Source organism: Oncorhynchus nerka, linkage group LG20, assembly GCF_034236695.1.
Source record: "Oncorhynchus nerka isolate Pitt River linkage group LG20, Oner_Uvic_2.0, whole genome shotgun sequence".
NCBI lineage: Eukaryota > Metazoa > Chordata > Actinopteri > Salmoniformes > Salmonidae > Oncorhynchus > Oncorhynchus nerka.
In genome coordinates, this window is record NC_088415.1 from 79,092,073 (window position 1) to 79,164,161 (window position 72,089).

General features: G+C 41.9%; 2 protein-coding genes across 2 annotated transcripts; both read right to left on the reverse strand.

Moving 5' to 3' along the window:
• Nucleotides 1-1,904: 1,904 nt before the first annotated feature.
• On the reverse strand, nt 1,905-7,312 carry ttpa (tocopherol (alpha) transfer protein). Its single transcript, XM_029623906.2, has 5 exons — nt 6,852-7,312; nt 5,585-5,738; nt 4,937-5,130; nt 4,322-4,432; nt 1,905-4,087 (listed from the first exon to the last, which is right to left on the reverse strand). Exons 1-5 carry the CDS (start codon nt 7,065-7,067, stop codon nt 3,857-3,859), a joined length of 906 nt encoding a protein of 301 aa, XP_029479766.1. The 5' UTR covers nt 7,068-7,312; the 3' UTR covers nt 1,905-3,856.
• A 966-nt stretch (nt 7,313-8,278) lies between these two features.
• On the reverse strand, nt 8,279-53,115 carry LOC115103175 (xenotropic and polytropic retrovirus receptor 1 homolog). Its single transcript, XM_065005818.1, has 14 exons — nt 52,627-53,115; nt 42,270-42,321; nt 24,647-24,748; nt 24,042-24,262; nt 18,613-18,762; nt 18,329-18,494; nt 17,870-18,057; nt 17,317-17,496; nt 16,759-16,921; nt 15,956-16,156; nt 15,361-15,527; nt 13,960-14,099; nt 12,623-12,844; nt 8,279-11,966 (listed from the first exon to the last, which is right to left on the reverse strand). The coding sequence occupies exons 1-14, from the start codon at nt 52,693-52,695 to the stop codon at nt 11,912-11,914; spliced, it is 2,076 nt and encodes a 691-aa protein (XP_064861890.1). The 5' UTR covers nt 52,696-53,115; the 3' UTR covers nt 8,279-11,911.
• Nucleotides 53,116-72,089: the final 18,974 nt, after the last annotated feature.

Below are 72,089 nucleotides of genomic sequence, written 5' to 3' on the forward strand. Positions count from 1 at the left end.
TATAGACTTTTTCTATTGTATTATTGATAGTATGTTTGTTTATTCCATGTGTAACTCGTGTTGTTGTTTTTGTCACACTGCTTTGCTTTATCTTGGCCAGGTCGCAGTTGTAAATGAGAACTTGTTCTCAACTAGCCTACCTGGTTAAATAAAGGTGAAAATATATATATATATATATATATATATATCGCTGCCAAAGGTGCTTCAGGAAAGTACTGAGTAATGGGTCTGAATACTTCTGTAAATATGGTATTTCAATTAAATATGTTTTTTTAGCAAAACTATATATGTTTTGCTTTGTCATAGGGTATTTTTGTGTAGATTGATGAGGGGAAAAAACGATTTAATCAATTAATCAATATGGCTGTAACGTAACAAAATGTGAAGAAAGTCAATGGGTCTGTGAAACATAGTATTTCCATTGACAGGATCCTACTGAAGAGGACTGACCACCCCTCAGAGCCTGGTTGCTCTCCAGGTTTATTCCTTGGTTCCTACCTTTCCATGGAGTTTTTCCTAGCCACCGTGCTTCTACATTGCTTACTGTGTAGAATTGTTTTTAAAAAGAAAAAACCTGGAATGAGTAGATGTATCCAAACTTTTGACTGGTACTGTATGTGAACTTAATAGTATGTGAATCTGTCACATTCGTCTCTTCTAGTCCGTCTGGCTGTCTGGGCCTCAATGCCAAGAACAAGACAGATCTCTCTTTATCCTCCAGAGGATTAAATTGGTAATTTTAATAATCATTTTGTTCTGTAAAATAGTCAATTTAATAAAGATTATATTATCTTGACAGTGGGTTTATGGAGTTGTGTACAACTCATGGCGTCAGGTCTAATAGTAGGCATACTTACGAGTAATTTGACAATGAGAATTGATAGTCATAAATATTTTATGGCATAGTGAAGAGAATTCAGGATGTGGAGATACTAACTCATAAGCATTTGGACTCATATTTTCCCCACTAGATGGCAACACTAGACCAGTTAAATATCCAGTAACTACTGTTCTGTGACTGATTATTTTTCTATGCTTTTGAGCCTAGTCATTTTATGAAATGTCATGGAAAACATTGTCTGTGGACACTCAAATTCTTCCCACTGAAAGTTCTTCGTCCTCCATACTCATTCACCAGGGAAGTAAGGGAATTCCATAGGAGGAGAAACGGTTGCACTCCCCTCTACAGGGCCATTTCCATGAAGGAACTAGATAAATACATGGTAATAGACTGATGCGTTGCTTTCCCTCCCACTTCTATGCATTTCTTTCGATTAGAGCAGAGGGCATAGACTGAAATTCAGAAAACCTGGAAGTTAAAATGTAATTGGTAAGAATAAGCAGTGGTGGAAAAAGTACTCAATTGTCATACTTGAGTAAAGATACTTTAACAGAAAATAATTCAAGTAAAAGTCACCCAGTAAAATAGTACTTGAGTAAAAGTCTAAAAGTATTTGGTTTTAAATATACTTAAGTATCAAAAGTAAAAAGTATAAATCATTTCAACTTCTTTATATTAAGCAAACTAGACAGCACCCTTTTCTTGTTTTTTAAATTTACGGATAGCCAGAGGCACACTCCAACACCCAGACATAATTTACAAACTAAAAATGTGTTTTTAGTTAGTCCGCCATATCACAGGCAGTAGGGATGACCAGAGATGTTCTCCTGATAAGAGTGTGAATTAGACAATTTCCCTGTCCTGCTAAGCATTCAAAATGTAACAAGTGATTTTGGGTTTTAGGGGAAATGTATGGAGTAAAAAGTAGATTATTTTCTTTAGGAATGTAGTGAAGTAAAAGTTGTAAAACATACAAATGGTAAAGTACAGATACTCCAAAAAACGACTTAAGTAGTACTTTAAGGTATTTTAAGAATATTTACAAATGTCAGGACAATGAGGGTAATATTAATTTGATATTTTAATAAAATATTCACCTTCTATAGCGGTTTAATAAACTTTCAACAGTGCAAGTTATTTAATTACAGTACTATTCCAATAGCTAATAATAGTAGGAAAAGTAAACCTTTGCCATGAGGAAGCAAGATGACGGTCTATCAGGAACCACTGAATGATGCAAAGCTTACAAAAGTTATTTTAAATTACTGGTATGTTCACATTTCCTCAATGCAATGATATTGGTCATAAAGATGTAGCAAGCAATGTGTTCCAACAAGCCTCAAGTAGAATAACAATAGAGAAACACAGAGGCACTTAATCAAAAATAATTTTGCTCGTCTTGCTCCTAAACTCCAAACAAACGGACACAAATAAAGCACAACTGAACATGATTAAATGAAGCCATCCAAATGTGATGAAATCTCCTCATACATGGACAGAGGACTTGTTTACTGAGTTTACTGAGGGCCTAAGGTCAGGAGGGGAGAGAGCCCAGCCAAACTCAACACAGTAGACTGAGAAAGATCTCAGCCAGGCTCAACACAATGTTGTGAGAGAACCTAACTAAGCTCAACACACTGCCCCTCTGGACGGCTTTTAGACCTTTGGACTGTTTCACATGAAGACAGGGAATGGACTAGAGCAGTGGATGCTGCTGAAGGGAGGGCAGCTCATAACAATGGCTGGAATGGAGTCAATGGAATGGTATCAACCACATGCAAACCACGCGTTTGATGTGTTTGGAACCATTCCATTGACTCCATTCCAGCCACCATGCGCCGTCCTCCCCTCAGCAGCCTTCACTGGACTAGAGCTTCTGTAATAATAAACAGAGACGTATTTAGCACTTCTCTCATCTGAGTGAGAGAGATGTTGAAAACATTGTCTTTCTTTAAAAATATAAATAAATTAATCTCCAATTTTGCTACAATGTGAACATTTCTGAGGACACATTTCTTTCATAATCGACTGAGAAAAAGACAAAAAAGCAAAGAACTGAATCAATTTCCTCTGAGTTTGCTACTACAGACTGGGCAAAGGATATTCAGGGATTTTTGCTATCTTGTATTATCAATCTGGGTTAACGGATCTTTCCAAGAACAGGCTGGCTCAGCTTATACTGATTTGAGTAAAGAACTAAGCACTTAATCTTCGTAATGAATTAAAACACCAATCATTGTATAAAAATACACTTCACTACTACAGTGGACATTCACAGAACTGTACAAATAGCTAAAATATGTATTTAACCTTGTCTTTTGATTTAACACATTATGGAAGCACATTTCTTTCTTTTGGTTGAGTAAAGGGGGATACCTAGTCAGTCTTACAACTGAACGCATTCAACTGAAATGTGTCTTCTGCATTTAACCCAACCCCTCTGAATCAGAGAGCCTCGGAGGGCTGCCTTAATCAACACTTTTGCACCCGGGGAACAGTGTGTTAACTGCCTTTTTCAGGGGCAGAATGAAATGTTTTACCTTGTCAGCTCTGGGATTCGATCTAGCAACCTTTCGGTTACTGGCCCAACGCTCCCACCCGCTAGGCTACCTGCCGTCCCAATAATATAAATGTTTGCAAGACCCATAAAACAGATGAGATGGAGAAAAGTAGTCTAGGCCCAATTCCAATGTGTTATTACTGAAACACAATGTGTTATGATACTATTTTGAGCACTAGCTCCTACCGAGCGAGCATCCCTCGTCATCATCCTATCTTTTCATCGACTACTGATAAAACTTTAAATAAATAAACAGGATGCTCATATAAACTCAAAACTAGCAGACATTCTTGGACCGAGAGCTCAAGTTGTGCACCCAAACCATATCGATTGGACTTCCCTTAAAAAAGAAGGTGAAGGAAGGAATAAGAAATTGGAATTGGACTTCAAAAGGATGCTACGAGTTGTGTGGTTGGTCAGTGAGATGCACTCTGGGATGTGTAGTCTATGGGGAGTCAGGAGCTGTAGGCAGACTGGCTGTCAGGTTCTGGGTCAGAGGTGACCTCATCTCCTGCAGGGTAGATGGAAAGCTGGGTGAGGAGTTCCTCAGACTGCAGGATGTGGGAGGTCCACTTCTGACAGACCTCTTCCATGGAGGGGCCGCTGCCCCCGTACTCCTGGGGGAGGATGTCTTCGGAGAAAAAATCCCTCAGAGTCTCTTTGAAGGTGCTGCCATGCATGTGGATCTAGGAGTAAGACAGGAGGGCATTGACATTAATTTGTATCACTGCCGTGATGATCAACATTGTTGTCACTATCATCAGAGACATCATCATCATGGGTTATAAAAACCTGCTCTAAACAACATCGAAGGTCGCTAACATCATCTCCATCACTCCCGTTAAATGTATGAAAGAGATGTATCCAGGTGAAAACATGAGTCAGTGCAAGAACGTGAATGATGAAGCATGGCGACTGACCCGCTGTTTGATCTTATCGGGCAGAAATGGGCGGAGCATGGCGAAGACGGGTCTGAAGAATATGGGCTCGTTGATCAGATGGATTCCTCGCACCTTCAGAGGGAACGAGTCCTGAGGAGATCACATTTAAATAGAGGCTTAAAGCTAGACTCAGCTAGATGATGTTGCAACGAGCAGCACCGCAGATATTGAGATGAGCAGGGTGCAACACTTTGCTCTCACACAGTCACACTAAGTATCTGTGCATGTGCACGGGTGTGCTTCCCACTACAACAGAGGAGAAGTTCAGCCTCACACAACAACGCTCTTAGTTGTTTTAGATATTGACTAATTACTGTTGTTTGCTTTGTGCATCTATATCATCTTGCTAATTCTACCTTTAGTACAGTGTTATTACAGACTTACAGTATAGCTATATTCTGTAAGAGTAACATGAGATTTCTGCAACTCTGGATCCAGAACTAACTGTATCCTTAGACCTTTACAATTACTGATCAAGTTATTCTAACACGTATCATACAAAGATTATTTCTCAAACCAGCGGACGGGCCCATTAAAACAGTAGTTGAAAATGAGTGTCCTAATGAACATGACCCAGTTCAACAGATAACCTACCGTGAGCACAGAGGAGATCCTTTTGGCCAGGGAGGGGTTGATCTGGAGGGCGTGAGCGAAGCACCATCCCTGCATGTCAAAAATGGCTTTTAGTCCATTCCTCTGAGTCTCCGTCTCCTGGACGATCAGCTCAGATGTGATCAGACTGACACGGAACACCTCGTACACTGTGAAGTCTTTGGGGTTCCACTGGCCTGAGGAGAAAAGCCAACACATCTCAAATGACACCCTATAGATAGCCCTCAAATTCAAACCTTGACCTCGAAGCCAGTTCCACTGCTTAAAAAAAAAATGTATTCCCCTCTAATCAGGGACTGATTTAGAACTGGGACACCAGGTGGGTGATTCCCCTCTAATCAGAGACTGATTTAGACCTGGGACACCAGGTGGGTACAATTCATTATCAGGTAGAACAGAAAACCAGCAGTGCCCCAGACCTCATATGTTAAGAGTTCAATACCCCTACTATAGAGTAACCTATATTGAAGAGCATTCCATCTCCTTACATAGCCTTTTACACAGCCATGGGCAGATTATTCCTTTTGATTTATGTTCAAAGCACATTTTAGGTGGTTTTATGCAGTGGTACCGCTTGCCTTGCCTGACACCCAGACCACACCCTATGAGACCATGGAGGTGAGAACTAACCAATCCTATAGATGAGCACTCTGCTGCCGCTGAGGTCCCGGTCCCTCAGCACTCCATGGTAGTTATTCTGGAGGAGTCCCAAGACAGAGGACGGCTGCAGGTTGGCACTGATCTCTGGGCACTCTCTCCTCCAACGCTGGTAATTAAAGAGTAGCTATAGATAGAAAGAGAAAGAAAATAAATATTTTGGGGATTGCAACAGAGGACCCACAGCCAGCTGTCATCCTGTCAAATCATGTCAGGCTGTGTGGACACTGTTAAGTGCCAAGCTGGTAAATGTTTTCCAAACCTATGTGCACTGACTGACATTTGTAGGCTATGAACAGGATACAGGGCTACAGACATGAACTATGCCACACATTTTGTTGAATGCAGTTAAGACACATACAAACATGAACTTACAAGTGTTTAAACCATGAATGATACAATATAATTCACTCTCCTATGCCTGCATTGCCTATCCTACAGTGAATGTTTAGTTTTGGAGAGGTCCAAAACGTCCAACTATTGCAAAGCAAAATGTCTTTTTTGACATGGTTTTTGACATTATCCATGCATGTGATGCAATCTGGTCGTTTAAAACCTCCTCACATAGCGACAACCTGTAGCCCAAATAGTTTATTTTCCCCGTTAGTCCAGTTGGCATGGACCCAACTTTCCTTCAGTGACAAACAGTCTTTGAGTCCAAGTTCTAAACAAGTGCGATAGGCATCGAAACCCAGCTAGCACATAAACGTTCTGAGAACCATGTTTCTTTGAGCTTAGTCTTATGGTTATTTTGCATACAACCTTCCCACAATTATATGGAAATGGTGCAGGATAACCAGCTCGCACATAACGTTCTGAGAACTATGTTTCTTAGGTGGGATTCCTCCAGGTTTCTACCTCATGGTTTTATTTAAAGTAATTCTCAAATTGTTTTCTGAGAACATTAAGAAACAACATTCTTCTTTGAGAATTTCAGTACTTCAGCTTAACATTTCCTAGACTATCACTAAAATGTTCAGGGAACCATAGTAAAACATTCTCAGAACCTCCATGCAATTAAAACAAAAACTTATCAACAGGCGAAATTTTAACTTCTGTTCTCAGAACATTTAAAACGTTTTCAGTTTTACCGGTCAAAACACTTACGGATTCGTAAGTGTTCTGACCAATGGGATACCAAAAACGTACGTTCCCACAGCTTCGAAGGAACCAATGTGCTAGCTGGGCAACATGCGGCATAGCCTAAACAGTTTCAATTTCTCAATACCTTTTAACCCACCGAGATACCAACCTTCAGTGACAGCTCAACATTAAAGTCTCTCGCTCGCAGAAACTTTATTAGAAAAGTGTCTGACCAATTCAAGCTTTGCTGCGGGTCGATGATGTCTTTCTGTGCCCTCTGTCTCAGTTCTAATAAATAAGGTTTGACAAAGTTGGAGTCGTCGGGCAAACTATTTAGGTCTCCCTCGTAATCCGTCTCCTCTCCGGACTTCATGTCGGTACTGTATCACATTTCACGCCCATCACATACAAAAGTAAGTTACTCTATTTACACAACGGAGAATGAAGAAACTTCCTTCGGCGCAATCAGAATAGGCTACTGAAATAGTCTCGTTCGTCAACGCGCACGCGGCTCACTTACCCACCTCTGTACAAACAAGGCAAATACTTTATGCGACGAAATCAAGGCTGTACAGCCTTTTACTGGTCAGGGGTAAAACTAAGTTTGCTGGTCAGGGGTAAAACTATGTTTTCAAGTACTTGTCGACCTAAAGTCCACTGCCATGATACGTGGCAGTAGGGCAAGACAGTGGAAAAACTAGTCCAGCGACTTGAGCAATGTTTGAGCTATTAGACTAAATACATTTTTCATTATGCTACAATTTAAACACTCAAATAAGGCACTCTAGTGTTGTCTATTTGGTCATACATTTTATTTAACTAGGCAAGTCAGTTACTAAGAACAAATGATTTAAATTTACGGCCTATACCGGATGAAACTGGGCAAATTGTGCGCCGCACTATGGGACTCCCAATCATGGCCGGTTGTGATACAGCCTGGAATCGAACCTGGGTATCAGTAGTGACGCCTCAAGCACTGAGATGCAGTGCCTTAGACCGCATGCGTCACTCCCTAAACGGAATGAAATACTTCCAGTGAAGAATGATCAGGAATAGATTGTAACGTTACAAACTGGCTGTAAAATGTATTTTTTTCTAGACTAAGTGTATCCATTGTTATAAAGTGTTTCAACCTTCTTCCACGAAAGGGCGGTGTCGTATTGACCACATTTGATAGCGGACGTCTAGGCTTGGGCATATTTTTTGGTGACAAATCAAATTTGTGGCTTGCCCTTGCCTAAACCTGGTGAACAGTATTCAAATATTACAATATTTCATCGAATTTCTCTTACACCTATTAAAAAGGTTTCAGCCTGCCAAGCATGGGCAAGAAACGTTGTCTATTACTTTGAGTAAGCTACAATAATACATTTCTTTGACACCTCCCTATGCAAAAGAAACCAAAATATATAGCAAAATGTTCTCACCATTAGGCCAGCCACATTCAAACATTATGGAATAGAATGCCCTCTAAAGGTCATAAAACAGCGCCACCCGCAGGACAAAGAAATATTGGAAGAGAATGGATAAAGAGGAAATAAATGGGTACAGAAGGATGGAAATAAACAGCTACAAGTACAGAAATGTTTAGACTTTTTTTTAAACTCAAAAACCATGTAACAGGGAGTCAATCCAGGCACCTCAGTTAGCAGAGAATGCCAAATGCATGAGGAGTACTCTAAAGGTAGTAGTTACCAGGGTATGACAGTATATAGGGCGAGCATATTAAAAAACTGGAACATATAAACACAATGCTGGCGGGACATATTGGACATGGGCAACAGTCCGTTTCATACAGGGCCCTTCCTTCACTTGGGGTTTTTCCATCTTTATAGCGTTCTAGGCAGAAGGGAAACACTGTGACTTTCTAAAGAGCTTTGTTTTGGTCCAGACTTTTGGTACAGTAGGTTCCACTCTTTTTCCATAGGAGGATATATTTGAGTGACAGCTCAGTGATCCAATGAGAAGCTACAGGGAGACCGGTCCAGTGCAACTCCCCCCTTAGCATTCATAGCTGGAACATACTCCAAGCAAGGTGTTTGGGTGTGTGTACAGGGTATAATTGTAAGCAGGGTGTGTGTAAGCACTTCAGCGAGAGTGTGCATTAATATTTACAAGGCTTTGTATGTGTGTGTGTGGGCCCTCCAGCTCACTCTCTCAAGGGTGAGATGTTACTTTAGGAATGTAACAAAAAGATAGAGATATTCTCTATTTCCCCCACTAGGTTCATTGGTTGACCTAGGTGGTACAGTCTCCAGACCGGTAGAGACCACAATATTTGAAAAAGTAACAACAGGTGACCATCACAATCTTCAAGGGGCGGGGGACCCAAGGTGCACAGGGTGTTGAATTGTTACTACTTCTCATTGGGCCCCAGCTTCTGCGTTTCTGTTTATTCTGTGTCTCCTATGGTTCTTTTTAGCAGTTGAAGTGCATTTCTAGCAAATCATTCAGATGAGGTGACTCTAGTTAAATAGGAACTATTTGATCTACAACACACTGAGGCCCAATGAAAACCAACAGTTTGCCCTGAGGCACTGGGGTCCCTCCTCCCTCTGCTGCAAACATCACTTTATACGTATGACTTATTACAGGGATAATGCATGGCTGTTATTGCTAACCAGCTCCATTCAAGTCTAAGAGCCTCCAAAGTCTGCTCCCTTTGAGCTGGTCATGACATGGTCGACAAGAAAGCTCAAGCATCACAGGGACATATCTGAAATGACACCCTATTGCCTATATAGTACCCTAAGTTAAAAATAAGTGCCCTATATTGGGAATAGGATGTCATTTCGGCTGGAGCCACAAATCGAACACTGTTGTCTTTATGTGGTTATCTTCTTCATCACATTATTTAAGTTTCCCCAGACATTTAAGCTCCATCAGGCTTCCCACAATCACTATTGTGGTTGACCTCTACACTACAAAATGCAGCTTTAACTTCAAGAAGTATGGGCCAAATCCTAACCTGAGATACACCTGGGTTAACTCAAACCTTTGAATATTGTGCATTAATGTCAATGGGAGAGGAGTTATCCGGGCATATCAAGTTAGGATTCTGCCCTAAATGATTGCTTATATCTTTACAGAGTTAGTAAATCTACCAGGGCACACAATGGGGGTTAAAACCCTCAGGTGGCTTTTGGGAGAGGCAGGAATTCTAGGAAATTGTGTTTACTCAGTAAGAGTAGAACATTTAAAGCTTTTGCCTTCATTAGAACTGAGAATATGCATTGAATGCATTCTAATATTAAAGACTCCTTAGGTGAGTCAACACAGACACTTCTCTTCGGGACTAAATGTGAGAACGCACACACCGTGTTTGTTGGCTGGAATTACTAACAGAATGATACATTCAACAAATGACCCAAAGTGAGAAGTGTTCAAGCTAGGAACTAATAAAAACTATTGAATGGATGGAATGACTTAGATTTCTACTACAGAGGAATATAATGTTTTATAATTTAATTCAACTGAAAATATTAATTTCAGTTATCTATTATCTAGTAATTAAAAAAAAAAAGACGCTAAACACACCCAGGAAGTGGACATCAGAATGAACAGGATGGGTGGATCAGAATGGAGATGATTGGTTGGTGAAGAGGCCAATCCCTGCACACCCCCAGACACACGCGACACCGGACTCCTAACTGGCATTGGGTGTGCTGCCCTGAGATCTAATGGAATGGACCGGACCAGGAACAACACAGGGCCAATAAAGATGGCTAAACTGAAGTTGACAACAGAGATCTGCGTTATGCTGTATGGGGACACAAGGCTGCGAAGCAACGCAGATAGAACTCAGATGTCTAGAACAGAAGGTATATATTAAAAAGTGAGTTGGGCTCTGATTTTCTCCTGACCATGTGACCTGACAACTCATGTCACATGACCAAGAAAAAGTGAGGGCTGTTAATAGTGAAATATCTTCTATAGATTCTATTTATATCTGCTGTGCTATGTGACTTACGGAGGCGTTGTGCCGTGGAACCACAGTCCAGCTCTCAATGGAATGTTGCAGATATTTGGCTAGCTCTGAGAAGAGCAAGCGATATAACGATAGTAGAAAATCCTGCCATTCTCCCCACAGCTTACTGAGAGACTGCATTAGCTCACACTGGTATCTAAAAAGACAAAAGACTAGATTTGGCATGAAAGTAAACATAATGTTATAGTTAACCCAGATTGGAAGGTTCTGAAGACAGGGAAGGGGGTGGCTTGTTTTGAGAGAATTGTCTACATCGAAGCCTCCTGAGGGTTTTTGAACATACAAAGTCCTTTTATAGGATGAGATGCCCAAAAAACATTGGTCTCTGATCAGACTTATATTCAGGCCGACCCACTTAACCATTAGAATGAATCCCAATCCCCAACAGGTCCTGGAACAGTTCTTATGGGCAACGTCAGGCAGAGACTTTAGAAGCCATTTCAAATCAGAAACACCCATTTAATTTTTTTTTTTATTTTTTAAATCACTCCCAAAATGTTTTAGGCATCTCTCCCCTCACATAAATAACAATTAAATGTACATTCAACAAAATAAAATAAGAACCAAGGTATTCGTGGAAGAACTTATAGCACATGGAAAGAACAGCCACATTAATAGTCATCTTCATCATCATGTTCATCAAAACATGGAATGAGGAAGTCAAAGAACCAGACTGGTCAGACACTCCTCTGCAATCACTGTTCAGAGTCCAACGCTCTCAGTCTTTTTTTTATATTCGATCATTTCTGATTAGCCATCTTGAAATCAAAAGTTAGTCCACCCGTTTGTTCTTCCTGATATCAACATGTACAGTCTTGTTTCGTCTCTTTCCCATGAATCTGAAGAATAACGGGTGACGTCAACTCAGTCCTAAATGGTCCATGAATGTAACAAAAAGAAAGTTTCTTAAAAGTAGCTGTTCCAAGGTGTGTGTAATATTTTGTTCCTCTACCTACTCCTATATTCATGTCTTTGTACTCCCTCTCTCTCTGTGTGTGTGTGTGTGTGTGTGTATGTGTGTGTGTGTTTATATCAATACATGTAAGGTGCAGATAGGCAGCTCTGTGATGGACTGATTGGAGAAGCTGACGAGGGGGCAGGTCAATCAAACGATCAATCGACTGATTGATGGGGGAGGAAGGGGGTCAGGGGGTGTGCCCCTAGGAGGGGCGTGGTCCTTTAAAGAGGTTCTGAACCCATGCTATGGATGCAATGGGTCTGGCCTGATGTCAGGTGTCCTCATCAGTGTCCTCGATGAGAACTTTGGTGTCTCGGGTCTTGGTCCTGAGAGGGAGAGAGAGAAAGTTTAGTAGAGGGCAACACAGCCATACGTTTTATATAAGGTGTGTATGTTATTACCGTACTGGGAAGCGAGGCGAGGCCGTCTCAGAGACATGCTGTAGCTTTGTGTGGGTGTGTATGCATGCCAATGTGTGTGTGTAGCTCTTCTATAACCGTACTGGGAAGCGAGGCGAGGCCGTCTTAGGGACATGCTGTAGCTTTGTGTGGGTGTGTATGCATGCCAATGTGTGTGTGTAGCTCTTCTATAACCGTACTGGGAAGCGAGGCGAGGCCGTCTCAGAGACATGCTGTAGCTTTGTGTGGGTGTGTATGCATGCCAATGTGTGTGTGTAGCTCTTCTATAACCGTACTGGGAAGCGAGGCGAGGCCGTCTCAGAGACATGCTGTAGCTTTGTGTGGGTGTGTATGCATGCCAATGTGTGTGTGTAGCTCTTCTATAACCGTACTGGGAAGCGAGGCGAGGCCGTCTCAGAGACATGCTGTAGCTTTGTGTGGGTGTGTATGCATGCCAATGTGTGTGTGTAGCTCTTCTATAACCGTACTGGGAAGCGAGGCGAGGCCGTCTCAGAGACATGCTGTAGCTTTGTGTGGGTGTGTATGCATGCCAATGTGTGTGTGTAGCTCTTCTATAACCGTACTGGGAAGCGAGGCGTGGCCGTCTCAGAGACATGCTGTAGGAGCGTTTCCAGTTCTTCTTGCCCAGGCGGTTCCGGACTCCGTCCTCCTGGTCCATCATCTGCTCCAGCAGCGTCTGGTCGTCAGCGTTCAGTGGAGCCACTGAGATGTCCCTCACGGCTCGGAACTCGCCACAGTTATTCAGGTGCTCGTTCTCCAGACGGAAGAAGTTCCAGACAAAACGCCTGCAGTGGAGAGGGGGAGGAAGAGAATAGCAAGTGAAATATTGTTGAGGTGTTTCAATGTTCGTATGGGAAGAGAGAATTATGTATGAAATGTCCTTGAGGTATTTAGTGGCTAAATGTTTGCCTTTTAAAATCTTCAGGAAAGAGCTCTACCTAGAGGTCAACACAATAGTAGTCAGCCCTGAAATGTCCATTTACAAGAAATAAGATATTGGCATAGAAAAATGGTGTTTGAGAGACAGCCGGTAGGGAGAAATAAAGTGAAAGGAAGAGAGAATGCAAAGAAAATATAGAACACAAGAGACAGAGAGAACAACAGAGAGAGGAATGGTATTTGGCCCTAAACAGAGCGTACACAGTAGCAGAACAGCTGACCACTGTGACTGACCCAAGATTAAGGAAAGCTTTGACAATGTACAGACTCAGTGAGCATGGCCTTGCTATTGAGAGGCCGCCATAGGCAGACCTGGCGCTCAAGAGAAGATGGGCTATGTGCACACTGCCCACAAAATAAGGTGGAAACAGATGCACTTCCTAACCAAATGTTTTACCATATTAGAGCCACATATTTCCCTCAGATTACACAGACCCACAAAGAATTCCAAAACAAATCCAATTTTGATAAACTCCCATATCTATTGGGTGAAATACCACACGAAAAGGGCACGAGTGAAGAACAAACGTCATTGTAAATACAACCCATATTTATGTTTATTTACTTTCCCTTTTTACTTTAACTATTTGCACATCATTATTACATTTACATTTAATTTAAGTCATTTAGCAGACGCTCTTATCCAGAGCGACTTACAAATTGGTGCATTCACCTTATGACATCCAACACTGTACATAGCCATAATGACATTTTAAAATGTCTGCTGTTCATTTTTTATTGTTTATTTCACTTGCTTTGGCAATGTAAACATATATTTCCCATGCCAATAAAGCCCTTTGAATTTAATTGAGTGGGGTAGAGCGAGGTAGAGATGTAGAGCGAGGTAGAGCGAGGTAGAGAGATGTAGAGAGATGTAGAGCGAGGTAGAGAGATGTAGAGCGAGGTAGAGAGATATATAGAGAGATATAGAGCGAGGTAGAGAGATGTAGTCTGTTCTCACCTGAAGACCTCCAGAGGGGCTAGGATGGTGGCCAGGATGTCTGCAGCGGAGGGTATCCCACTGACTGTGCTCAGGAAGAGGGGTATCGTCCAGGCAAAACGTAGCAACACATCCTCCAGTATGGCACAGTAGTAGTAGGCCTGAACACACACATCAAATAATCACATACAAACCTTCTGAAATAATAGACCTGAGCACACACACACACATCAAATAATCACATACAAACCTTCTGAAATAATAGGCCTGAAAATATTTTTATGGTGATTTACTACATTATCAGACACTTCTCTGTTCCTCTTTGAGGCATAATCTTTCCCCAACAATACACACACACACACACGTTCAAAAGTTTGGGGTCACGTAGAAATGTCCTTGTTTTTGAAATACATTTTTTGTCCATTAAAATAACATTTAAAAAAAGAAGCTTTTCTTTAAAAAACAAGGACATTTCTAAGTGACCCCAAACTTTTGAACGGTAGTGTATATATATTGAACAAAAATATAAACGCAACATGTAAAGTGTTGGTCCCATGTTTCATGAGCTGAAACAAAAGATCCCAGACATTTTCCATTTGCACAAAAAACATATTTCTATCAATTTATTTGAAAAAGAATTTGGCAGAATGTCCAACCGGCCTCACAACCACAGACCACGTGTACAGCGGTGTGCTGATGTCAACATTGTGAACAGCATAGCTGTTGGGGTTATGATATGGGCAGGAAAAAGCTACGGACAACGAACACAATTGCATTTTATTGGTGTCAATTTGAATGCAGAGATATTGTGACGAGATCCTGAGGCCCATTGTCGTGCCATTCATCTGCTGCCATCACCTCATGTTTCAGCATGATAACGCACGGCCCCATGTCCCACGGATCTGTACACAATTCCTGGAAGCTGAAAATGTTCCAGTTCTTCCATGACCTGCATACTCACCACATGTCACCCATTGAGCATGTTTGGGATGCTCTGGATTGACGTGTGTGATAGCGTGTTCCAGTTCACGACAATATCCAGCAACTTTGCACAGCCATTGAAGAAGAGTGGAACAATATTCCCCAGACCACAATCAACAGCCTGAGCAACTCCATGCGAAGGAGATGGGTTGTGCTACATGAGTCAAATGGTGGTCAAACCAGATACTGACTGGTTTTCTGATCCACACCCCTACTTTGTTTTTTTATGTATCTGTGACCAACAGATGCATATCTGTATTCTCAGTCATGTGAAATCCATAGATTGGGGCCTAATTCAATTATTTACTTATATATGAACTGTAACCCAGTAAAATATTTGAAATTGTTGCATGTTGCATTTATATTTTTGTTCATAGATGATTAAATCCATATTCAACATTTTGGTTGGTATAGCTTTTTTCCCCAAAGGTGCATACTAACTTTCTGGGGGTAGACGATCTCCTCTCTGAGTAAGGTGTTATCGCCTGCGTTTCGGTCAAACAGGCCCCAGTCCATCTTCAGGTCCCACACCAGGGTGTAACAGGAACTGACTATGGAACAGCCAATCAGCAGGTAGAAGAAGATCTTAGCTTCGTTGTGACTCGCAGCTAGGAGAGAGGAATACTAGTTTGACACCAAAATATTGAAAACACAAACTAATTGACAAGGTCAAATTAATAAGTGTGTAAACATAGTTTCATCCTCATTAAACACCAATGGTATTCACTAAGTTGATGGCTTATATTTAGGATAATGTTTTTCAGCTTTGTCATGACATTTTTCTAAAAAGTTTATAATCTTATTCAATTATTTGATATATTTGACATGTGATAAGGTCACACAGAGGGCCAAAGATGATTAAATACACCAGTGATAATCTGAGGTACCCAAAAGAGCCACTAGATATATTGTGCTAGGTTATATCAAATCGTTAAAAGAAACCAAACTTCTAAAGTTTCCAGTAATATACCCTCCCTTTGTAACTGTACTAATGTCTGAGGAGTACACTATTACAATACAGTATCACGACACTCACAATTCTCTTTGTGAGTGCTGTACAGGGCAGCGAAGGTGACCACGAAGAAAGTGGTAGAGTATTTCCCGGCGTTGACCAGGTGAGGGAAAGCCCGTTTGGAGTCACGGTAACGGCGCAGGCACTGCACGAAGCGGAACCACGCCGGTAGACACTGGATCACAGCCCGCACACCGTACGAGTAGGAGTGACACACGCCTCCACCTATCAGAATGATTATCAATCAACCAATAAAATCCACCAAATATGTTCCATTGAAATTCCCCTCTGTTGGATGGATTAGAAATTTTCTTTATAGGAATGCAATTCAATATACACAAATGACTTGAGTTTAAAATGGAGTTGACTCCAACACTTCTCACCTGCAATCAATAACATAAAGGTGATAAAACATGTGTTGGAACAGGGTTAGGTGGTGGTGTGTATGTTTGTTTGGACTGGATAATGTTTGTTGTGTTTGCATTGTGTGTGTGGACTAGGCTATGTTTGTTTGGACGAACGTCTTGAGGGTATGTTTAGTGTGGGCTAGATCAGGCTGTAGGCTTGTTTTGGCTGAGCTTTGTGTGTTTGGATAAGGCTGTGTTGAGTTGTGTTGTGTTTAGTTGTGTGTGAGAAAGAGATATATATAGAGAGAGAGGAGAGAGGGACAAAGGAGAGGAGAGAAAAATAAAAGTAGCCATCAGAAATAAGAAAAGTCCAAATTGAAGGTCTGAAACTAACAAGCTTATTTTCAATGGAGCTTGGAGTGTGTATTTGTGTCTCAGTGCTTGTATGTTGGCATGTGTATGTGTATATCCATTGCTTACTGTCCTGCAGTAGCCCGTCCTGTTGCTTCCAGTCGAGCTCGAAGCTGTAGAAACAGATGAGGTACTCCAGGTCCATCAGAACCACCCCTAGAGAGTTGAGCTGGTCAGCCAGCCAGAAGTCTGCAAACTCTACCCTGTGGAACGGGGCTGTCACCACACGGAACTGGAGGAGAGGGAGGAGGGGGCAGAGAGAGAGAGAAGAAGGAAACAGAGAGAGAGAGCGCGAGAAACAGAGAGGAAAGCGAGAAACAGAGAGAGAGAAGGAAACCGAGAGAGAAACCGAGAGAGACAGAGAAACCGAGAGAGAGAGAGAAACCGAGAGAGAGAGAAAGAGAGAAACCGAGAGAGAGAGAAAGAGAGAAACCGAGAGAGAGAAAGAGAGAAACCGAGAGAGAGAGAGAGAGAGTAGAGAGAGGCAGAGAGAAAGACAGGGGAAAAGAGATAACTATATATTACTGTTCAGGATACACCACTTGTCAACATCAAATGTCAATATTTTTCCCCCATCATGATGCCAAGCACATTGAGACATGTTCAGCAGCTTTCTGAGCGTCTCACCAGCAGTTTGAGGAGCCAGAAGCGTGACTTGTAGTAGAGGGTCTTGAAGGGGTTGATGAGGAAGAGTAAGAAGAAGCCGTAGAGGACCAGCGGGTTGGCCTGCATTGGCACCAGGATGGATTTGGAGAACAGACAGGAAAGGATGCTCACACACCACAGCACCCCCAGGAAACCAGCAATCTATGTGGAGGAGAGAGGTTGGCTGGTGTTGGAATTTGATTGCATTTTCAATCTATTACTGTGTCATTCCATTCTACTGCTTATTGCTTTGGCAACAATTAATGGCTAATTTCACATCAATAAAGCTAGTTCAAATTTGAGACAAAGAAAGAGAGAGAGATAGGGGTAGAGAGATGCGGGAGAGAGAGCGAGAGATAAGGGGAGAGAGAAAGATAATTCAAGCAAATTACTTGATACTAACGTGAAAAGATAGATTCAGTAACATGACAGTAAATGTGAACACAAACAACCACATAGGTACAACTAATATCCAGAGCTGTATGATTAAAACACAATCAGTATCCAACCACTGTATAGAGCCCCAAACTCCTACCTCAAAGAGGTGCTGGTGGGAGAGGTTGTTGCGTGGGTTGAGCTCGAAGATAAGCACGTGGTTAACCCCTGCCTGGCGCCAGCCGTACGTGTTGATGCCCAACAGGAAGAGGAACTCGATCAGCAGGAAGCCGCCGCGGTAGATCCTCACCAGTGGCCACACGTTGGCATTCTCTATCACAACCGCAGCTAGCGGGCAGGACGGTTAATAACACATTCATAACATATTAATAACACAATAATGGTAACTTTGTCGATAACTGAGCTATCAAACCCTGAACTAGAGGACTAGGGCCTGTATGAAATAATGTGAAAAATCGACATAGAAAATCTCACTATCAAGCCAATCTTTTCACATGGTAAAGCACTTCACACCACCATGGTTTAAAACTTGTGTTAGAGCTTCAGTAAGACAGAGGGTAGGAGGAGAATAGGGGAAAGGCAGGGAAGACAGGTATACCTGTGATGACGACGGTGACCATGAGGACTAGGAAGACTCCACAGTACAACCCAACCCTAAAGGTGGTCCACGCCGGAGCAGGCTGTGCAGCACCCAGTGGTGGCACTCGTAGCCTCTTCATGGCTCGCTGTCTGTCTCCTCCCTCCAACTCTTGTGTTACCAGGGCCTGCGAGGAGAGAGATTGTGTCACAGCTAAAAGACAAAAACTGAAATGATTATAGTACATTGCTACGAGCTAATACTTCTCATTGATAAGAGGGGAAAACAAAATGGCTGTCCAGTACCTCAGTCTCAGAGATGAGCTGGGTGATCTTCTTGCAGGTGTAGAAGGGGGCAACCTCTACATGGGCCACGCGCCAGTCGGCCCCCCGCGACGTCTCCAGAATCTTATCATGCTTCTTCAGGATTTTACGGAAACCTGTGAAGTTCAGATTCTGGGGAGACGAGAGGAGAAACAGTTGAATGGTTATAAGTAGGAGTCTCTCAGATTCTTTTTTTGGATCGCTCAGATATATTTCTTTGCTCGTACAGATATGACAAAACCTGTTGCAATTGATCAGGTGACACAAAACAACAAGGTTAGGCTTAGCGGTAGGGTGTCTAGGGTTGGTGTTTAGGAGCTGGTAACTAACGCTGGTAGTTCTGCAGCAGGATGAGGTAGTAACCAGGAACAGTGTATAGGGGGTAATATCTAAGGGTAGTATCCAGGGTTGGAAATGAACACCAGCCAAATGCAGGTAGATTGTCATTGGCGGGTAAGAATGTCTATTTCACCAGCCAAATTGGAAGGTGGTCACAACATTTAGGATTATACTTTTTTTATCCGAAGCCCATATGTGGAAGTTGGCCAAATTGACAAGGCAGGCTACTAAAACGTGACTTTGTCGTGACTTTTTCTTTGGCAAGTTACATTGTTTTGGTCACATGCTAGGTTGTTTTTCAACGTTAGAGTTCAACGTTAGAGTTTTTCAACTTTCTGCTGCTAGGAAGAAATCACAGTCTGGTATTTTTTTCATCACAGATAAGCAAGTGTGAAAGTTACCATGGTTACGGCCCTTAAAGGAGGCAGCTGAACATTTGTCTCACCTAATGATTGTGCTCGATTAATAATGAATCACGCCCATTAACTTTTGTCATTAATCTCGTAGATGTACTTGTGTGCTTCTACACTGAACAAAAATATAAACTCAACATGTAAAGTGTTGGTCCCATGTTTCATGAGCTGAAATAAAAAATCCCAGATATGTTTCATAAGCACAAAAAGCTGATTTCTCTCAAATTTTGTGCACAAATTTGTTTACATCCCTGTTGGTGAGCATTTATCCTTTGCCAAGATAATCTTTCGACCTGACAAGTGTGGCACATCAAGAAGCAGGTTAAACAGCACGGTCATTACTAGGGTTGCCCATTTTGGGGAATATTCAGAGGTGGAAACTTTCCGTGGGAATTAACGGGAATATGGGAAATAACGGGAATATATGGGAATTAATGGAAATATATGCTAATGAATATTAACACCATTTAAATGTAGATGTTTTTTGCATTGGATATATTTACCATATCATATGGAGACAAACATACATACCTTTATCATAAGTAGACATATTTGCAAATAATTAAATCCTTCCAATAGAAATTTTTAAAACAATTTAGTTACGAATTTAACTTTAATTAAATGAGTTGACTCTTCACATGGGATGATTTCACTGAACAACAAAAGAAAGGGAATATTGAATGATCCCCAATGATCCATCGCATCTCCCAAAAATGTTTTCAACATACATCTGTAAAATGATATCCTAAGCTTTAGTTTCTAGACTGTTTTCCTCTCAGGCTTCCATGTCTTCTCCCTGGACCTCCTCAATGTCCACCTTTCATTTTTTTTTTAACCTTTATTTAACCAGGTAGGCCAGTTGAGAACAAGTTCTCATTTACAACTGCAACCTGGCCAAGATAAAGCTAAGCAGTGCGCCACAAACACAGAATTACACATGGACTAAACAAACGAACAGTCAATAACACAATAGAAAAAAATCTGTATACAGTATGTGCAAATGAAGTAAAGAGGTAAGGCAATAAATAGGCCAATAGTGGCGAAGTAATTACAATTTAGCAATTTACACTAGAGTGATCGATGTGCAGATGAGGATGTGTAAGTAGAAATACTGGTGTGCAAAAGAGCAGAAAAACAAAAACAAATATGGGGATGAGGTAGGTAGTTGGTTGGATGGGCTATTTACAGATGGGCTGTGTACAGCTGCAGCAATCGGTAAGCTGCTCTGACAGCTGACGCTTAAAGTTATTGAGGGAGGTACAAGTCTCCAACTTCAGCGATTTTTGCATTTCATTACAGTCATTGGCAGCAGAGAACTGGAAGGAAAGGTGGCCAAAGAAGTGTTGTCTTTGGGGATGAACAGTGAAATATACCTGCTGGAGCGCGTGCTACGGGTGTGGCTATGGTGACCAGTGAACTGAGATAAGGCAGGGCTTTACCTAGCAAAGACTTACAGATGACCTGGAGCCAGTGGATTTGGCGACGAATATGTAGCGAGGACCAGCCAACGAGAGCATACAGGTCGCAGTGGTGCGTAGTATATGGGACTTTGTGACAAAACGGATGGCACTGTGATAGACTGCATCCAATTTGCTGTCTAGAATGTTGGAGGCTATTTTGTAAATGACATCGCCGAGGTCAAGGATCGGTAGGATAGTCAGTTTTACGAGGGTATGTTTGGCAACATGAGTGAAGGAGGCTTTGTTGCGAAATAGGAAGCAGATTCTAGATTTAACTTTGGATTGGAGATGCTTAATTTGAGTCTGGAAGGAGAGTTTACCAGACACCTAGGTATTTTTAGTTGTCCACATATTCTAAGTCAGAACTGTCCAGAGTAGTGATGCTAGTCGTGCGGGCAGCGATCGGTTGAAGAGCATGCATTTCGATTTACTAGCATTTAAGAGCAGTTGGAGGCCACGGAAGGAGTGTTGTATGGCGTTGATGCTCGTTTGGAGGTTTGTTTAACACAGTGTCCAAAGAGGCTCGTTGTCAGGCTCAAAAAGCCTCAAATTTGCCCGGATGGCCACACATTTTTGAACCCTTGTATTGGTCAGCCTGTTGCGTGCTTTGGTGTGTGTGTTCCCAAACAAGTTCCAGTTGTGCTCTGAGACGGCTGATGATGGTGGGATCTGGAGGATAATGAAGGCAACAGGGGAAAGAGTCTCAAATCCACAAAGTCCCTTCTACCAGGTGGCTGATGAGATATGCTGGCACGACGGCCATATTGCATCTCCATCCCAAAGTCCTTGCTTGGAAGTGTATTTTGCCAGACTGTCAAGAACCTTGCCCTCATCCAGGCCAAGGTGGCGAGACACGGTAATGATGACACCATAGACCTTGTTGATCTCTGCACCAGACAGGATGCTCTTGCCAGCATACTTGGGGTCCAACTCGTACGCTGCGGTGTGTATGGGCTTCAGGCAGAAGTCTTCATGCTTTTTGATGTATTTCAGAACTGCAGTTTCCTCTGCTTGGAGCAACAGTGAAGCGGGCAGGGTAGTATGGATTTCTTCTCTTATATCTGCAAACAGAGTCTGAACATCAGACAGGATGGCATTGTCTCCCTCAATCCGTCCAATGGCTACTGCTACAGGTTTCAGGAGTTTCAGGCTGCTTACCACTCTTTCCCAAAATACATCATCCAGGAGGATCCTCTTGATGGGGCTGTTGTCCATATCGGCAGACTGTGATATGGCCATTTCTTGGAGAAACTCCTTCCCCTCCAGGAGACTGTCAAACATGATGATAACACCACCCCAACGGGTGTTGCTGGGCAGCTTCAATGTGGTGCTCTTATTCTTCTCACTTTGCATGGTGAGGTAGATTGCTGCTATAACTTGATGACCCTTCACATACCTAACCATTTCCTTGGCTTTCTTGTCGAGTGTAACTATTGTTTTCAGTGCCATGATGTCCTTGAGGAGCAGATTCAATGCATGAGCAGCACAGCCAATGGGTGGGATGTGAGGGTAGGACTCCTCCACTTTAGACCAAGCAGCCTTCATGTGTGCAGCATGGTCTGTCACCAGTGCAAATCCCTTCTGTGGTCCAAGGTCATTGATGACTGCCTTCAGCTCATCTGCAATGTAGAGACCGGTGTGTCTGTTGTCCCTTGTGTCTGTGCTCTTGTAGAATACTGGTTGAGATGTAGTTAATTATTCCTTGCCCAGGAACATTCGACCACTCATCAGAGATGAATGCAATACAGTCTGCTTTCTCTATGATTTGCTTGACCTTCACTTGAAGGTGAGTATGCTGGTCAAAGAACATTCACATATCTTCCAATACACATTGCCTGTGAGCAGAGGTGACGCAGTTGCATACACAGCTCAAGCAAGACATTCATCAGCATTTATCTGACTACGTTCCTCCATTGAGTCAAAAAAACTTTGATTCCAGGAGGACCATGAGCTGTTGCTATCGATAAGATGTATGATTCATCATTTTCACCTCGAATACAAGTAGAGGGACCTTTGTCAGAGGTTGCTTGTTGTGAGCGCTGAGGGAACTTGATGCACATAGCCACATGATTCTGCATCATTGTTGCATTCTTCACATATGATTTGGCAGAGTATTATTAAATGTACACAGCTTTTCCTTTTCATTAGCTGCAGTGAAATGTCTCCACACACCAGACAGTGCCCATGGCATTTTCCTGTGAAAATTAGGAAAGAAATTGGGGGGAAAAACTCCAATACAATTCCATGTACAGATAAATAGTTAAGCAGTTAGATTAATCAACTCCTTTGTAAGATAAATGTTTTAACATGTATGGAGACAGGTGAATTAACACTCCTCAGTTAGCAGGTTCAAGCAAGCTAAAAACCCACATGGTAGCGAAAACAAACTAGCAGAAATTGTTAACAAGTTAGAAATTATTTTAAAACACCTTGCTGTAGGCTACTATTTACTAGTTAACAAAAAATAATGTACGTCATATAAAATATCCACCCCACCCAGTACTGTAATCAAAACTTACCAGAAAGCATATAGTCCTTGTCTCAGACAGTGTAATAGTGTGGGCTCAATAGCATCTCATCAAGATCTTGAGAATCAGCTGTACACGCCATAGAAGAGTGCACTGCACAGGTGATGGTAGAATGCGCTGTGCATTGAGGGTTGCAATTCCATTGAATTGGGGATAGTTTAACCAAAATATGCCACTAGAATTGTTGTAGATGTTCAGTTGTAGAACTGTTTATCTGTTTTTAATATTGGATTTAAAAATATTTATTTTAAACATAATTGGAAAAAGACACGTCACAAAAATGAAATTAAGCAATATACCCCATTACTTCTTACTAGTAATAGTTTAGAAACATTAGGAAGTAACAACAAGAAAAAAACAATTGCCTGGTAAAAAATCTACCTGCCACCAAAAAGTTCATTTCCCACCCTGGTAGTGTCTAATAACTTGGTAATTCTGCAGCAGGATGAGGCTGAGGTAGTATCTAGTGATAGTGTCTAGGGCACAGGAGGTTGGTGGCACCTTATTTGGGGATGACAGGCTCATAGTAAAAGGCTGGAATGGAATAAATGGAATCGAACTCATCATTTGATACCCTTCCAGTCACTTCATTCCAGTCACTATTATGAGCCTTCCTCCCCTCAGCAGCCTCCTGTGGTCTAGGGGTAGTGTGTAGGGTTTAGGGTACTAACCTGGTAGTTCTGCAGCAGGATGAGGCTGAGGTAGAACTCGGAGAAGGCCAGCTGCAGGTCCTTGATGTTGCGATGTTTGCAGCGCTCCTGCTGGGACAGGTGGAACACGGCCTTGCGGCGGCGACGGAGGCCTTGCATGCTGCTTTCCCTCTGGGCGTCCAGCGACGACTGCAGCTCATTTTGGAGAGTGGCGAAACGACGCTGGGCCTCGGCTAGCTTTTCTGGAGAGGGGGAGAGAAGAGCCAGAGAGAGGAGGAAGGGTCATGGGAAGGAGAGAGATGGAGATTGAGTAAGAGAGAGACAGTCTGATTCGGTCTTTGTTGCCTAACTGTTGGTTTCTGGCAGGGAGATTCACTCCCTAAGGGTTTAAATGTTTGTCTTCTGAACAGATGGGCCTTTAGTGGCCTAGGCCAGTAGTGGACAGTGGAGGAGCGTGTAACTTTTTGCTAATCACGCAATGTGAATGTGCTGTAGTTTTTTTGTACAATCATAGAAACGGCTAGCTAACTAGAGAGACACACGGTGGTTTGGTTATATGAGGTGCAGGATGACATAAATGAACAACATAAATGACAACACATTGTTGTACACAATTGTACAGTTACCTGAGTAGAATGTGTTGATTTTGGCCAGCTCCTTTTCGCACGCCTGAAAGAACTTCTCCTCAAACTTGGCATAGTATCTCTTGACTGTGTCCTCGTCTGTGACTGGAAAGAACGAGGTGTTATTCATCTTATCTCTTACAGAAAAGCTGACAAATTTTCAAGGGGTTTGCAAATGTCTTTGAGAGCTTGCTATTTTTGCCACTTGTGATATCCCATTCATTTCACATTTGATGTATTTCAACTTAGGCACCCCTGGTTCTACCATCTAGTCAACTAAATCAGCAAGCCCTTGTTTAGTGGGAATCCATCAAACATGTTTAAAACGACTGGATCCCTAAGACTGTGTTGAGAGAGGCAGTCTTAAAAGAAGTGGTTAGTTATTTTGGAGACTCAGCTTTGAGCAAGGCTTCTGTACATACATGACACAGTTATTACTTAACCTCTCTTGGCTTATTCAGCACATTCAGGTGGCACAGCATTGTGAAGAAAATCTATAATGAACAATGTGTCCAGCCCAGCACCAAAACACTGGATTCAACTAATCAGTCTTGTGGATTAGTTGAATTGGGTGTTTAAAAAGAGTGACGCATGTGAGACCAAACCCAGCACACATTGCAGTTCTCTAGGAACGCCTAAAATCATTGAGAAAGTGCATTATGTGCCTTGATACACTGCTACCTCACTCCTGTAATACCCCAAAGGGCCACCAAGAGGAGCCACGGCAGAGGGCAGGAGCCCGCAGGTTGGTTCCCGGTAATTCCCAATGTAACAGAAGTAGGTTAACTTATTGTAGGGCTATGGGTAGTCCAGACGGCACCTCTGACTCAGTGTCTGACGACTATCCGTGAGTCAGAACAGCCAGACTCTGTAGTCAGGAAAAAACTGGGTGGGTGTCTGGGATAATTCAAGGAGTCACTTTCATTACCCCTTACAAGCTTATGTTTTATCTGGAGCATTTGAGTAAGGATAAAACAAAAGGACTGGAGTTGTGGAGAATGCTGACCCATGTATGGTGCATTCGGAAAGTATTCAGACCCCTTGACTTTTTCCACATTTTGCTACGTTACAGCTTTATTCTAAAATTGATTAAATCGTTTTTTTTTACCTAATCAATCTACACACAATACCCCATAATGACAAAGTAAAAACCGACTTTTAGACAATTTGCCAATGTATTAAAAAAATGTGTTGTTGAAATATCACATTTACATAAGTATACACCTTTGCCAGTGATTACAGCCTCGAGTCTTCTTGGGTATGACACTACAAGCTTGCCACACCTGTATTTGGGGAGTTTCTCCCATTCTTCTCTGCAGATCCTCTCAAGCTCTGTCAGGTTGGATGGGGAGTGTCGCTGCACAGCTATTTTCAGATCTCTCCAGATATGTTCGATCAGGTTCAAGTCCAGGCTCTGGCTGGGCCACTCAAGGACATTCAGAGAATAGTACAGAAGCCACTCCTGCGTTGTCTTGGCTGTGTGCTTAGGGTCATTGTCATGTTTGAAGGTGAACCTTTGCCCCAATCTGAGGTACTGAGAGCTCTGTAGCAAGTTTTCATCAAGGATATCTTTGTACTTTGCTTCGTTCATCTCGATCCTGACTAGTCTCCCAGTCCCTGCCATTAAAAAACATCTCCACAGCATGATGTTGCCACCACCTTGCTTCACTGTAGAGATGGTGCCAAGTTTCTTCCAGATGTGACGCTTGGCATTCAGACCAAAGAGTTCAATCTTGGTTTCATCAGACCAGAGAATCTTGTGTCTCATGGTCAGAGTCCTTTAGCTGTCCTTTGGCAAACTCCAAGCGGGCTGGTCATGTGCCTTTTACTGGGGAGTGGCTTCCGTCTGGCCACTCTACCATAAAGGCCTGATTGGTGGATTGCTGCAGAGATGGGAAAACTTTCCAGAAGGACAACCATCTCCACAGAGGAACTCTGGCAGAGTGACTATTGGGTTCTTGGTCACCTCCCTGACAAAGGCCCTTCTCCCCTGATTGCTCAGTTTGGCCGAGCGCCCAGCTCTAGGAAGAGTCTTGGTTCCAAACTTCTTCCATTTAAGAATGATGGAGTCTGTCTTCTTGGGGACCTTCAATGCTGCATAAATGTTTTAGTATCCTTCCCTAGATCTGTGACTCGACACAATCCTGTCTCTGAGCTCTACGGACAATTCCTTCGACCTTATTGTTTGGTTTTTATATAGACAGGTGTGTGTGCCTTTCCAAATCATGTCCAATCAATTGAAGTTACCACAGGTGGACTCCAATCAAGTTATGGAAACATTTCAAAGATGATCATTGGAAACAAGATGCACCTGAGCTCAATTTCAAGTCCCATAGCAAAGGGTCTGAATACTTATGTAAATAAGGTCTGTTTTTGAATTTTTTATACATTTGCTAAAAAGAGCCTGGACTTGAACCCGATGATCGAACATCTCTGGAGAGACCTGAAAATAGCTGTGCAGCGATGCATGTGTGCCAAGCTTGTAGCGTCATACCCAAGAAGACTTGAGGCTGTAATCACTGCCAAAGTGCTTCAACAAAGTACTGAGTGAAAGGTCTGAATACTTATGTAAATGTGATATTTCAGTTGTATATTTTTTTATAAATTTGCCTAAATTTTTACAAACCTGTTTTTGCTTTGTCATTATGGGGTATTGTGTAGATTGGTAAAGAAATCAATTAATTTAATCCATTTTGGAATAAGGCTGTAACTTCACAAAATGTGGAAAAAGTCTAGGGGTCTGAATACTTCGGAATACTCCGAATACACTGTATTAAAGGAATATTTATTTCATTAGTCCACTGTTAGTCCATACGGTCACACATTTTTGTTGCATGTCAGCAAATCAAATTTTCAAGATATAGGACTTTCAAAAAGCAAATTGTAACTTGCCATATCATGAAAGTGTTCTTCTGAGAACTCCAGATGTATTCCGGTATCAGTTTCTAAACTACTGCACGTAATCCCATGTAGGACCAAAGATGCTGAACTGAACTTGAAATGTGATAGGCTGGGAGGATCTGGGCATACTGGCCTCTTTATATGGGTCTATGACTGGGACCAAATCCACAGAATCTCATAATAGGCAAGAGGACAAGGATTCATCATCCTAATAGCCCTGCATCAGATGAGAAACTCTAGATTCATAACAAAAACTGCCCATCCTGCTTTCCGCAGAATGAGCCAATCATGAATACATTACACATGCGAGCACTCGTGTTCAGACATTTGCAGCAAAAGTTAAATCACTGGTCTGCAAAGTTTTGGGACCAGAAATGCTATCTGGAGTCACGCGTTGAGCGAGTGAGAAAGAGAGGCCATCGTTAGAGCCTGAAACCACTGGATGAGGAAGAGAATGGGTAGAATGATGGATGGGTGCAGATGAATATTAATAGCCAAAAAATACCACTCAGAACGCTCCTTCTGGAACGGTACGCCTGAACAGGATGTTAAGTCTGTGTTAGTGCCGTTGGTAAGTCTCCAAATATCCCTTTACTGGCCTTTCAGACTGTTTTGCACAGTGTCTTTCCCTCAGTGAAAAGGTCAGAGAAATGTAATAGGTCTGAATGTAAACATTTTCACAGACTCCATAAAGGATTTTGACAAAGTGTTTTTCCCTGACTGTTCTCCAAGCTTTGGTGAAGTCTTTAGTCCATTGGGCTTGATTGAAATCCGAAGAGAGACAAAACAAGTTCAAAGTAGGAAGAAATAATACTTCACATTGATGGATAATGCCATGATTTTATCGTTTTTATTCACATAAATTGATGTGTTATGACTCCAGTTTCAATATACAGTGACACATGCTGACCAAATGTGAGTGGGGACTCTCCAAACGAGTTGTTGTGAGTCTGCAGATTAAATACAGCTCATTTTATTAAAATAGATGCTATTTTATAGCAGACAGAGTGATCCTGACACAGGCTGAATCATGGACAAAATTATTACTGTTTTCCTCAAAATGTTCCTTTAGCAACTGGACAAGGGGGCAGATGATATTGTCACAATACCAACAATCTTAATAGGCTATAGGCCGACCCTGCTATACCCACTCAATAAAACACTTATCCGGTGTGATGTTGTTTATCAAGTTGAACTCCGGATTTGATCAAGGTTGTCAACTGCCCCAGGGAATGGCAACAGCACTAGTAATGCATCCCAGCTGTTAGTGTAGTACTGGTTTGACTGAGTCAACCCCTATATAAAACTCAAACTGGTTTAGGTAACTCTATATAGCTGTATAGAACTGGGTCACTGGGGCCGACTGGGCCCTGAGGAGAGCTGACTAGATTAGAGAGATACCCTGTAACCAATCTATGACACACGATGACACACTGACAAATCACAGAGGGGAAACATTGGTCTATTTTTTGATGTTTCAGTTTCCAGATGTTTCCAGCGAAAGATTAGCCTCATGACAATTTCAGTATTTCAACATTTGCCTATCAGGCTAGAGTTGAAGAAAGCAATTCTGCGCCATTTCTATGCACACAAAGTGGTTTATAAAAACATTAAAACAGTTTTGACAGAGTGGGCAGACTATGATGATGGTGCCAGTGAAGTCAGACTTGTGAGAATGCTGGTAAGGTAAGTGACATCATGGCGTCCGTGTGAAAATGAACGGGTGAAACCGACCTCACAGGTCCGCAAACATCAGCCATTTCGGAGGACCATCATTAACTTTTCAATTACATTCAATTTGGCCTAAAATGGCCCTGTGATTATCATCAGTCTGCCATGGCAAATAACAGGTATTGACCAACCATTGAGGAAGTCGACTAAACCATTATAACGTTTCTGCAACTACCTCCCCCGAAAAAGCAACGTTTTAAATATTTTCTATCCTCTTGTGGCTTTGAGTCAGTGACTCTTATCGCGCACGCACACACGCAGAGCTACGTTATGGCACAAAAACAGAGATAATCAACACACCCCTACACATACATATTTATAAACCACAGCCATTCAATTCAGTAATTAACCACACATGGGTAGGCCACATCCTCGCTCCCGTTCTCGCTGACTCTGAGAGACACACACATACACACAGAGACCACACCAATCAATAGAAAAAGTGCATGACTTCAGATATGAAGTTATTGTTTAAGCCACAGAGATCCTATTAAATTACTAGAGGGGCTATGTCATAAACTCTCAAATCACAGAATGGGGTGAAAATGGCAGACTTATTGGTATTGAATTAGAGGTCGACCCATTAAATAGGAATGGCCGATTAATTAGGGCCGATTTCAAGTTTTTGGACACCAATGGCCAATTACATTGACTACCTGTTATGCGAGTGCAGCAAGGAGCCAACGTAAGGTGCTAGCTAGCATTAAACATATCTTATAAAAAACAATCAATCTTAACATAATCACTAGTTAAACTAGTAATATCATCAACCATGTGTAGTTATCTAGCTTGTCCTGCGTTGCATGTAATCGATGCGGTGCCTGTGAAATGTATTATTGAATCATAGCCTACTTTGCCAAACGGGTGATTTAACAAGCGCATTCGCGGAAAAAAGCACCGTCGTTACACCAATGTGTACCTAACCATAAAGACAGCCAACTTCGCCAAACGGGGAATGATTTAACAAAAGCGCATTTGTGACAAAAGCACAATCGTTGCACGAATGTACCTAACCATTAAACATCAATGGCTTTCTTAAAATCAATACACAGAAGTACATATTTTTAAAACTGCATATTTAGATAAAAGAAATCCAGGTTAGCAGGCAATATTAAACTAGGGAAATTGTGTCACTTCTCTTGCGTTCATTGCACGCAGAGTCAGAGTACATGCAACAGTTTGGGCCGCCTGGCTCGCTTCGAACTAATTTGCCAGAATTTTACGTAATTATGACATAACATTGAAGGTTGTGCAATGTAACAGGAATATTTAGATTTATGGATGCCACCCGTTAGATTAAATACGGATCGGTTCCGTATTTCACTTAAAGAATAAACATTTTGTTTTCGAAATGGTAGTTTCCGGATTTGACCATATTAACATGAATCTCCAATATTCCCAGGTAAGAAGTTTTAAGTTGTAGTTATTATAGGACTATTTCTCTCTATACCATTTGTATTTCATATACCTTTGACTAGTGGATGTTCTTATAGGCACTATAGTATTGCCAGTGTAACAGTACAGCTTCCGTCCCTCTCCTCACCCCAACCTGGGCTCGAACCAGGGACACATCGACAACAGCCACCCACGAAGCATCATTACCCATCTCTCCACAAAAGCCGCGGCCCTTGCAGAGCATGGGGAACAACTACTTCAAGGTCTCCGAGCGAGTGACGTCACCGGTTGAAACGCTATTAGCGCGCACCCTGCTAACTAGCTAGCCATTTCACATCGGTTACACCAGCCTAATCTCGGGAGTTGATAGGCTTGAAGTCATAAACAGCTCAATGCTTGAAGCACAGCGAAGAGCTGTTGGCTGTTTGAATGAATGCTTACGAGCCTGCTGCTGCCTACCACCGCTTAGTCAGACTGCTCTATCAAATCATAGACTTAATTATAACATAATAACACAAAGAAATACGAGCCTTATGTTAAAAGGAACCATATGTTATGTTAAAAGGAACCAACAGCTTTCACATGTTCTCATGTTCTGAGCAAGGAACTTAAACGTTAGCTTTTTTTACATGGCACATATTGCACTTTTACTTCTCCAAAACTTTGTTTTTGCATTATTTAAACCAAATTGAACATGTTTCATCATTTATTTGAGGCTAAATTGATTTTATTGATGTATTATATTAAGTTAAAATAAAAGTGTTCATTCAGTATTGTTGTAATTGTCATTTATTACAAACAGATAAATATATTTTAAAATCGGCTGATTAATCGGTATCGGCATATGCTGGTCCTCCAATAATCGGTAACGGTGTTGAAAAAAAATCATAATCAGTCGACCTCTATATTAAATCATCAACATGTATTGATCACATTTGTATTAATGCTGCAGATATTTGCTTTAAAGCAGTATCCAAAGTTCCAAAGGCTGGGACTAATACACTGCAGAAATGTATTAGTAGAATAATAGTAGAGAGAATTATTTATTTCAGCTTTTATTCTTTCATCACATTCGCAGTGGATCAGACGTTTACATACACTCAATTAGTATTTAGTAGCATTGCCTTTATATTGTTTAACTTTGGTCAAACGTTTTGGGTAGCCTTCAACAAGCTTCCCACAATAAATTGGGTGAATTTTGACCCATTCCTCCTGACAGAACTGGTGTAACTGAGTCAGGTTTGTAGGCCTCATTGCTCGCACACGCCTTTTCAGTTCTGCTCACACATTTTCTATGGGATTGAGGTCAGGGCTTGTGATGGCTACTCCAATACCTTGACTTTGTTGTCCTTAAGCCATTTTGCCACAACCTTGGAAGTATGCTTGGGGTCATTGTCCATTTGGAAGACCCATTTGAGACCAAGCTTTAACTGATGTCTTGAGATGTTGCTTCAATATATCTACATAATTTTCCAGCCTCATGATGCCATCTATTTTGTGAAGTGCACCAGTCTCTCCTGCAGCAAAGCACCCCCACAACATGATGCTGCCACCCCCGTGCTTTACGGTTGGAATGGTGTTCTTTGGCCATTATGGCCAAACAGTTCTATTTTTGTTTCATCATACCCGAGGACATTTCTCCAAAAAGTACAATCTTTGTCCCCATGTGCAGTTGCAAACCATATGCTGGCTTTTTTATGGCGGTTTTGGAGCAGTGGCTTCTTCTTTGCTGAGCAGCCTTTCAGGTTATGTCGATATAGGACTTGTTTTACTGTGGATATAGATACTTTTGTATCTCCAGCATGTTCACAAGGTCCTTTGCTGTTCTGGGATTGCTTTGCACTTTTCGCACCAATGTACGTTCATTCACACGTCTCCTTCCTGAGCGGTATGACGGCTGCGTGGTCCCATGGTGTTTATACTTGCGTACTATTGTTTGTACAGATGAATGTGGTACCTTCAGCTCCCAAGGATGAACCAGACTTGTGGAGGTCTACAATTATTTTTCTGAGGTCTTGGCTGATTTCTTTTGATTTTCCCATGACGTCAAACAAAGAGGCACTGAGTTTGAAGGTAGGCCTTGAAATACATCCACAGGTACACCTCCAATTGACTCAAATGATGTCAATAGCCTATCAGAAGCTTCTAAAGCCATGACATCATTTTCTGGAATTTTCCAAGCTGTTTAAAAGGCACAGTCAACTTACTGTATGTAAACTTCTGACCCACTGGAATTGTGATACAGTGAATTAAGTGAAATAATCTATCTATAAACAATTGTTGGAAAAATGAATTGTCATGCACAAAGTAGATGTCCTAACCGACTTGCCAAAATCATAGTTTGTTAACAAGAAATTTGTGGAGAGGTTGAAAAACGAGTTTTAAATGACTCCAACCTAAGTGTATGTAAACTTCTGACTTCAACTGTATTTGCTGGTCTGTGGTGTGTAATGAGGAGCAACCAGACGCTGCACTTGAAACATTTAGGAAACTACTTATTCCAGTTACTAATAAGCACACACTCATTAAGAAAATGACTGTAAAAACTGTTAAATCCAATTGGATTGATGATGAATTGAAAAATTGTATGGTTGAGGTAAAAGGTATGGCAATTAAGTCTGGCAGCCCAACTGACTGGCAAATATACTGCAAATTAAGAAATCATGTGACTAAACTAAATAAAAAGAAACGACACTATGAATGAAAGATACATTATATAAAGAATGATAGTAAAAAGCTTTGGGGCACCTTAAATTAATTTTTTGGGGAAAAAAGCCAAATCTGCATTTATTGAATTAGATGGCTCATTCATCACAAAGTCCACTGATATTGCAAACTACTTTGACTTTTTCATTGGTAAGATAAGCAAACTTAGGGATGACATGCCAGCAACAAACACTGACACTACACATCCAAGTATATCGGACCAAATTATGAAAGACAAGAATTTTACTTTTGAATTCCGTAAGGTCAATGTGGAAGAGGTGAAACGATGTGACATGCAAAATAGCATTGTATCTGGTCAAACGCATTTTTCCCCAGGAGTTTACTAAGGGTTGGTAACAGGCTGATTTGGTTGGCTATTTGAGCCAGTAAAGGGGGCTTTACTATTCTTGGGTAGTGGAATGACTTCAGCTTCCCTCCAGGCCTGAGGGAACACCCTCTATAGTGTGCTTAAATTGAAGATATTGCCACTTCTATTTGCCACATTGTTTGCACATCGTTTCACCTGGCGACAGTGTCAGCGTGCACTGCGCCCGGCCCGCCACAGGGGTTGCTAGTGCGCGATGGGACAAGGATATCCCTGCCGGCCAAACCCTCCTCTAAACCGGACGACGCTGAGCCAATTGTGCGCCGCCCCATGGATCTCCCAGTCGTGGCCGACTGCGACAGAGCCTGGACTCGAACCCAGAATCTCTAGTGGCACAGCTAGCACTGCGATGCGGTGCCTTAGACCACTGCGCCACTCGGGAGGCAATGCCTACACTGCGTTGTAGGCACATGCCTCGAATAAATCTGAAACATCAGGCTATTCCGTTAAAACAACTCTAATATTAATTGGCACATTTCAAACTGTCCTTTTGTGAGGGGCAGCAGGGAACTAGTACTGTACGATGGCATGTGGTAGGGTCGATAAACCAGAATTGGAGGATCCTCCATTTAAATCTCCGGTTTGGTAACATTTTGACAATGGGCAGAGAGTTGTGGAGAAAACATTAACAGTATGTCGCCACTCAACGAGAATAGCATACGCAGCTGCCAACACCTAAAATATGTGGACACATTTACCCCGACATCACCCCAGTATACAGGAGCAAGATGGAAACACAAATAAACAAACACACCATCGTTTACCTTCTACATTCAAGCAGCCCTTGGCAGCTGTTTCTGACTGGCCAAAGAAATTACAAGAGCGATAGGTAGGCTATTTTGTTTATCTTTCTTTACAGTCTTTGGTTTATAGCCGTGGATATGCGCCCTTTTTCGGTAGTTGAGAATAGGGAGTTTCAGACCCCCCTGAAAGTGCTTGAGCAATGTTACGAACTTCCCAATTGCACCCATTTTAGCAAACATGTAGTACACACTTTATATAAGCAAACCAAAGCTAAAGTTTTCAAAGAATTGGCCAAAATTCTTGCTTGAGAAATTACACTTTGTTAAGAAGCTTTTTTTGTTTCTGTTTGACCATTTTAATTGAAAACAGTCACAGTAAGTTACATAATTGTTACCCAGAAAGTATTTGAAATTGAGATAAAAAACAGCTGCATCGGACCTTTAACAGTGAAAGCCCATCACATTACCCCTGAGTGGGAGATGTAGAGCTACAGACATGCCTGCGTTATGAGAGTCACAAGTATGCATCTGGCACTGAAGGAGGCAGCGGCACGGTGCGTTCCTAACCAAATAGGAAGTGGGAATTTACCACGACTCTGAAAAATCCACTTGAACAGCCCTCAAACTGGTAATTACTAGTGGGAAACTCGTCTATCATCCTGAGCATCCACTTCTCCCACACGGTGTCCTCTGACGTCACCTACTTAGGAAATGGCCTCTATAACAACATTTTTGGCAGTTAAATACAACAACAAAACATTACTTATAAAAATAAATCTATTAACACTATAAATTTGTTTACAAGCATGATAGCTGTATTTTAATGTTAAGGTTGACAGCTTTTTGGCCATTAGCCAATCGGCATTTCTTAACTGGTATTTATGACTTCACAACTGGTAAATTCCCACCTCATCAGAGCGGAAACTTGAGAGGCACAACATAACAATCTGGTCAAAACAGACAAGTAAGGAACATTGTGAATGGCATTTTAATTTTGACTCTGTACCAAAACCGAACCGTGACCCAAAAACCGCAATAGGCACCGAACAGTGGGTTTGGTGAACCATTAAAACCTTAAATTATTTTTTAAATTAAATGTATCTATGGTGTATTAAAGCAACTTAAACAAGGATAATTGCAGGTAGGCCTACTGAACAAAGAGCTAAGGCTATTAACAAAAAACAAACACTTGGTTGGGAGTATGTGTTTCACTGTGTGCTGACTGCGGAGTTCTCTTGGTTATATAACACTGGTTGGTTACAACGTTGTTATATTAAAACACACTGGGAGCACAACAGTGTCCGGAGATTGTTTTACTGATACACTGATGAGTTGAATTCTAACATTGGCAACACTCCAGGCCTAGTGTCCAATGTCCAGCCATAGCAACAGCACACACAGACCTAAAGGTAGGCTAGATATGTTTATTGCCAATCCTATCAATGATAGTGCTGGTTGAACTATGACCTCAGATGACCACAGGAATCTGTGTTTGTTGTTGCTCAGAAGAAATGGCCTCCGAGGCATGGAATTTTCTACAAAGTATACTAAAACTAAATGTACTAGTGACCCTCATTGAGTTTAAAACTCTGGTACAAAACTCTGTTCAGGAGTAGAGTAAATGTTTCCTGAATGCTGGATTGTATTGTTGTGCTGATTGAATTAATAAAATGTTGTATTGATTGCTGCTGCCATCTTAGCCAGGTCTCCCTTGCAAAAAAGACTGTCTCAATGGGATTTTTATGATTAAATAAAAAATAAACCCAGAGGGATATTATTAGAGCCCGACCGATAAATTGGTAGACCGATATTAAAATCGTCATGATTAAAAAAAGGTAATGATTGCCTGAAGAGAGCGCTCTACGAGCTGCTCATTTAACATCATTCAGCTTGTAAATCACCACGTGAGAGTCAGAGTGAGCATGGTGGTTTGACATTGAGTAGCTTGCCAGGGACAGCGTATTTGGATAAGTAAATCAAAAGTACACTTCATCCTTCAATCAAAAGTCCTCATCACATGCTCATTTGGTTAACGTTCACTGGCTAACCAGCAATGTATTTAGCCTAGCTAGCTAGCAAGCAATCTGTGCTATTTATGCATGAACACAGGACTGACGACATAGTCAACACTGACTCATTCTTCACACAAAAATAACACTGTTACTGTCTGGGCTTATTGTGTTAGTGGGATTTTTTTAGTTAGTTGGAGCAGATCTAGAATTCAGTCTGTCTGCTTAATTCACAATGAGAGAAGATTGTTAGCTAGCCAGCTAGTTCAATTAGTCATGTGTGACTAAAACCAGTGCGGCAAGCATCTTCCTGCATTAATGTTTCAGTCATCAGCACAAGCCATTTGCAGTTGAAATATATAGCAGACACGTTTTGTACTGAATAACAGTTTAAGAAAACATTTTCGGAATGAATGTGTGGACCCCAGGAAGAGTAGATGCTGCTTTTGCAGCAGCTAATTGGGATCCTAATAAAATGAAATACAAAAAAATTAAATAACAGCTAGAATGTGCTTGTCATAATACACAGTACATTACGCAACAACAAGCCAAAGACAGAAAAGAAGAGCTAGGAATCCCATTGGGCAATGAACGGAGGAACATATAACGCCTCACACAGCAGTCGGCCAGGCCAATTGCATTCAGGTTGTCATGCTGCCTCACGCGGTTGCTAATCATCATGCAACCCCTTCTCAAAGTCAGGGTATGCGTCGAGAAACCTGCCTATTTTCCTCTAAAGTATGTAATGTCACAATTTCAAAGCTAAATGATATTACAGATAACAAGTTAAATGTTTGTAATGTTGTACTTCTTGTTGGTGAAATTCATGCTAATGTTGAGTTTTTGAGCTAGTGCCCAATTGACCCCTGCACTCCTTGAAGGAGAGCCCTTCTTGTCCCGGGAATTGCCCAGAATGCATAGCACAGTCCATTGACGACGCATGGAAAACATACACAACCTGCCGTTGATACAATTCCAATGGAGTTTCCCCATTTCCTTAAAAGAATAGTGAATCTACTCAATGCTAAAGTGGTGACATTATGAACTGCATGTTACATGATTTCACTGCATAGTTTGTAATCTTGTGAACAGTGCAGATTCAGATTTAATATCAGATTAACGTTGAGACAAAGCTGAATTCATTCAGCCCTTCTTGTTTATTAGTGTACTTGTGGTGCTTCCACACAAACACTTCTGCCTTCTTATCCACAGCCATATACAGACACATCTTTAAGTTGTAACTAAGAAGGTAAACTGAACAAGTGTTATACTGATTTTGTATTTATAGAGGATATACAGTGCCTTCGGAAAGTATTCAGCCCCTTGACTTTTTCAACTTTGTTACGTTGCAGCCTTATTCTAAAATGGCTTTTTAAAATTTTATCTACACACAATATCCCATAATAACAAAGCAAAAACAGTTTTAGATTTTTTTGCAAATGTATTAAAAATAAAAACAGAAATACCTTATTTTCAAGTATCCAGACCCTTTGCTATGAGACTCGAAATTGAGCTCAGGTGCATCCTGTTTCCATCGATCATCCTTGAGATGTTTCTACAACTTGATTGGAGTCCACCTATGGTAAAGTCAATTGATTTGACATGATTTGGAAAGGCACACCTGTCAACGGTCCCACAGTTGACAGTGCATGTCAGAGCAAAAACCAAGCCATGAGGTCGAAGGAATTGTCCGTAGAGCTCTGAGACAGGATTATGTCGAGGCACAGATCTTGGGAAGGGTACCAAAAAATATCTGCAGCATTGAAGATCCCCAAGAATACAGTAGTCTCCATCATTCTTAAATGGAAGAAGTTTGGAACCGCCAAGACTCTTCCTAGAGCTGGTCGCCCGGACAAACTGAGCAATCGGGGGAGAAGGACCTTGGTCATGGAGGTGACCAAGAACCTGATGGTCACTCTGACAGAGCTCTAGAGTTCCTCTGTGGAAATGGGAGAACCTTTCAGAAGGACAACCATCTCTGCAGCACTCCACCAATCAGGTCTTTATGGTAGAGTGGCCAGACGGAAGCCACTCCTCAGTGAAAGGCACATAACAGCCTGCTTGGAGTTTGCCAAAAGGCACCTGAAGACTCTCAGACCATGGGAAACCCGATTCACAAGACTTTCTGGTCTGATGAAACCAAGATTGAACTCTTTGGTCTAAATGCCAAGCGTCACATCTGGAGGAAACCTGGCGCCATCCCTACGGTGAAGCATGGTGGTGGCAGCATCATGCTGTGGGGATGTTTTTCAGCAGCAGGGACTGGGAGTCTCGTCAGGATCGAGGGAAAGATGAACGGAGCAAAGTAGAGAGATTTCCTTGATGAAAATCTGCTCCAGAGCTCTCAAGACCTCAGACTGGGGTGAAGGTTCACCTTCCAACAGGACAACAAACCTAAGCACACAGACAAAACAACACAGGAGTGGCTTCGGGACAAGTCTCTGAATGTCCTTGAGTGGCCCAGCCACAGCCTGGACTTGAACCCAATCAAACATATCTGGAGACCCGAAAAGAACTGTGCAGTAACACTCCCCATCCAACCTGAGAGCTTGAGAGGATCTGCAGAGAAGAATGGGAGAAACTCCCAAATACAGGTGTGCCAAGCTTGTAGCATCAAGGCTGTAATCACTGTCAAAGGTGCTTCAACAAAATACTGAGCAAAGGGTCTGAATACATATGTAAATGTGATATTTCAGTTTTATATTTTATTTTTTTAAACCTGTTTTTGATTTGTCATTGTAGGGTATTGTGTGTAGATTAATGAGGGGGAAAAAAATATATAAAAAAATAAAACTAATGTAACAAAATGTGGAAAAAGTCAAGGGGTCTGAATACTTTCCGAATGCACTGTATAGTTGCTTTTTGGTGGTTATCATGTAAACCAATTTAAGAACAAATGTTCTTAAATAATGTACATTTTTATATTTAGTTACGAAATCATAATTTAGAGTATCTGTTAATCCTTTGGAGCACAATTTGTGAAAAAAAAGGTCTGTTTTTCATTCCACCTGTTAAAAAACATGTATCGGCAGATATATCGTTAACTTTCGCCTCCTAAAATCAGTATCGGAATCAAAAATCCCATATCAGTCAGGCTCATATCTATCTATCTATCGCACACACACATAATATTTGAACCGTTTCAAATACTTTGAGCGTTTGCTTTCGCCTGTCTGGAGTGCCAGGTAGGTGACTAACGTATTTGAAATGTTTTAAAATTGTATTTGAACCCAGGTCTGATACAGAGATATACACAGGTTTAGTAAACCCATTCTCTTTTGAGAGAAGCTACCCTGTACAATCCTCCACCTACATGTCTGCTTGAGATCCTTCCAACTTTGCCTAGCACCTGTCTAACTTCAGGCTCATCTGAGGGTTGCTACCCTAATGAGCATAGCTACACTATACAATCCTCCACCTATATATGTCTATACTGCAGTTCCCACCTCTTTAAGGAATACCTAGGATAGGATAAAGTAATCCTTCTCACCCCCCCCCCCCCCCCTTAAAAGATTTAGATGCACTATTGTAAAGTGGCTGTTCCACTGGATGTCATAAGGTGAATGCACCAATTTGTAAGTCACTCTGGATAAGAGCGTCTGCTAAATGACTTAAATGTAAATGTAAATGTAATGTAAATGAGTAGCCTCTGTTGCTAGTCAAACGTAACAAGTTGGATTCAGTCTCCAAGCACACAATGCCATAAAGAAACACCACAGGGAACTCTTAAAAGGAACACGAGGTGTTTCACTGAGAATCCCGCTGTAGAAACAGATCAGCCTTCAAATGAAACTGAAAGCGGCTATGACGTAGCCAGCGACACTAGAAAAAGGCATGAGCAATGCATTGTCATTCTCCTCGCTGTTAGACCAAAGACTGATGGCCAGAAGCTTCATTTAGAGGGAGGGGTATTTGATGAGATGTGATTATTGTGCACGTCGCTTTCTCTCCCAAGCTCAACACTCTTTTCCTCCTCTCGCTCTTTCTCAGTTTTTTTCACTTGCTCATCTCTCCTAGAGGATTGACTTTGTTCTTGCATTGATTTCTGCAGAATTAGTTTGATACTGAAAGGCTAAGGGTTAGCTACAGTGGGGCAAAAAAGTATTTAGTCAGCCACCAATTGTGCAAGTTCTCCCACTTAAAAAGCTGAGAGGCCTGTAATTTTCTTCATAGGTACACTTCAACTATGACAGACAAAATGAGAAGAAAAATCACATTGTAGGATTTTTAATGAATTTATTTGCAAATTATGGTGGAAAATAAGTATTTGGTCACCTACAAACAAGCAAGATTTCTGGCTCTCACAGACCTGTAACTTCTTCTTTAAGAGGCTCCTCTGTCCTCCACTTGTTACCTGTATTAATGGCACCTGTTTGAACTTGTTATCAGTATAAAAGACACCTGTCCACAACCTCAAACAGTCACACTCCAAACTCCACTATGGCCAAGACCAAAGAGCTGTCAAAGGACACCAGAAACAAAATTGTAGACCTGCACCAGGCTGGGAAGACTGAATCTGCAATAGGTAAGCAGCTTGTTTTGAAGAAATCAACTGTGGGAGCAATTATTAGGAAATGGAAGACATACAAGACCACTGATAATCTCCCTCGATCTGGGGCTCCACGCAAGATCTCACCCTGTGGGGTCAAAATGATCACAAGAAGGGTGAGCAAAAATCCCAGAACCACACGGGGGGACCTAGTGAATGACCTGCAGAGAGCTGGGACCAAAGTAACAAAGCCTACCATCAGTAACACACTACGCAGTCAGGGACTCAAATCCTGCAGTGCCAGACGTGTCCCCCTGCTTAAGCCAGTACATGTCCAGGCCCGTCTGAAGTTTGCTAGAGAGCATTTGGATGATCCAGAAGAAGTTTGGGAGAATGTTATATGGTCAGATGAAACCAAAATATAATGAAACTCGTGTTTGGAGGACAAAGAATGCTGAGTTGCATCCAAAGAACACCATACCTACTGTGAAGCATGGGGGTGGAAACATCATACTTTGGGGCTGTTTTTCTGCAAAGGGACCAGGACGACTGATCCGTGTAAAGGAAAGAATGAATGGGGCCATGTATCGTGAGATTTTGAGTGAAAACCTCCTTCCATCAGCAAGGGCATTGAAGATGAAACGTGGCTGGGTCTTTCAGCATGACAATGATCCCAAACACACCGCCCGGGCAACGAAGGAGTGGCTTCGTAAGAAGCATTTCAAGGTCCTGGATTGGCCTAGCCAGTCTCCAGATCTCAACCCCATAGAAAATCTTTGGAGGGAGTTGAAAGTCCGTGTTGCCCAGCAACAGCCCCAAAACATCACTGCTCTAGAGGAGATCTGCATGGAGGAATGGGCCAAAATACCAGCAACAGTGTGTGAAAACCTTGTGAAGACTTACAGAAAACGTTTGACCTCTGTCATTGCCAACAAAGGGTATATAACAAAGTATTGAGATAAACTTTTGTTATTGACCAAATACTTATTTTCCACCATAATTTGCAAATAAATTCATAAAGAAATCCTACAATGTGATTTTCTGGATTTTTTTTCCTTCTCATTTTGTCTGTCATAGTTGAAGTGTACCTATGATGAAAATTACAGGCCTCTCATCTTTTTAAGTGGGAGAACTTGCACAATTGGTGGCTGACTAAATACTTTTTTGCCCCACTGTAATAGTAGAATTGGGGAGATGTGGGGGGGTGACAGGCCCTAATAGTGTGCAGAATGCACGTACGTACACACACACACACATCTTATTTTACCTTCGATAGAGGGAGCCTGGTCCTGGGCAGAATACAGCATATCCTTGAAAGCCTGCAGAGCAAAGAGAGAAAAACAAGAGAAAGGGGTAAAAAATAAAGTCACTGACCTAACTAATGGGATGACACATTTATAAAATGAACTGCAGACATTGTGTTGTGTTCGACGCAACATCACTTGTGTTTCGACACTTGGACTCCTTCAATAATGCAGCAATACACCAAGTATTCACACACATGTAAGCCAACAGCTCAATGTGGTAGAGCAGCACATGATGTAGTGTAGTGTATGAGTCAGCAGCTGCCACTGCTTAAAAGGGATATACTTCCAGTATTTGCTCTAATCTAGCGCTAATGTTAGCTAGGCCTGGGTTTAAGGTTAAGGGTTGGGTAACATTCTAGCTAAGTATTAAGTAGTTGCAAAGTTACTAATTAGCTAAAATGCTAAAGTTCTCCATGATGTGATTCGAACATTCAACATTTGGGTTGCTGGACCTTTATACGCCAGGGATGGGAATTGCCAGAGACCTCAGGATATGATATTATCACGATACTTAGGTGCTGATACGACATGTATTGCAATTCTCACGATTCTATATGTATTGCGAAGCGATACTGCGATTTCATAGCGATTCAATGTTCCAAACATATATTCGTCACCATGCCTGCTGCTGAGAGACAAGAGGGGAAAAAGTTGTTTTGATCAGTCATGGAAATAAAAGTGGTAAAAACATGTTGGCTCACCACATAAAAGCAGATGGAGAACAAGTTCTAGAAGGACAATTACTAGAGTTTCAGCGCAGGTACGGACAGCTAGCACAAACATAATATTCCAATATGGTCAAAAATAATATTAATATACAGTATATTGTCAAAAATAGTATCCTGATATGTTAACTATTGATTTCACCCATTAGTACTATACATGGCTTCTTGCATTTCTTAATAGGCAAGCTAAAAAGCCAAGCCAAATCAGTGAGTTCAGCCCCTCTTTAACATGGGCACCCAGATTATTGTACCACTGACTAGCTAAAACAGCCAGGGAATTTCTGCCCAGGAGCAAGCAGGCGGCCAGGCAGACGTTTCATAGTTTCCAACCTATAAGGGAAGCTACACTGTACAATACTCTTTCAGCATGTTGGTATACAGACAGACAGAAGGCCAGACAGGACAGCCAGCCAGCCAGAGGAAGCAGCAGAAAGTTGAGGGATAAAACAGGTCATGATATTCGGGGGTGTGTGTAAATATAACAATAGAGAAGAAGGGTGAAAGGGGGTAAGTGTTCCATCCTGGCTGTCCTTGAGAGAATGCCAAGAGTGTGCAAAGCTGCCATCATGGCAAAGGGTGGCTACTTTAAAGAATACAAAATATATTTTGATTTGTTTAACACCTTTTTGGTTACTACATGATGACAAATTACCATGAATTCAGCTCAAATGTATTAGTTTAGGAAATCTGTTGCCAAGTATTCCCACAATGTGATCATCTCAATGTAATCAAGGAATGAAATTATTTTTATTTTCAAATACAACTCATTGGGATTAGTTGTGGTTAATTTGCACTGCACAAATTATTATTATTATTTTCCAGCCCCCCGACCATCCAGCCTCTGCTGAATTTAGTTGCCTACCCCTGCTATACAGTCGCTCTCTGTGCCCCAGAGTAGAGAACAAGAAGTCACTTATTATTGTGGAAAAGCAAGCGAGTCTGAGGACAATGAAAGTCCTCAGTGCCAATAGAGCTGCATGGTCAAGGTCAGTCATGCTCTGATGAATGAGTGGATTCAGTAGATTTACAAACAAGAGCAAAGAATGAAGAGAAATTAACAAATGATTGGGAAAGAAGTCTAGTGTCCTGGAAGATAACACATTGGTAATAGGGATGCATGATATATCGGTGAGAATATCAGAATCGGACAATATTAGACAAAAATGACGACATTGACAACGGCCCGATGTCTAGTTTAACGCCGATGTCGAAAACCGATGTCAAAGCTGAAGTGTATATGTGACAGGTTAAAGGAAATATTCATAGCCTGTTATACATTAAAAAGTATTAGTAAGTTCATAGTATGTGAGGATCTTAAAACATCTAAGGTTAAAAAGATGCATTCAGTATTAGTTGATAGAGATTGATAACATTCATATAATTGTGTTAAAGTTAAAATCTGTCAAAGGGTACAATTGTGAGAGTAATGTGTAAACGTTATATTGATTACTTTATTTTGTGGTGCCTAAAAGTGTTAATCTGTGATCTACGAAATGCTCTTAATCTATGGGCCGGAGATCAATTGCTCTGGTCTCCACCCATATTCCTGGGTAAAATCACGGTCTTTTCTCATTGAACTAAAAGTTGAATTGAGAATACAACACCGTATCACTCTCGTGATTATTTCTCCCCTGTTTTCAGGTACTTTATTGATGATAAAAATAGTAATTTAAATGTTATAACTCGCTAACATGTCAAGAGTGTTTAAGGTGTGTCTTAGTAACGTCTTGAGGAAGTTAGAGTTAAGTTTGCAGAGAGTAATATTAGCCCTGCTCGGTTGAAGTGAAGAATAGCATCGTACTGAGAGTAGCTGCCATCTTATGTCGATTGTGAATGAACATGTGCGTTGTTAATAAGCTATTTTGCTGTGTTATTTGTATAATGGGTTTTCTGTTGTTTTGTAATGTGTTACTTTTGTGAAATGTTTGAACTAAAAGTTGAATTGAGAATACAACACCGTATCACTCTCGTGATTATTTCTCCCCTGTTTTCATATAACGTAGGTTGGTGACGTAATGACGCCACGAAAAATACAGCGCTACATGTGCAACACAGCATTCCTAACTTGGCCCACAATGTCTGCTGTGTGGATCTATTTTGACGTTTCAAAGGAAGATAACAGAAAGGCCATATGCAACGTTTGTACTGCTATTATTTCCCGAGGGGAGAAAGTGAAATCTTTCAATACCACAAACCTAATTACTCATTTGAATGTGCATCACCCCCAGACGTTCAGCGACTACTTGGAACAAAAGCAGAAAAGAAACTAAGCGCACACTTCCAACAACTAAACAAGTTCAAGTCGAGCAGTCATTTGAAAGAGTAAGAACATTTCAGCGAGACAACTCAAAGGCGAAATCCATTAAAGCCAAGATAATGGAATTCATTGCCCTTGACAATCAACCATTCTCTGTTGTGGATGATGTTGGATTTCACCGACTGGTCAAGCACCTTGAGCCCCAGTACACACTACCAAGTAGGCACTATTTTTCAGATGTTGTGCTACCGGAGTTACACAGTATTGTTGAAATGCACATCCACGAGTTACTTGCTATGGGCGTCACTGCTATTAGCTTCACGACTGACATTTGGACCAGCGACGTGAGCCCCATGAACATGCTGAGTCTGACAGCACAGTGGGTCGACAAGGATTTCGTATTGAGGAAAGCAATATTGCATGCTCAAGAATGTGCTGGTTTTCATACCGCTTCTGCCATTTCAATGGCATTTGAGAAAATGTTTGAAACTTGGAAAATCCCAAAGAACAAAGTACACGCTGTGCTACGTGATAATGCACATAACATGACAAAGGCTTTGGAAGAATGCGGAGTCGCCAGTTTGCCATGCATGGCACACACGCTTGAACTGGCTGTGAACAAAGATGTTTTGGCCCAACGCAGCATATCTGAGACAGTGGCAACAGGTAAGAAGATAGTGGGTTATGTTAAACACTCACAGCTAGCATACAGCCACCTGCAAGCAATACTACAAGCAGCTTGGAGTGAAAACAGAAAGGCTTAAGCAAGACGTTTCCACCAGATGGAACAGTACTTTTTACATGATGGAGAGCCTGCTGGAACAAAAACAAGTGCTTGGCGTGTATGCAGCGGACTATGAGTTACCTGCAACAATCAGTACAAACCAGTGGACTCTCATTGAAAACATGAACACACTCCTAGCTCCATTTGAACAACTGACTCGAGAAATAAGCTCATCAACTGCGTCTGCAGCAGACGTGATACTCTTTGCTCAACGAAACGTCCGACACAGACCATGGGGTCAAAACTTGCAAAAGTACTCTACTAGACGCTGTGAACAAGTGATTCGGTGGCATTCTCTCTGAGCCTCTTTACTGTGTCGCCACCATGCTTGATGCTAGGAACAAGACCCGCTACTTCGATGCAGACAAGAAACAGGGTTTATGTGAAATGTTAGTCACAGCACAGCTGGACAGGATGGAAACGGACACAGTGACACTGCACACCAAAGAGGACCCACGACAGAAGAGGCCAGACAGGCAGGGCTGAAACTTCACTGCTTGACATGTATGAGGAAATCCAGGTTGAGAATGAAACGACTGACCAAATTAACAAAACAGCACAGCAAGTAAGTGAAAATAGGTTTTGATTATGTTTTACTGGTAATGGGGACATATGCAAATGCCAACAAAATAACTTTTTGGTCAGTGTGTGTGAGAGTGACACTTACTTACATTTTCTGTTACTACATCGGCCAACATTTGCCAATGTTGATCTATGACTAATGAACGTTTGGAATGCAAGAATAATAGAGGACCCCCCCCTTCCCATTATTTGCAGAAGATACTATTCCCCTCCACTTGGATACTGGAGAAGTAACAAGCTGTTCACAAGTATCTTGGTGCTCCCTGTACTAGTGTGGCCAGTGAGCACCTTTTCAGTGCAGCTTCACACATTGTAGACAAAAAAAGACACAGACTCTCGTGACAAAGCCGAGCTGGTCCTCTTTGTGAAGAAAAACCTCCACCAAATGTTAAAGTTGTAAATGGGCAGTCATATTTTAACCCAGCCATCTACAGTCACTGGAAAAATGTTTACTAAGCCCAATGGCTTTTCTGTTATTCATTCATGGCTGGTATAGGTCAAGATTTTTAATTTAATTTAAAACAAAGTAGTTTGTTTTTTTATTTCCTAAATGAAAGATGTGTTGTAAATTTGCTCTCATTTTACTAGTCAAGTCAGTTGAGCACATTTTAAAAGTTGGTTGCCATGCTTGTGTTGTGTGTGTATTATCTTACAGTGGGAATCCCAAATCAATCATTACCGATGAATCGGTAATGATTGCTGGCCGTTTATCAGGGTTCCATACTTACTGTATCCTTATCCAACGTGTGTGTCCAACACCATAAACCCCCACTGTTCCCAACAAAGATGTAGGTAGATCCATTCTCACATGCTTGTTTCCTTCTCTCATCACGTGCCACCTTGGAACAACAGCTTCAACATCAGGCTACAATAACAAGCGTCCTCAGTTCTCGAGCCCAAAACATGCCCCTAGAGTGTCCAAATAAATGTTACTCCTAGGCAAAGGCCTAGGGTCAGCTTTCACTGCCTTAATCCAAGCCTTTGGGGGCTATTAGAAATACTGTTCCTAGAGTCTAGACAAGAGATTGGGGGTAAAGTCTAGCCAACCTATCTATCTATGAGGGGAAAATTACCTACACTAGAAATGTATGCCCAAAGGGCCCCTAGCATCTATCCCCTTGGAACTTGTCTATATAGAATCTCATAAATAGTGAGAGTGAGAACCAACAGACAAGGGGCCAGTCTATGGTCCTCCATTTTATAGCCCTGCTACATTAGATCTATCGGAGCACGGCATTGCCATCAGTCATTTAGGGAATGATTCCTTTGAAATCAATGAAAGCTGCTATGTTGCCCGCATTGTGTCACATCCAATGGCAGCTTCAAAGTGCAAGAATTGCTGAGGTTCAATTCTCTATGCCTGACGCGCACATTCATTCTATCTTGTGAATGGAAATAAATTAGAAAATAGTTGATTTTGGTTGGTTTCTGGTGTAGCAGGTAGAACTTCACATTGACACAATACTGATGGCAATGTGTATAGTGCGGGCCCTCAGTGTCCGGTCTGGAATGTCAAGTCACGAGCTCTGTTGGTGCGCTACTGTGTAGAAACCTAGCGGTGCCAAAATCCCATTGTCTTCCCTCGAAAGCCTATGTAAAATAGACATTTTTTTCTGTATGGCGTTTTGAGCTCTAAAATCGGATGAGGCTTGCGCCCTCATGCACGCTCTTTGTGCATAACTCAGGCTGGATGAAAATGACTACATCAACCATGATCCTTTGCTAGTTACGGCCACTTTCAATATGATCCTTAGCAATTTTTTGGTGCCATTCAGCCTCAAATCATTAATATGGCGCGCTTCAAATTCAAATACTTCCAGCTTCATGTGCCATCGGGACATTTCCATAGGAATATGTGGATGACGTCAGCGCTACTATCTTCTGGTTTTAATGTCTATGGTGTAGCGTAGCTGGCTTGTTAGCTAAGGTCTTCTGTGAGGCGCTGGTTGCGTTCCAGCCCATCTTTACACAGGACTGTGCATATCATAAGACTGCTATATCATTAATGTGGTTCTTGAGATGTTAAAACACTACTCCAGGCATTGTGAGAATTTGCACAGTGCGACGGGCTGGAACGCGACCAGTATCTTACTCTTCCCTGGAGCTGAGCCAGTCAAGCAGCCAGCCAGTAAGAGAAGACACTGATATGATCGTGGGACTGTCACTGTGAGAGCAAGCTAATATAAAATGGGACAATCCTCTGTTTAAATGCTCCAGTAGTTTAATTAGAAGCGTTTTTTATTTTTTGTTTTTAACCACAGAGAAGGCCTGACGAAGACCCTTTGCGGTCAAATCTTTGCTAGTAAGTAAAACCACGGGAGAATTTAGCCCTTAGGTTAAACCGTGAGCAGGTGTTTTATTTTTTATATTTTTTTATTTAAAATCAACCCTTTTTTTGCACTACTTTCGAACTAGCAGAAGTGTTTCCTTAGCCTAGCTCTGTTTTAAATGGTGAATGTGAGGAACAGATAGTGTTTTTACGGAGCAGAAAACCGTTTGTGGCAGAGATCGTATGAATGATAACAGCAACAGAGACAGGGATGGCATGGTGTGGTGTGCTTACAAAGATCACCAACTGTCATGCAATACTCAGCACAGAGCCTACACAGCAGGGCGCAGTGCTACTAGTGTAGCCAAGGCCTTGTTTCCCCACACTACCCACTGTGTATGTTTGTGTGTGTGTATGGTGTTTGTACTTGACAGAAAGGGCAACTTCCCATGCTTGAGCCTGTGTGAGTGTACACTAAGTTCATCAGCGGGTTCTAAAGCATAAGTTTCCTAAACAAAGCAGACCACTACAGGCAAGCGATTATCCCTTCAGCCCCCCTCCCTCCTCTACCGCTGTACTCCTGTTGGCCCTTCACAGGTCTGTGGTATCTTGCTAGGGGTGTTACACATTTAGGGCCGTAATACAGGCCAAACAACAACACAAGGCCAGACAAAATCAAGGCAGTGTGGACTGTGGAGATATGGTGTCTGTTAGGCTACACTAGTAGCCTACGAGACAGAGCCTGGTTAGAATGAAGGTTGAGTGACTTCTCTGACCACAACTGGCTACACATTCTCTGCCTCCAATCTCACTGCAGTCAACTGCCAAATAGGCTAATAAGCTAAAAGAAATAAATATATATATATATATATATATATATAAGTATTTGAGTGTCATGTCACGCGTATAATAGGATTAAATATATGACGCACAAGCCTAGATGAAGGAGTAGGTGGTTATTAGGCTATTAACTACTGGTGAGTTAGCCACTGCACGTCTCCAATCTGAGCTCAGAAAACAGTAAGCCATAATCAGGGTCATATTCAGGCACCGAACTGAAAAAAACTTACTGAAACAGGAAGGGACTACCAGAATGTATCCAATAAGAAACACTTTACAGAAGCAAACTGTTTTGCCATAATGAATATGACCCAGAAAAATCATCTCCACAAGAGTAAAAGATACAAAAACAACAGAGGTCACTTAGACAGGCAGTGGTAATTATTCTCAACAAGAACCGTAACCACAGACACACAGACATGAATAAAAGGCAGACATGAACATGGTACACAAACACACATGTACATGCACCGCATGAATTCAGACAAGAATAAACAGTACAATGACAGACATAAAATGTCTGCTGCTTGCAAATGAATACAATAAGCCTCAGCCTGTTTCCCTGATGAATCTAATTTAGGCAGTACAGTGCTCTGCTCATACAGAATGTTGAGTGCAGAGTCCAGCTATCCTCTTGACCTGAGAGAGAGAGAGAGCAGTGACCAAATACAACACCTTTACAAGGAATTAGAATATATTCTCAGAGCGGCACGTGCATGCATTCACACACATGCATGCATATATGTGTATGGGCGGACACATTCAAACACATACAGATAAACGCACACACACCTAGGCAGAATCTCACAAACAAGTTGTCATGAACAGGCTTAGGTCGATGTTCTCACAAACATTTTGAAAACCACTACATGAAGAGACTACACTTCCGAAAACCACTACATGAAGAGACTACACTTCCGAAAACCAATACACGAGTGATACTTCGTCCCAATGTCTTGTGTAATTCTAGCCAACTGGCAGGAGTCTGGAAAGACAAATTGTGTAATCATTGTGTGGAGAACTGACCCCGCAAGAGCCACAGAGCCATCATTCACTCTCTGTTCTAGCCCTGACCATCTCTAATCAGTAGGCTAATCCAACGGAAAAAACCTCAGCAGCACTGATGTGAAATGATTCAATTATGTGTACTGCAGTCAGAGGGAGTACTGATGTGGGGGAGTAGGAAAGGGGCGCTGCCGTTTTAGAGTACTGATGTGGGGGAGTAGGAAAGGGGGCTCCGTTTTAGAGTACTGATGTGGGGAGTAGGAAAGGGGCGCTGCCGTTTTAGAGTACTGATGTGGGGGAGTAGGAAAGGGGCGCTGCCGTTTTAGAGTACTGATGTGGGGGAGTAGGAAAGGGGCGCTGCCGTTTTAGAGTACTGATGTGGGGGAGTAGGAAAGGGGCGCTGCCGTTTTAGAGTACTGATGTGGGGGAGTAGGAAAGGGGCGCTGCCGTTTTAGAGTACTGATGTGGGGGAGTAGGAAAGGGGAGCTGCCGTTTTAGAGTGCTAATGTGGGGGAGTAGGAAAGGGACGCTGCCGTTTTAGAGTGCTGATGTGTGGGAGTAGGAAAGGGGCGGTGCCGTTTTAGAGTGCTGATGTGGGGGGAGTAGGAAAGGGGCGGTGCCGTTTTAGAGTGCTGATGTGGGGGGAGTAGGAAAGGGGCACTGCTGTTTTAGAGTGCTGATGTGGGGGGAGTAGGAAAGGGGCACTGCTGTTTTAGAGTGCTGATATGGTGGACACAACTAGACCATATTTCACACACTTGCATGATCATAATTCAAAAAGACAATGTTTATCATTGAGGAATGCAAGCTCAATAACAATTATTTTGGATCTATATGCCATAAATGTATTTGGCATGCTTACTTCATAACAAAGAAATGCTCTAGGGACCACTGGTCTGGACCCATTTTGCGCACATATTTTCCAGCAGACTGGAAGAGATCAAGCTGACCCTTTCCAGAGCTTTTTAATTAAAAGTCAGTGTCCTTGAATTTGACATTGTTGGTGTTGATACATGAGAGGATGGTTGCCAGCAAATATTTTCAAGGTAGCCATTTGTCCTGCGGTCTGAATTGGACCCAGCCCGGGGACTGTCAGTAAACATGACAGTGCTGGTGCAAGCAGCAGCAATGCGTAGAACTGAGGACTGCAGCAGTGATCACCTCCAAATGCAGGTGTTCATTACAGAGCTATGTTGCTGCAATCCACACCAGTTCCATAGATTGCAGGTATATTCAATCATCTCCATCAAACAGGGGCATTGGGTTTTGTAGTTGATCCGTGCTGAAGAATGTTAGGGGATCAGTGTAATAGTGTGCACTTAGTGTAATAGTGTGCAATAGTGTATTACAGGTTATATTACAGGTTACGTTATAACGCTACTAAACAAGCTAGCTATTTGGTTGGAATTGTATAATTTAATTGCAAGAGAGTTTTCTATCTAGGTAATGTTGGCAAAATAAGGTAGAGAATAAGAATTATGAACCATACATCTAATGTAACGTCTAGTATGGCTCGCTGAGTTACATTAGGTCAAGCAATACTTGTAAAATACGGTAAATAGCTCAAACGCTTGACATTCAATGTCTCAAAAAAACTGTTAATTCACTGTCACACACTGCAAACCCCATTAGATGCACCCCCCCTCAGCAATATTAGCAGACTGTCGGCTAACCGCTAACATTAGGAGTTCATGCTCTGTTATTTGTTATACTCGCTAGCTGCTTTCTAGCTGCTTTCCAGATAAACTGACATGACTTAGTAATGATTACTAGCTGTGTGTGTTATAAAAACGGAGCTCTATCAAGAGTATCCCTCTCTTGGCAGTTAGCTAGCTAACGCGAGCTAGCCGTTTACCTCATACTGGATGTATTGTTTTCTCCATTCAGGGGTGATGTGCGCCGAAAGGTGCTCCGTGAATTTCATCCTTCCTCAGTGGTTCCCCTCTGGGGTTTCGACGTTGAAATACTTGTTGTCAGATTTCTTTGCGATGGAGGATATCATACAGCTAGCCAGCCAGCTAAAATAAAACCAGCGAGTCCGGTTTGATAGAGAATCACCACTTAGCAATGTTTGTCATCCAGATTATGACTGTGCTGCTCGGTCGAAGATCCCCTTTTCTCCGTCTCACATTATGGTCGGAGAACGTGAGTGACAGCCACGAAACATTACTTCAAGAAAATGCTCCTCTCCGCCTTTATCTTAACTAGCTACGTTGTCACTATAATAACATGTTTTTTCGCCTTTGATTATTACTTGGACTACATTGTTTCTGAGGTAACAGCCCCTAGCCTCTTGTGCTGTGAGGTCGTTGAGTCGCCATCGTTGGGCAGAAAGTGACGTGGTTGTGGCGTCACTCTTCATAGAAAACACAACAGCAAGTGGATTTTAAATTCTCACCGCCCCCTTCATTTGGAAAACGGCAAGAGCATGTGCCTTCCCCACAATTTCTACTCTAAACCACTGGTTTCACAAACTAAAGTCCAAACCCTTGCCAGACGGTTAGACCTATCATACATTTGCGTTGTGGACATCAGTCTCCTAGAGCAGTGTATATTTATCAACAGACTATGAGTCAGAGCTTGATTGGCCCGAAGAAGGTCTGGCACCAAGGTGAACAGAGATTAGACTATTCATTGGTTTTGCAACCAACATAAAAAGGCACAAATCGTTATGTGATGTAGTCACTAGATGGCCATGTTAAAATAAGGACCAATGTAGTGATTGAGGGGAAAGAGTCAGAGTAGGACTTGAACCAAAAATCCTGCACAGGGCAAATGCACTACCACCTGTGCTAATAAGGCACAGAGAAGGCTATGCTCAGTACTTGATTTGGGCAGGAGCTCACAAGAGCAGAGGAGGCCTACAGGCACCTCAGATGTTCTACTATTTGAGCTACTGAAAAAAAAGAAGATTTAATGTGTCGCTCAGTTAAGTATAGAGTCAAGTCATCATGGAATTTTGTTAAATATATATATTTTTAAATGTAACCTTTATTTAACTAGGCAAGTCAGTTAAGAACAACCTCTGCCAAAAGAGGTTGCTCAGGCAGGTTTAACTTCAAATAAATAGATGTGCCTCCTCCTCTTTCTAAAGATTTTATTGAACTGTATACAAGAATATTCATATGTATGAATAGTGTGTACATTTTTGTGTATTTTTGTTGTCTTTTGATGTCTTTCCAATATATAACTCTTATTTTTTTAATGTTTATTTTATATATACCTTTTTAATTGTTTTATATGTGTACAGTACCAGTCAAAAGTTTGGACACACCTACTCATTCAAAGGGTTTTCTTTATTTTTTACTATTTTCTACTTTGTACAATAATAGTGAATACATCACAACTATGAAATAACACATATGGAATCATGTAGTAACCAAAAAAGTGTTAAACAAATCTAAATATATTCTATATTTGAGATTCTTCAAAGTAGTCACCCATTGCCTTGATGACAGCTTTGCTCACTCTTAGCATTCTCTCAACCAGCTTCATGAGGTAGTCACCTGGAATGTATTTCAATTAACAGGTGGGCCTTGTTAAAAGTTCATTTGTGGAATTTCTTTCCTTCTTAATGCGTTTGAGCCAATCAGTTGTGTTGTGACAAGGTAGGGGTGGTATACAAAAGATGGTCTTTTACCAAATAGGGCTAAGTCCATATTATGACAAGAACAGCTAAAATAAGCAAAGAGAAACGACAGGCCATCATTACTTTAAGATTTGAAGCTCAGTCAATCCAAAAGATTTCAAGATTCTCCAAGTGCAATCGCAAAAACCATCAAGCACTATGATGAAACTAGCTCTCATGAGGACCGCCACAGGGAAGGAAAACCCAGAGTTACCTCTGCTGCAGAGGATAAGTTCATTCGAGTTACCAGCCTCAGAAATTGCAGCCCAAATAAATGCTTCACAGAGTTCAAGTAACAGACACATCTCAACATCAACTGTTCAGAGGAGACTGTGTGAATCAGGCCTTCATGGTCAAAATGCTGCAAAGGAACCACTACTAAAGAACACCAATATTAAGAAGAGACTTTCTTGGGCCAAGAAACACAAGCAATGGAAGACTATTGGAAATCTGTCCTTTGGTCTGATGAGTCCAAATTTGAGATTTTTAGTTCCAACCACCATGTCTTTGTGAGATGCAGAGTAGGTGAAGGGATGCTCTCCGCATGTATAGATCCCACCGTGAAGAATGGAGGAGGTGTGATGGTGTGGGGGTGCTTTGCTGGTGACACTGTCTGTGATTTATTTAGAATTCAAGGCACGCTTAACCAGCATGGCTACCACAGCATTCTGCAGCAATACACTATCCCATCTGGTTTGTGCTTAGTGGGACTATCATTTGCTTTTCAACAGGACAACGATCCAACAAACCTTCAGGCTATGTAAGGGCTATTTGACCAAGAAGGAGAGTGATGGCGTGCTGAATCAGATGACCTGGCCTCCACCCAATTGAGATGGTTTGTGATGAGTTGGACCGCAGAGTGAAAGAAAAGCAGCCAACAAGTGCTCAGCATATGTGGGAACTGTTTCAACACTGTTGGAAAAACATTCCAGGTGAAGCTGGTTGAGAGAATTCCAAGAGTGTGCAAAGCTGTCAACAAGGCAAATGGTGTCTATTTTGAAGAATCTCAAATAAAATATATATTTAGATTTGTTTAACACTTTTTTGGTTACTACATGATTCCATATGTGTTATTTCATAGTTGTGATGTCTTCACTATTATTCTACAATGTAGAAAATAGTAAAAATAAAGAAAACCCTTTAATGAGTAGGTGTGTCCAAACTTTTGACTGGTACTGTACACATATAAAAAAATAAAAAATAATGTCCTTGTCTATAACTGTTCTGTACTTTGTCATGTGTTTGTACGTTTTATGTGGACCCCAGGAAGAGTAGCTGCTGTATGTGCAGGTGCTAATATAGATCCTAATGAACTAAACTCCTCTTCTTCTTTCAGAAAATTAACCAAAGAATTTGTGGAGCTCCTGCACCTAAATATAAACAGTACTGGGCCGGCACCCACAATGAGTACCGGAAGCTATTTCAGTCCAAGTCAAGCACTGGCTATGCATACATACAGGGAGGCTACACTATTCCCACTCTCTGAAAGCCCGCACACAACCCCAATGAGAGACCAACAAAATGAGAGACCACAGGGATGATCTCAGTGCTGCCAGTAACATAGAGATTGAGGGGAAGAGCTAGAGTAGGACCTCAACCAATAACTTTGCATATACAGGGCAAAAGAGCTCTAGACCTCCTCTTGGCAGAGGTGGTAGTGCACTCAAATAGAGGGAGGTGACACCATAAAATATATCAAATATGTACAGATTTAAAGAGCAAGTACATGAACTAATTTCTCTTCATTTTGGGTTTAGGGTTAGGTCACCATTATATGGTGAACTACTCTATCATGAGCATCGTACATCAGGATACATGTGTTACTGTAAGGTGGTAACCTAATGTGAAAGGGTACTAACCATAGTTTCAGTCTCTGTTCCCAGGGGACCGTAATTATTGGGGAACAATTAAATGGTATAAAATCACTCCTCAGACATGTTCAGGTCAGAGCATTTTGTACCTGAAGGTCATGTGTAGTATGTGCAGTGTTGTTGCTGTGTAAGCTTATTTCTGTGAGAGGAACTACTGTGAATAATTGTTTGGGGTGTGGACACGGATTTGTTTTTATATTTTGGCTTAAAGAAACACACTCCAGGCTACACTTGAATGTCTTAAACTAGATAGAAAGTATGTATAAATCAGCGGAGGCTGGTGGGAGGAGCTATAGGAGGATGGGCTCATTGTAATGGCTGGAATGGAATTATTAGAACGGAGTCAAATGTGATTTCCATATCTTTTGTGTGTTTGATACTGTTCCATTTATTTCATTCCAGTTTTTACAACAAGCCCGTCCTCCTATAGCTCCTCTTACCAGCCTCCACTGGTAGAAATGATAATGGACCTATGTATTTAAGTAACAAGGCCCGAGGGGGTGTGGTATATGGCCAATATACCATGGCTACGGGCTATTCTTATTCACGACACAACTCGGAGTGCCTGGATACAGAGCTTAGCCATGGTATATTGGCAATATACCACAAACCCCAGAGGTGCCTTATTGCTATTATAAACTGGTTACCAACGTAGAGCAGTAAAAATAAATGTTTTGTCATACCCGTGGTATACGGTCTGATATACCACAGCTTTCAGCCAATCAGCATTCAGGGCTCGTACCACCCAGTTTATCATTTCAAATAACTGCCATTTTTCTGGCCCGCAAATCGATTTTGAGAAACAAATCATTCATAAAATAATCTTTGCAGCCCTCTGTTGAAAGTGCAGTTAATTTTCTTGTGTTTTATATGTATTTCCACACTATGAGATAGGAATAATACTGTAAAATTGTGAAAATGATGATAATTCCCTTTTAGTGTAAGAGCTGTTTGAAAAGACCACCTGAATTTTCAGCCTGTTTTGGTGGGATAGGGTTTTGGCCTCCCTGGTGCCATCGCCAGGTGGTATATTAGTTAATAGAAAAATAAGAAAGAGTGTTCCAAACCTCTTTACCAATAACAGCTAGTTTTCAGTTTTCACCACTCAAACCACTCCCAGACAAATCTAGCAAAATTCTTGCTTGAGAAATTGCTCTTTGCTAAGAAGCTATTTTTGTTTCTTTTTGACTATTTTAATTGAAACAATCACAGCAAGGTACTTAATTGTTACCCATAAATGATTTGATATTGAGATGAAAACAGCTGCATTGGACCTTTATTAACCCCTGGGTGTGGGCCAGTGTCCTGAGAAGGTTTGTTTACATCTTACACTAACACCGGGTCAGGCCTGTTTTCTGTCTTCCAGCACATACAAAATCTAAATTCAACCCCAGGTCATGCTCCATGCTACATTGTTTCATTGACTGAGTTGCAGTAATCTCCAGCCTGAACAACATGAATTAGACTGTAACTCTTATTTGTCAACCCATTTAGATACTTCTTTGGCATGACAATGAACACAGAGAGGGCTTGGTTAAAGCACACAGACGAAACCAGCAGGCTTTTTGAGAGGCTCTTTAATCTGTCATATTTACCATTGAAATATCCAAATAACTCTTTATATAAGTGACCTGAACACAAAACAGGAACGTCAAGTTTTTCTTGTGACAACAGCGCCCTCAAGTGTGAATATCAGATAAAGGCCTAGAGCATAATTTCTCCAAACGGTGCCCATAGGTACAGGCAGCTACCATCATGGTGACTTGGTTATATAGTTTATTACAACAAGGTCTGGTGTTTGAATGAAAGTGAATAATGGGATGAAATAACGTATCATTGAAGTATATGGCACTGGTTGTATCATGTATTGAAAGTAGATGTTGATGGGAAATGATGCCTGTCTCCCTGGGCTCGGCTCTGGCTGCAAGCAAAGAAGATTAATACATGTCTAAATGACGAGAAAAAGACAAGTTCGGTGCGGGCAGCGTCATTCTCTGTAATTCTCTTAAATCATACTTTTTTGGTAAATGTTTAGATTTCCTTGTAAGGATTCAAAGTGCTGTTATCAATTGGACATCTAGTACTGACTCCCTAAGATGTTGGTTTGCACACTAACCCTATATGAAAGAGTGACAAGATCTCACGAAGCTACAGTGCCTTCAGAAAGTATTCACACCCCTTGACTTTTTTTAAATGGTTTGAATTGGGATTTTGTGTCACTGGCCGAAACTCAAAACCCCATAATGTCAAAGTGGAATTAGGTTTTTAGACATTTTTACAAGGTGAAATATCTTGAGTCAATAAGAATTCAACCTGTTTGTTATGGCAAGCATAAATACGTTCAGGAATAAACATATAATATGATGCATAGACTGTGTGAAATAATAGTGTTTAACATGATTTTGGAATGACTGTCTCATCTCTGCACCCCACACATACAAGTATCTGTAAAGTCCCTCAGTCAAGCATTGAATTTCAAACACATATTCCACCACAAAGACCATGGGGGTTTTCCAATGCCTTGCAAAGAAAGGCACCTGTTGGTAGATGGGTAAAAATAAAATAAAAAGCAGACACTGAATATCCCTTTGAGCATGGTGAAGTTATTAATTACACTTTGGATGGTGTATCAATACACCCAGTTGCCGGAGAGTAAGGAAACCGATCAGGGATTTCACCATGAGGCCAATAGTGACTTCAAAGGAAACAGAACGGAAAACAGGCCAAATCCCAGAGGAAAACCTGGTTCAGTCTGCTTTCCAACAGACACTGGGAGACAAATGTATCTTTCAGCAGGACAATAACCTAAAACACAAGACTAAATATACACTGGAGTTGCTTACCAAGATGACATTGAATATTCCTGACTTGAAAATGACTTTCTAGCTATGATCAACAACTAACTTGACAGAGCTTGAAGAATTCCAAAAATTATAATATGCAAATATTTGTACAATCCAGGTGTGCATAGCTCTTAGGGACTCCAGAGAGACTCTCATCTGTAATCACTGCCAAAGGTGATTCTAACATGCATTGACTCAGGGTATATATCCTGTTGGCCATGAAAATGAGTGAATATGCTGCAGAAGTCAGCTCCACTCCTGTTGTGTATAACTGGTACTGTTATATAACTGTTTAGCAATGGTGCTGCATGTAATAATGTGGGTGCTTACTAATCCTATTTCACACATGTATTATACTCATGTTGAATTGAAATGTGTTTTTCTGCAGTTGGGTCATGGTTTCCCATTATCAACAGCAACTCTGGAGCAATTAGAGTTAAGTGCCTTGCGCAAGGGCACATCAACAGATTTTTCACCTTGCCATCTCGGGATTCGAACTGCCAACCTTTTATTTACTGGCCCAACACTCTAACCGCTAGGCTACCTGCCTGCCTGCCTTCAATGTGTGTGTGTGTGCGTGTGTGTGTGCGTGCGTGTGTGTGTGCGCATGTGCGTGCGCATGTGCGTGCATGTGTGTCTGTGAATACAGTGCCTTTGGAAAGTATTCAGACCCCTTTACTTTTTAAAACATTTTGATAGCTTATAGCCTTATTCTAAAATGTATTATTATTATTAAAATGCTATCTCTCTCAGAATGACCTTCTTGATCCAAATCAGTCAGGTTTCAAGACTAGTCATTCAACTGAGACTGCTCTTCTCTGTATCACGGAGGCCCTCCGCACTGCTAAAGCTAACTCTCTCTCCTCTGCTCTCATCCTTCTAGACCTATCGGCTGCCTTCGATACTGTGAACCATCAGATCCTCCTCTCCACCCTCTCCGAGTTGGGCATCTCCAGCGCGGCCCACGCTTGGATTGCGTCCTACCTGACAGGTCGCTCCTACCAGGTGGCGTGGCGAGAATCTGTCTCCTCACCACGCGCTCTCACCACTGGCGTCCCCCAGGGCTCTGTTCTAGGCCCTCTCCTATTCTCGCTATACACCAAGTCACTTGGCTCTGTCATAACCTCACATGGTCTCTCCTATCATTGCTATGCAGACGACACACAATTAATCTTCTCCTTTCCCCCTTCTGATGACCAGGTGGCGAATCGCATCTCTGCATGTCTGGCAGACATATCAGTGTGGATGACGGATCACCACCTCAAGCTGAACCTCGGCAAGACGGAGCTGCTCTTCCTCCCGGGAAGGACTGCCCGTTCCATGATCTCGCCATCACGGTTGACAACTCCATTGTGTCCTCCTCCCAGAGCGCTAAGAACCTTGGCGTGATCCTGGACAACACCCTGTCGTTCTCAACTAACATCAAGGCGGTGGCCCGTTCCTGTAGGTTCATGCTCTACAACATCCAGAGTACGACCCTGCCTCACACAGGAAGCAGCGCAGGTCCTAATCCAGGCACTTGTCATCTCCGTCTGGATTACTGCAACTCGCTGTTGGCTGGGCTCCCTGCCTGTGCCATTAAACCCCTACAACTCATCCAGAACGCCGCAGCCCGTCTGGTGTTCAACCTTCCCAAGTTCTCTCCCGTCACCCCGCTCCTCCGCTCTCTCCACTGGCTTCCAGTTGAAGCTCGCATCCGCTACAAGACCATGGTGCTTGCCTACGGAGCTGTGAGGGGAACGGCACCTCAGTACCTCCAGGCTCTGATCAGGCCCTACACCCAAACAAGGGCACTGCGTTCATCCACCTCTGGCCTGCTCGCCTCCCTACCACTGAGGAAGTACAGTTCCCGCTCAGCCCAGTCAAAACTGTTCGCTGCTCTGGCCCCCAATGGTGGAACAAACTCCCTCACGACGCCAGGACAGCGGAGTCAATCACCACCTTCCGGAGACACCTGAAACCCCACCTCTTTCAGGAATACCTAGGATAGGATAAAGTAATCCTTCTCAAAAAGATTTAGATGCACTATTGTAAAGTGGCTGTTCCACTGGATGTCTTAAGGTGAACGCACCAATTTGTAAGTCGCTCTGGATAAGAGCGTCTGCTAAATGACTTAAATGTAAATGTACAAAAACAGGACTTTAGAAATTGTTGCTAATATATAAAAAATACAAAACTGAAATATCACATTTAAATAAGTATTCAGACCCTTTACTCAGTACTTTGTTGAAGCACCTTTGGCAGCAAATTACAGCCTTGAGTCTTATTGGGCATGAAGCTACAAGCTCGGCACACTTGTATTTGGGGAGTTTCTTCCATTCTTCTCTGTAGATCCTCTCAAGCTCTGTCAGGTTGGATGGGGAACATTGCTGCACAGCTATTTTCGGGTCTCTCCAGAGATGTTCCATCAGGTTCAAGTCCGGGATCTGGCTGGGCCACTCAAAAACATTCAGAGACATGTCCCGAAGCCACTCCTGTGTTATCTTGGCTGTGTGGTTAAGGTCATTATCCTGTTGTAAGGTGAGAACCTTCGCCCCAATCTGAGGTCCTGAGCACTCTGGAGCAGGTTTTCATCAAGGATCTCTCTGTACTTTGCTCCGTTCATCTTTGCCTCGATTCTGACTAGTCTCCCAGTCCCTGCCGCTGAAAAACATCCCCACAGCATGGTGCTGCCACCCCAATGCTTCACTGTAGCGATGGTGTCAGGTTTCCTCCAGAAGTGACACTTGGCATTCAGGACAAAGAGTTCAGTCTTGGTTTCATCAGACCAGAGAATCTTGTTTCTCTTACTGAGGAGTGGCTTCTGTCTGGCCACTCTACCATAAAGGCCCGATTGATGGAGTACTGCAGAGATGGTTGTCCTTCTGGATGGTTCCCCCATCTCCACAGACAAACTCTAGAGCTCTGTCAAAGTGACCATCAGGTTCTTGGTCCCCTCCCCGATGAAGGCCCTTCTCCCCCGATTGCTCAGTTTGGCGGGCAGCCAGCTCTAGGAAGAGTCTTGGTGGTTCCAAACTTCTTCTATTTAAGAATGATGGAGGCCACTGTGTTCTTTGGGACCTTCAATGCTGCAGAAATGTTTTGGTACCTTTCCCAAGACGTGTGCCTAGACATAATCTTGTCTCTGAGCTCTATGGACAATTCCTTCGACCTCATGGCTTGGTTATTGCTCTTACATGCACTGTCAACTGTGGGACCTTATATAGACAGGTGTGTGCCTTTCCAAATCATGTCCAATTAATTTAATTTACCACAGGTGGACTCCACTCAAGTTGTAGAAACATCTCAAGGATGATAAATGGAAACAGGATGCACCTGAGCTCAATTTCGAGTCTCATAGCAAAGGGTCTGAAGCAAATGTCTCATAGCAAAGGGTCTGAATACTTATGTCAATAAGGCATCTGTTTTTTTTTTACATTTCCAAAAATGTCAAAAAATCTCTTTCCCCTTTGTCATTATGGGGTATTGTGTGTAGATTAAAAATATATATTTTAGAATAAGCCTGTAATGTAACAAAATGTGGAAAAAGTCAAGGGGTCTGAATACTTTCCAACGGCACTGTATATTTGTGTGTGTGTGAGAGAGAGAGAGAGAGAGAGAGATCTTAAAGCAACACAACTTTTTTTCAATAAATATTTATTAGGCATGAGGTTAAACAACTGTGATTCACAAAAAACAGTGGGCCTAACACGCCATGCATAACGTAGGACAGCATTTGAGATTACTCTTGCCTTTCAATTACAAAAGAGTTGAGTTTGTTTTGTTTTGATGTAGACATCCACCCAGGGTCGCTCTAAGCAGCCAAAGGGAGACTTGCTAACACCATGATGACGACACTATGGCCGCTCATTCCGCTGCTGGTCAAATTCAGCACCACGCGTCGTGGACAGCTCCTCTGTGCCACACTAAATAACGTTGGCGTGAAATCACAAATCGTACGTCTCTCTGCAACGACAACGAACCAGAGTGAAATCTCCATGGGCAATTATATGTATTATGATGACCCAAACGACATTAATTTGGCTACAGATGCAATGCTATAAAATACAACAACAACAACAAAACAACATCGCGCAAAATAATGGATTTCCGCGTCCATTTGGTGCTGTATGGGCTCGGCTCTTGGCATTCACCGCGTGCCTTAATTGAATGACTTTAAATCAAGGTCCGCCGTGAACACGAGGAGCCGGAGTCTAAATCATGGACAGAGAGAAAAAGGCGTCGTCGGTCTCGATAGGCAAGCCTATCCATAATATTCCATATAACCTATTTTCCATATAAGGTGTTACAGCCAATTAGGGCGATCAAACGGTCAAGAAGAATTCCATTGTCTATTCCTGAAACCTCCGTCTCCAATTCGAATTAGGATAATGTTTTGCACCTGAAAAATAGTTAATTCAGCCTAGACTATCCATAAGGAAAGGACCAATACGCATACGAGATAATCCACGGCAGCCATTATAGGAGAATCAAATTGGTCAGGGAAGGCCTTGCATTTTAGTCCTTGCTCTGATTTTGGAGGTTGTACAACAATGAAAACGCCTAACGGTGAAAAGCGGCAGCACATTTGATGTCCTTGCGCACCTGTAATGCAACATAAGCAAAATTGTTAACCACCATAATATGATGATTACAATAACCCCATAAAAAGACAAAGTAAAGGCCGTTATTCCTCAATCATTCATTCAGAGATGGGAAGGGGGATCATCTAGGCCAAACAACAACAACAACCACCATAGCCTACAACACCACTAATCCGATATCGAATGCAAATATTTCACAATTCTGCAACGCCCTAATACACAGAAAAACCCAAAGAAAAGAAATACACCAATTACCTACAGGAGTACAAATGTAACCCGTGTTTTGTTGAAGGGTAACAATGCTAGGCTGTATAAAATAATGTACAAATGCTGTCAAATACCGACCGTGCACAGGTTGTCTATTCTGGAAAGAGAAATAACATCATTTTATTCAAACGCAACCCACAAAAATAAAACTGCATCGGTTTTTAACTGCATATAGGCTATTCTTGTCCATGGCGCATTCTTTCCTCAGGAATGATCCCCAGTCACATAGCTCTTATCACGTCTGAGTTCCTTTTCAGAATTCAAGGAATTCTGATTCCATTGCGGAATTTAAAAAATGTAAATCTGATCTAATAGGCTCCGTCCTCGTTCAGCATTCTTCTTCGGTGATTTGTTTTACTATATTATGTTGGACCAGACGATAGAATAAGGTGGCAATTTCAGCATCCTTTCAGCGCGAGAGGATTACGCGCAGGGCCGGTGACGTCACTATGCAGCCAGACGCTCCAAAATCCCTCTCGTCCTCATCCTGTGCCCTTGAGACTGGTGCACTTGCAATTTTACCAGCCTTTTCTCAAATAGCTATTTGCAAATACGTCCATCTATATTTATTTGCACAAGTCAGCAATATTTTCATATGCAGAGTGTGAACATTTGTGTCTATGCTTGGCTTGCACATAACTGCGCATGATGACACATGAAAAAACACCACGAATCAATTACGTAGGCCTAATTCCACTAGGCCTACTCTCGACAAATATCCATCCAGCACACACTTTGGGCCCGTTTGCATTAGTCCTATCAGAAATTGTAAAAACCCTTAACAGGATATATAGGAGCCATTCAAATAAACTGTGTGCATAAGGACGTACAGATCTGAGTTTGCCACTAGAGAGCAGTATAACCACACAAAGCACGTTGATACAAAGTTCACAGAAATCCAGCCACACTGAGAAGGAAGGTTAGATTTGTATTGATTAGGATGGACTGATTAGCTCGGTTTTTGTAATTGCCTTTGGCCAGCCATGGATGTGCTCGTGTCCACTCTAAACACATGATTTGTTTCTCTTCAGATTCTGCAAGTCATGCCATAATGAACCTGTCACAATATTCTGTACATTGTGAACTTGATGTTCAACAGAATATATGGCCATATAACATAGTGAAACAGACTTGCTATGGACAGAGAGAGACATGCCCCTGATATTCTGCTTATCCTCTTCCTTGCACTTTCAGTTACTAGTTCCCTATGATGGAACCACATCATCTGTTCGGTGTTAAGCCTGCATCAAACCATGTGCCTCTTTGTGGACAGCAGGCTACACCACATCCAAGTCTAGCTGGACAGTATAGAGAGATTGAATGGGTGGCCTTCTAATTAAACCGCTGCAGCCTGGTCTCATAGACTAGATGTAACATAGTAAATGTTAAAACAGGACACTCATATAAGTATGATATGTTGTTACCTTTGGTATGGTTAAATAAGACAGAAGCTTACTTAAAGCTGCAATATGTAACTTTTTAGGTGACCACATTCACATAGAAATTAGTGTTATAGATCTGTCATTCTCATTTAAAGCAAGTTTAAGAAACGCTATACAGTGCATTCGAAAGGTATTCAGACCCGTTGACTTTTTCCACATTATGCTGTTATGTTACAGCCTTACTCTGAAATTGATAAAAATGTTTTTTCCCCACATCAATCTACACAAAATACCCCATAATGACAAAGCATAAACAGTTTTTAATGGTCTATCACATTAGATCACATATGTCAGAGTCAAGGCCCGCGGGCCACATCCGGCCCGCAAGAAGGTTTTTTACGGCCCCTGGGATGATCTTGATTTATTATTAGAACCGGCCCGCAGCAAGCCGGCAGCCCGCAGATCTTTTACACGCACCAATACTACATTTCCCACAATGCAAAGGTGACGCACCGAGCAGTAGGCTGCTTCATTTCAATATTTATTGGCACAGCAGTCGTCAGCATCACAGTAAAATTAACTTTCAGATACCCATCAAAAATGGCAAAACGGAAGGTGGATACTGAGAACCGGGGGTTTCAAACAAGGTGGGAGTCGGAGTATATGTTCACGAAGGTAGCTGGAAAACCTGTGTGTCTTCTGTGTGGAGAAAGTGTGGCGGTACTGAAAGAGTATAATCTGAGACGACATTATGAAACGAAACACGCGGACAAAAACAAGAATATGGACATGGAACAAAGGCTACAAAGGCAGAGGAATTAAAACGAGGCCTCAAATCTCGACAGGCTCTGTTCAAAAAGCCAAATCACAAGGCCAGGCTGCTGTCAAGGCCAGTTTTATTTTGGCAGAAGAGATCGCTAAATCAGCCCGGCCATTTACGGAGGGGATTTCATCAAAAACTGCATGATTAAAGTTTGTGACGAAGTTTGCCCAGAAAAAGGCAACTCTTTTTAAATGTGAGTCTGAGCAGAAACACCATTGCCGAGAGAGTAGACCAGTTGTCCATCAATCTAAAAGAGCAGCTTGTGAAAAAGGAAAAGATTTTATTGCATATTCCTTGGCTGTGGATGAGAGCACCGACATTTCTGACATTGCCCAGTTGTCAATTTTCATCCGCGGAGTGGACTCCAACCTAAGCGTGACAGAGGAGTTTTTGGCTTTACGTCCTATGCATGGCACAACTACGGGGCATGATTTGTATGAAGAGGTGTCAAGATGTGTAAATGAGATGGAGCTGCCTTGGGAAAAACTCGTGGGTTTGACAACCGACGGAGCACCTGCGATGTGTGGACACAGGAGCGGACTGGTGGCGAAGATACGGGAAAAGATGCAAGAGGAAAACGCGACAGGTGAGCTGACAGCTTATCATTGTATCATACACCAGGAAGCGTTGTGCGGTAAAGCCTTGAAAATGGAGCATGTAATGAGCATCATCACGCACAGTTAACTTTATCAGAGCCAAAGGTTTGAATCACCGCCAGTTCAAGGCATTTCTGACGGAGTTAGAAACGGAGCATGGTGATTTGCCTTATCACACAGAGGTGCGATGGCTAAGCCAGGAAAGGTGCTTCAAAGATGTTTCGAGCTTCGTGAGGAGATTTGTCTGTTCTTGGACAGCAAAGGGAAAGACACAACACAACTCCGAGACGAAATGTTTCTGTGTGAAATGGCTTTTCTGTGTGACATTACGAGTCATCTGAATGCAATAAACTTGCAGCTGCAGGGTCGGGATCGTGTCATCTCTGATATGTACAGTACAGTGAAGGCATTTAAAACCAAACTGACTCTGTGGGAGACGCAGATGCGGAAAGAAAATTTGAGCCACTTTCCCAGCTGCCAGACCATGAAAGAAAGCTCTCTACCAGTGCGTTCCCGAGCACACAGTTGGCTGATAAAATAGGTATGCTTGCCGCTGACTTTCGGCCTTGATTTGCTGACTTTGAAGCACAAAAGCAGGTTGGAACTGCTCGGTAACCCATTTGCTGTTGACGTGGAAAGCTCACCACCAAACCTCCAAATGGAGTTGATTGACCTCCAATGCAATGATGCACTGAGGGCAAAATATGCGGCAGTGGGTGCTGCGGAGTTCGCCCGTTTCCTCCCGGCACAATGCCCCAGCTGCGCATCCAGGCTGCTCAAACGTTGTCTATGTTTGGCAGCACATACCTGTGTGAACAACTGTTTTCTTTGATGAACCTGAACAAAACATCACACAGAAGTCGACTTACTGCTGAACACCTCCACTCAATTCTGAGGATTTCTTCAGCTCAGAGCCTTACCCCGAACATTGATGAACTTGTGGAAAAGATGGGACACCACCAAGTATCACCCTCAACCTCAAACAAGTGAACATTACTGTGCAATCACATATTTAGAGTTTTTACTCAGTTCAAGTTTAAAAGTTAAAATTTAATATTTGTTTTCACTGCATGTTACTTCTCCTTAAACAAAGTGTTGTTTTTGATTAATAGATTTTTGCACTTTATTTTTTTGTATTTCAATCCAATTATATTTTAAAAATATTTCAGTTGAGTGGATGATAGAAAATTGCTATTATTGTTTTTTTCTTTGAAGTAAATTTAGCCCACTTTTGCTAAAATAGAAAATATAGTCTACTGATGGTGCCTTGAATACCGGTTTCTTTCATTTAATGTTCATGTTATGGGGATATTTATATAAAGGAAATTTGTCTTTTGTGTCTGTTGAAAATTAAAGATTACTGACAGAGCCATAAGAAAATATTGCTTTATTTATCTGATCATATTGTAATATATTTGTTAGGTTTTCAGTAGGTTCAATTAGGTTCACTAGACTATATGCGTCATTTAAAAATTTTTCAATGAACATTCGAACAGTCCGGCCCTCGTCTTGTAGCTGATTTTTTTATTTGGCCCTCCGTCCATTTGACTTTGACACCCCTGCATTAGATGTTCTTTCTATTTGCTGTCCAGTCATATGGTCTATCACATTAGATGTTCTTTCTATTTGCTGTCCAGTCATATGGTCTATCACATTAGATGTTCTTTCTATTTGCTGTCCAGTCATATGGTCTATCACATTAGATGTTCTTTCTATTTGCTGTCCAGTCATATGGTCTATCACATTAGATGTTCTTTTATTTTTTTCTTGAAGGTGGATTTACTTATTGCCTGACAAATATGGATTGGTAAAAAGTTCCATTCAGTTTTGGCTCTATATGAAACTATAGATTTGAGGTGATTTGTCCTTGGCTTGAGTTGTTTTAGCTGCCCTGAATCTGCCTGTCTGTTTTGGTGGTTATGCATGTTGCTAGTATGTACTAATTGGACTGAAAAATACTGTGTTTCTTTTTTTTTTTTTTAATATAACATTCCTAAAGAAAATCTGAAGACTCGAAGACTTTAACGTGAAGCCATGAGAGATTCTGATGCATTTGGATAATATTCATACGGTTAGAGCAATGAAGAGCTAATCTGGCAGCCCTGTTAGGAGCAATGAAGAGCTAATCTGGCAGCCCTGTTAGGAGCAATGAAGAGCTGATCTGGCAGCCCTGTTAGGAGCAATGTAGAGCTAATCTGGCAGCCCTGTTAGGAGCAATGAAGAGCTAATCTGGCAGCCCTGTTAGGAGCAATGAAGAGCTAATCTGGCAGCCCTGTTAGGAGCAATGAAGAGCTAATCTGGCAGCCCTGTTAGGAGCAATGAAGAGCTAATCTGGCAGCCCTGTTAGGAGCAATGAAGAGCTAATCTGGCAGCCCTGTTAGGAGCAATGAAGAGCTAATCTGGCAGCCCTGTTAGGAGCAATGAAGAGCTAATCTGGCAGCCCTGTTAGGAGCAATGAAGAGCTAATCTGGCAGCCCTGTTAGGAGCAATGAAGAGCTAATCTGGCAGCCCTGTTAGGAGCAATGAAGAGCTAATCTGGCAGCCCTGTTAGGAGCAATGAAGAGCTAATCGACCAGCCCTGTTTAGAGCAATGAAGAGCTAATCTGGCAGCCCTGTTAGCAGCAATGAAGAGCTAATCTGGTAGCCCTGTTAGGAGCAATGAAGAGCTAATCTGGCAGCCCTGTTAGGAGCAATGAAGAGCTAATCTGGCAGCCCTGTTAGGAGCAATAAAGAGCTAATCTGGCAGCCCTGTTAGGTGCAACGAAGAGCTAATCTGGCAGCCCTGTTAGGAGCAATGAAGAGCTAACCTACCAGCCCTGTTAGGAGCAAAGAAGAGCTAATCTGGCAGCCCTGTTAGGAGCAATAAAGAGCTAATCTGGCAGCCCTGTTAGGTGCAATGAAGAGCTAATCTACCAGCCCTGTTTAGAGCAATGAAGAGCTAATCTGGCAGCCCTGTTAGGAGCAATGAAGAGCTAATCTGGCAGCCCTGTTAGGAGCAATAAAGAGCTAATCTGGCAGCCCTGTTATGTGCAATGATGAGCTAATCTGGCAGCCCTGTTAGGAGCAATGAAGAGCTAATCTGGCAGCCCTGTTAGGAGCAATGAAGAGCTAATCTGGCAGCCCTGTTAGGAGCAATAAAGAGCTAATCTGGCAGCCATGTTAGGTGCAACGAAGAGCTAATCTGGCAGCCCTGTTAGGTGCAACGAAGAGCTACTCTGGCAGCCCTGTTAGGAGCAATGAAGAGCTAACCTACCAGCCCTGTTAGGAGCAAAGAAGAGCTAATCTGGCAGCCCTGTTAGGAGCAATAAAGAGCTAATCTGGCAGCCCTGTTAGGAGCAATTTAGAGGTAATCTGGCAGCCCTGTTAGGAGCAATGAAGAGGTAATCTGGCAGCCCTGTTAGGAGCCATTTGGAGTTTTTTATATCTTTCTTTGCTGCAGATGACCATATAACTGGACAGTATGTATGGTCAATCCCTGGTCCTATCACACTTAGAGTACTGTCTGGTTATATGGTCAATCCATGGTCCTATCACACTTAGAGTACTGTCCAGTTATATGTTCAATCCCTGGTCCTATCACACTTAGAGTACTGTCCAGTTATATGGTCAATCCATGGTCCTATCACACTTAGAGTACTGTCCAGTTATATGTTCAATCCCTGGTCCTATCACACTTAGAGTACTGTCTGGTTATATGGTCAATCCCTGGTCCTATCACACTTAGAGTACTGTCTGGTTATATGGTCAATCCCTGGTCCTATCACACTTAGAGTACTGTCTGGTTATATGGTCAATCCCTGGTCCTATCACACTTAGAGTACTGTCTGGTTATATGGTCAAACCCTGGTCCTATCACACTTAGAGTACTGTCTGGTTATATGGTCAATCCCTGGTCCTATCACACTTCGAGTACTGTCCAGTTATATGTTCAATCCCTAGTCCTATCACACTTAGAGTACTGTCCAGTTATATGGTCAATCCATGGTCCTATCACACTTAGAGTACTGTCCAGTTATATGTTCAATCCCTGGTCCTATCACACTTAGAGTACTGTCCAGTTATATGTTCAATCCCCGGTCCTATCACACTTAGAGTACTGTCCAGTTATATGGTCAATCCCTGGTCCTATCACACTTAGAGTACTGTCTGGTTATATGGTCAATCCCTGGTCCTATCACACTTAGAGTACTGTCTGGTTATATGGTCAATCCCTGGTCCTATCACACTTAGAGTACTGTCTGGTTATATGGTCAAACCCTGGTCCTATCACACTTAGAGTACTGTCTGGTTATATGGTCAATCCCTGGTCCTATCACACTTCGAGTACTGTCCAGTTATATGTTCAATCCCTAGTCCTATCACACTTAGAGTACTGTCCAGTTATATGGTCAATCCATGGTCCTATCACACTTAGAGTACTGTCCAGTTATATGTTCAATCCCTGGTCCTATCACACTTAGAGTACTGTCCAGTTATATGTTCAATCCCCGGTCCTATCACACTTAGAGTACTGTCCAGTTATATGGTCAATCCCTGGTCCTATCACACTTAGAGTACTGTCTGGTTATATGGTCAATCCCTGGTCCTATCACACTTAGAATACTGTCTGGTTATATGGTCAATCCCTGGTCCTATCACATTTAGAGTACTGTCCAGTTATATGGTCAATCCCTGGTCCTATCACACTTAGAGTACTGTCTGGTTATATGGTCAATCCCTGGTCCTATCACACTTAGAATACTGTCTGGTTATATGGTCAATCCCTGGTCCTATCACACTTAGAGTACTGTCCAGTTATATGGTCAATCCCTGGTCCTATCACACTTATAGTACTGTCCGGTTATATGGTCAATCCCTGGTCCTATATATATGACAGTTTGGGCCCAATTTGGACATTTTCACTTAGGGGTGTACTCACTTTTGTTGCCAATGATTTAGACATTAATGGCTGTGTGTTGAGTTATTTTGAGGGGACAGCAAATTTACACTGTTATACAAGCTGTACACTTGTCACGTTCTGACCTTTATTTCCTTTCTTTTGTATTTAATTAGTATGATCAGGGCGTGAGTTGGGTGGGCAGTCTGTTTGTTTTTCTAGGTTTTGGGTATTTCTATGTTTCGGCCTAGTATGGTTCTCAATCAGAGGCAGGTGTCATCAGTTGTCTCTGATTGAGAATCATACTTAGGTAGCCTGGGTTTCACTGTGTGTTTGTGGGTGATTGTTCCTGTCTCTGTGTTTGCACCAGATAGATGTTTTTGGTTTTCCACATTTATTGTTTTGTTAGTTATTTCATGTCTAGTTCCTTTATTAAAGAACATGAATAA

Excerpts from the sequence above, each read along its gene's own strand:
- LOC115103175 (XM_065005818.1), bottom strand. The coding sequence starts at position 52,695 with ATGAAATTCACGGAGCACCTTTCGGCGCACATCACCCCTGAATGGAGA. Across the intron at positions 24,749-42,269 it reads CCAGGCTCCCTCTATCGAAG|TCACAGACGAGGACACAGTC; the intron begins GTAAAATAAGAT and ends CGTTCTTTCCAG. Across the intron at positions 24,263-24,646 it reads AATCAACACATTCTACTCAG|AAAAGCTAGCCGAGGCCCAG; the intron begins GTAACTGTACAA and ends CCCCCTCTCCAG.
- ttpa (XM_029623906.2), bottom strand. The coding sequence starts at position 7,067 with ATGAAGTCCGGAGAGGAGACGGATTACGAGGGAGACCTAAATAGTTTG. Across the intron at positions 5,739-6,851 it reads CACTGAAGGTTGGTATCTCG|CTACTCTTTAATTACCAGCG; the intron begins GTGGGTTAAAAG and ends TTCTATCTATAG. Across the intron at positions 4,433-4,936 it reads GGATCTCCTCTGTGCTCACG|GACTCGTTCCCTCTGAAGGT; the intron begins GTAGGTTATCTG and ends TGATCTCCTCAG.